This window comes from Camellia sinensis, chromosome 3, assembly GCF_055761805.1.
Source record: "Camellia sinensis isolate YWXY chromosome 3, ASM5576180v1, whole genome shotgun sequence".
NCBI classification, from domain to species: Eukaryota; Viridiplantae; Streptophyta; class Magnoliopsida; order Ericales; family Theaceae; genus Camellia; species Camellia sinensis.
In genome coordinates this window covers 83,344,751-83,416,839 of record NC_138963.1, presented here as the reverse complement: position 1 = coordinate 83,416,839, position 72,089 = coordinate 83,344,751, and the positions used below count along the sequence as shown (strand labels likewise).

General features: G+C 34.7%; 3 protein-coding genes across 3 annotated transcripts; 2 read left to right on the top strand and 1 right to left on the bottom strand.

Annotated features, from left to right (window-relative positions):
* The first annotated feature begins 2,142 nt into the window (after nt 1-2,142).
* Nucleotides 2,143-3,687, top strand: LOC145821646 (uncharacterized). The gene is made up of 7 exons (XM_082918188.1): nt 2,143-2,222; nt 2,326-2,446; nt 2,528-2,615; nt 2,688-2,847; nt 2,937-3,095; nt 3,397-3,443; nt 3,563-3,687. Exons 1-7 carry the CDS (start codon nt 2,143-2,145, stop codon nt 3,685-3,687), a joined length of 780 nt encoding a protein of 259 aa, XP_082774314.1.
* A 53,547-nt stretch (nt 3,688-57,234) lies between these two features.
* On the top strand, nt 57,235-59,304 carry LOC114268298 (Tetratricopeptide repeat (TPR)-like superfamily protein). Its single transcript, XM_028209436.2, has one exon. The coding sequence runs from the start codon at nt 57,298-57,300 to the stop codon at nt 58,477-58,479; it is 1,182 nt and encodes a 393-aa protein (XP_028065237.2). The 5' UTR covers nt 57,235-57,297; the 3' UTR covers nt 58,480-59,304.
* Nucleotides 59,305-60,444: 1,140 nt separating this feature from the next.
* Nucleotides 60,445-64,423, bottom strand: LOC114268289 (receptor-like kinase TMK4). The gene is made up of 2 exons (XM_028209424.2): nt 61,821-64,423; nt 60,445-61,323 (listed from the first exon to the last, which is right to left on the bottom strand). The coding sequence occupies exons 1-2, from the start codon at nt 64,189-64,191 to the stop codon at nt 60,806-60,808; spliced, it is 2,889 nt and encodes a 962-aa protein (XP_028065225.2). The 5' UTR covers nt 64,192-64,423; the 3' UTR covers nt 60,445-60,805.
* Nucleotides 64,424-72,089: the final 7,666 nt, after the last annotated feature.

The following is a 72,089-nucleotide window of genomic DNA, read 5'->3' as shown; positions in this document are numbered from 1 at the left end:
TACATAGACTGATAATTAGGACATAGGATGTAAAGGGGAATTCTACTTATTTGTGTTTTCTTTTCCTTTTTGAGTCAATTCTTTATTGGTCTGGTACCCTTTGCAAATTACAAATTATAAGATGCAAAGATTCTTTATTGGTTGGATTCAATGTGTGTAGCGGTACTTAATTGTGTTTACAAAGGTTGAAATTCTGTTATGTTTCAAAGTTAGCAAAATTGAGTTCAATATACTACTATTACTACATAATCAACAAATATTGAAGGAAAATTGCTCTTTTAATTTTGATTGTTCAATCAATTTGTATTTAGAATCTTTAATTCAGTGTATTATGTTACATGGACACTTCTAAACATATGGCTGGAGTAAGGATATGGGGTGTGTGTCGACATGTCCAGTCAAAACTGGGCCCAACAAGCATGTTTAGTTATGCAAATTTACTGTGTAATTAATTGATAGACCTCCCTTATTATGTTTCTTTGTGACATGATTGCTTTAGAGCAAGTGAAGTGCCATCTTGAAGAAAAGTCACCATTCCACCTTAGGAAATAAAACACGAATACCAAGAAATTGTTTTTTATTTTTTCATTTTCTGTTGCTTTTACACTGTCTTACATAAAGTTAGTATTCTACCTTGAGAAATAAGAGAAACATGCTAAGAAATTTGGGAGTTTAGATGTATAATATCCACACTTGATAGGGGGACTTGAGTCTATGTAACATGACTAGTGTATATAACATCACTTCAAATTTGGTGATATTTTAATTAATTTTACCATGTGCTTCTTGGCTTATCAGGTATGGTCAGCTCCAAATTACTGTTATCGCTGTGGTAATGTAGCTTCAATATTGAGCTTCGATGAGAATATGGTACTGCCACTAAACTTTTCACTCTTTTAACTTGGTTGTGACTTTTTGGCTCATTTATATAGATTTCATAAATTGAATTTTCTATGGGTGCTGTGTTTTACCCCTTTGTCTGTTAGGAGAGAGGTGTGAAGTTCTTCACTAAAATAGAGGAAAAGAACAGGATGAGAGGCCCCAGAACTGGAGTGCCTTATTTCTTATGAGTGAGGATTTGTTTGCTTCATTACCCTGTACTATTGTTTGAAGTTTGATGCACTGCTGTTTTCATTGTTGGGGGGGGGGGGAGGGGAGAGAAAGAAGATATGGACAGATGTTTTCCTTAGAGGATCCCTAAAAAAGATTACATGAATATTCTTGCAACATGGAATACATTCAAGCTTTTGTTCCTAACCTGCTCTGCTTTTAAATAGCTTGTTTGTGTTGTAAACGCCTACTTTTCCTCTTTCGTTGCTTCTGTTTTAGTTTATTATACATTTTTTAAAAATCTTTTATCTAGTTTGTGAGTTTATTTGGAATCCGATAAGCTTACAGTTAGTAGCTGGCCTGTGCTAGATCATATGATTTGGAAATTTGAGAGATTAAATCTATATTCCTCATTGAGTTAAGACATTTTATTTCGGATTGACTATTGAGTGAGTGAGTTCATTCTCTCGTCTCTACTTGTAGCATCCATTCTAGGGGAACCTACATGGATCTCAAACGCCACACCAGAAGGCTAAGTAGGTAAGTTTCTTCAAAGGGCTATCAGTCCACCAGCAGCAGCCCAGTAAAAATTTAAGGTTGTGTTTGGATGTGCAAAATCATTTTATTGTTTGGTGGTTATTGTTTGGTGTCGTTTATCTTATTTGTTTTAAAATTTACAGCTAACCCCTTTATAATTTTTTTTGGAACTAAATGTTATATGAGGATCTACCTGCAATTGATTGCCTTAAAGATCACAAAAGACCAAGTTCATCACATTTGAGAAGGAAATAAGATTTAATCTTTGTTGATGAATTACCTTACAGATGAAGAGAAGCAAAAGTGGATAGACATCTGAAAGCAACCTCAACAATCTGGCTGCTCTCTTAGGGCAGCGGCGTAGTATGCCTCCTCACAGCTACAAGGCCTTTATCTTGAAACATGTATTTAAGACCTTCCTGCACAAGTTGATGGCTCCTTGTTTGTGTAACTCATCAGGTGTGGCTAGGCAGGGCTACTAATTGAGCTAAATTCAGTGCAACAGCAGGGCTAGGTGTTATTCACAGAGGCCACCTACAACAGGGCAAATCGCTGATGGCCCCTTACTTGCCACAGAGTGGGGCTGGTGGTGGTGGCAGTCCATACTCTAAAGGTGGGAACTATTTTAGACTGAGGTATTATGTTCTACATGATCCTGATTATACGGGACTACTGGAGTGAGAAGATCCTTTATAAATTATACTTACTGATTACAATAACATCTAAATATATGTTTAGGTTGCAAGGTGAGGTGTGGGGTTGGACGTCTTTTTTCATTGGTGTGGCTGTTGTTGGTATTGGATCCTCTTATTATCATCTCAAGCCAAATGACGCTATTCTTGTATGGGATCGTTTGCAGGTGAGCTTCGTCTTGCCTGAGCTTCTATTTAAAATGTCCTCAATATTTTTCTGTTATGACATTTGATCAATAATTATATAGATGACTATTGCATTCACGTCAATCATGGCAATCTTTATAATTGAAAGAATCGATGAGCAAAAGGGAACGGTGTCCATTCTTCCCCTACAAATGATTCACATCTAAAGTTAATTTTGCCAAGATATTTGCATGAGCATGACCCTATAATTCCAAGTAAACATTTATTGTATGTTGACTTGTGCATTAACCTGCAGGTTTTTTGATGACCTCTGCCCATATGCACTGGTTCAGTTTGTTCCTTGCATTGTAATTCCGATAATGGCTATCTTGTTGCCTCCAATGTACACACATTCCACATACTGGCTTTGGGCTGCAGGTTTGTATATTTCATCATGTGGGCTCTTCTGTTTACTAAATCTGTTAGTTTTTTGTGCCATTCTGAGTAACATTTAATTGCATAACATGCAAGATTTTATCTTTTAGCTAAGGTTGAAGAAGCTGCAGATAAACCAATTTATAAATGGACATATCATATTGTCAGTGGGCACACTCTTAAGCATTTGTGTGCTGCAATGGTTCCAGTCTTCTTGACACTTATGCTTGCAAAGAGGACTATTGAAACAGAGAGGTATTCTTTTTTTTATTCTTCAACTTTGTTTGACTTCCTTCTATGACACTTGGTTTTGAAGAGATTTTTAATAGGATAATTATGTTTATTCTCTAATATTTTTGGGCACAATAATTAGGGACATTAAACTACTTAAAGATCATCTTGTTTGAAAACTATTTTTGATTCAATTATACGTTCTTAAAACATATCAAGTTTCTATGGATCCTCTGTAAAGATCACCTTTCATTGATTTGATGCATGGATGTTTATTTTTCTTGCACAATGCTTGATCATACCTGCAAATTTATCTATATTACAGGACCGACGTTCACAAGATAATGTCAGCATCATCATTGTTGATTTGGGGTATGCACTTGTATGCATTAAGTTAATTTAATCTAATGTTTTCCATTCTAATCTAATGTGTCAATCTATTGTACTGATATTAACCTTTCTAATTTGGTCATGGCTGTGACTTTTTGCAGGAGGACAGATTGGCAAAGTTTGCCTTGTTCAGAAAGAAATTTTTGTTGATGAACTGGGCCAAGCTTTTGCTACTATCGGTATTGTGTCATTAGGAGTATGGATGTCTTCTCTGCTTTCTGCATGAGTTCTCAAGCCTGACTTTGTAAATAAATCCTCACGGATTTCTAATATATTGTATTTAGATATATTATGTAATTGTACATGTATCACATCTTATTGCATTGTTTTTTATTTTTAATTTTGTTTTTAAACTTAGTTTATTTATTATTTTAATAAACATCAATTATTAGTTCTTAATAATTGTTTATGATAGGTATTTTTTTCAACCATATAAAATTAGCACAACTTTCAAAATAAAAAAAATAAAAATAATGGCTATGGCGGCGTTTTTTGAACGTCACTATATCCCTACCCCAACGGTTAGATTTTAAAATGTATAAATGTCTTTAACGGCGTTTCCAAAACGTCGCTAAATGTCATAGCGACGTCATAGTACAATTAGGATAGGACATTTGGCGGCGTTTGTAAAAACGCCGCCTATACTAATATAACGACGTTTTCAAACGCCATAAAGCTATAGTGACGGCCGCGTCGTCAGCGTTTGGTACTAAACGTCACCAAAAGAATTAGTGACGTTTTCAATACCTATAGCGGCGTTTTTAAAACGAAACGCCGCTAAAAGTCAATTTTCCAACAGTGCACGGACAATCAAATAACATATGGTCCACTGATTTGTCATCCTTCAAGCAAACAAGACATACCTTAGATGTTGAGCATTGACGTCAATAAATATTAACCTTAGTAGCCAGCAGATCATTACAAACCTGCCACCAAAAGTGCTTGAGTTTTGGGAGGGGCCTCAATGTTCCACAAAGTCTTCCAGAACTGGTCAGATATTTGAAAAGAGCTTGATGGTTGAGACTACACTACAAGAAAAAACACATTTTGCGACTAAATTTTTAGTCGCCAAAAGTCGGTTTTTAGTCGCCAAAAGTTGGTTTTTTAGTTTCCCGACTAAATTTTTTAGTCCCCGGTTTGGTCACCAGAAAACAGTCGGGAAAGATATTGGCGACTAAAAAACTTTTAGTCGCCAAAAAGCAAGTCTTTAGCGACCAAAACTTTGGTTGCTAATAGTCAATTATATTTTTTAAATTATATATTTACCGACCAATGTTTTAGTCGCCAATACTCAAGGAATCGGCAACCAAACCTTTTAGTCGCCAAAAGCTCATTCGTGAAAGAAAAAAAAAATTACACTCGCTAGCTTTTGTAGAGGTTCGAACCATCAACCTCCCACACCATAAACCTTATACAACATGCTCTTTCCACTACGCCTCTATAACACCATATAATTATATATGCAACATATATTATTTATATAGTACATAGACCCGTATTAATATAAAAGTATATATATAAGGATAATTATTTTTTATTGAACATAATTTATGTAAAAATAAATTATTTACTAGAAAAAAAGAGACTACTTTTGGCGACTAAACATAATTTTAGTCGCCAATTCTATACTTTTGGCTACTAATTATTTTTTAGTTGTTAAAAAATTTAATTCTCGCGCTAAAATTACCACTTTTGGCAAGAAATGATCCAAGAATTTCTCCAACTGAAACAAAGAGGCATGACTGTGACATAGTATGCAAATCGATTTGAGGGCCTTTCTCGCCATACCACAGCTATAATGGCAAATAAAACAGACAAAGTGAGGCGTTTTGAGTGGGGACTTGATTTGGGAATCCAAGACAAGTTGGTTGCAGTGCAGCTACCTACTTATGCACAGGTAGTAGATAGGGCTTTTACTCTAGAAAGAGAGAAGATGGACACTGCAAGGACTCAAGGTCAGCAGTCTAGGGCTAACCAGCAAAGAAGCGGAGGACCCTCAAGGAACAATAGGACCTATGCTACTTCGATACCCTATGTTAGGGAGCCATAACAACGACAAGGATGCAATCCAAAACAACATGGTAAGGAAGGGGCTAGAAGGTATTATGAATGTGGCCAAGAAGGGCATTTTAGGAACAATTGCCCTAAAAGGTTAGGTTACTACATCAATCAAGGGGAGGCCACTCAACGTAACAAATGCGTGCCAACTCAGGGAACGCGAGCTACGCAAAATTCCCAATCCGGCAGAGATCAGCTGCCAGCTAATCAGAATGTGAGACAATCAAGGACTCAACAACCAGGAGATGCCAATGCAAGGAAAGCTTGGGTGCCAAATCAGGGTGCCACCGGGAGAGTCTTTGCACTCCAAGAAGGAGAAGACAATGGAAATCCTTCAATGATTCAAGGTATACTCATCCTTATGAACTCTTGTGTACAAGTCTTGTTTGATTCTAGAGCATTACACTCTTTCATAACTGCTTCATGTGTTGTAACTTTGGAATTAGAGCCTGAACAATTAGAAACACCTATGAGTGTAGCTTCACTGCTAGGAGGTCAAACTCGAGTAGATCTCATATGCAAATCATGTAAACTAGGAGTCTCTAGTTTACGTTTAACTTGCGACTTACGAGTCATGGAAATGTCAGACTTTGACGTTATCCTAGGAATGGACTGCTTATCAACCCATAGAGCCATCATTGATTGTTATCGAAAAACGGTGACTGCTTATTCTCAAGACAAAACGCGATTCCAGTTTAAGGGGGATAGACAAGATTCCTTATCACTAACATTTGGAAAGTCAAAGTGGCATGATCACCTAGCTGGGTAGCTAGCTAGCTTAGTTTTGGAAGACAAAGAACGTATGGAACTAGGGCTACCTTGTGTGGTGTGTAAGTATGCTGATGTATTTCCAAAGGAACTACTAGGACTACCCCCAAAGCGAGAAGTGGACTTTACCATTGAACTACAACCTGGTACATCACCGATCTCAATGGCACCACATCGTATGGCACCAGCTGAATTGAGAAAGTTAAAGACACAGTTGCAAGAATTATTGGACAAGGAATTTATAAGGCTAAACGCGTCCCCGTGGGGAGCACCAACCTTATTTGGTAAGAAGAAAGATGGGGCACTTAGGTTGTGCATTGATTACCAGCAACTCAATAGAGTCACCATTAAGAATCGATATCCGCTACCTAGGATTAATGACCTTTTCGATCAGCTTAGAGAAGAGAAGTATTTCTCAAAGATAGACCTCAGGTCTGGGTATCACCAGTTACGTGTTTGGGAGGAAGATATTCTTAAGACTGTATTTTGAACCCATTACGACCACTATGAATTCGTAGTGATGCCATTCGACTTAACTGATGCACCAGGCGTGTTCATGAGCTTAATGAACAAAATATTCACGCCTTACTTAGGTCAATTTTTGGTAGTTTTCATAGATGATATTTTGGTGTATTCCAAGTCTGAAGGACACCATGAACAACATTTGAGAATAGTACTTCAAACTTTGAGAGAAAACCAACTGTATGCTAAGGCTAGTAAATATGAGTTATGGATGAGGAAGTAAAGTTTTTGGGTCACATGGTATCTGAAAAGGGAATATCAGTAGACCCAACTAAAGTAGAAGCAGTGACAGAATTGAGGCAACCTAAGAACACATTTGAGATTCGTAGTTTCTTAGGATTGGCCGGTTACTATCGAAGATTCATTCAAGCCTTCTCAAAATTGGCCAAACTAATTAAACATTTGACTCAAAAGGGGTTAAAGTTTGAATGGAACAAGTCTTGTGATAATTCATTCCAAGAACTTAAGAAAAGATTGACGAGTGCCCCTATTCTCATAGTGCCAGAACGTGACGTTGGGTACAACGTGTATTGTGATGCTCCCAAAGAATGTTTGGGGTGCGTATTGATGCAAAATGGCAAGGTGGTGGCATATGGATCAAGGAAATTAAAGAACCATAAGAAGAATTATGCCACCCATGACTTGGAGTTAGTAGCTATAGTTCACGCACTCAAAATTTGGAGACACTACTTGTATGGTGAAAAGTTTGAGATATTCACTGATCACAAAAGCTTGAAGTATCTGTTCACCCAAAAGGATCTGAACATGCGTCAGAGATGTTGGATGGAGTATCTCGAGGATTACCAATTTACCCTTTCCTATCATCCCGGCAAGGCTAATGTGGTAGCAGGTGCACTAAGTCACAAGAATAGAGGGATTGTTGCTAGTTTAGCACTTACAGAATAAAATATGGTTAGAACGCTCAATGAATTTAGGGTGCAAATGGGGGTTCAAGAAGAAAAGGCTTACCTTGGTGCTCAGATTGTTACGCCTAAAATTTTGAGCGAGATATTGGAATCACAAAAGTACGATCATGAGGTAGCATTCATCAAGGCACAAATGGAATCTAGTGAAACCATGCCTGGTTGGGAAATTCACACTGATGGGAGTTTGAAATATCAAGGTCAAATGTTTGTGCCAAGTGACAACTCACCAAGGGAAAAGGTACTCAAGGAATTCCACCATTCAGTATTCGTAGTACATCTGGGAGGTACTAAGATGTACCAAAACTTAAAACGCCAATATTGGTGGGGCAGTGCCTGACATGTCAACAAGTAAATGCAGAACATCAAAGACCGGCATGAACACTTCAACCCTTACCAATTCTGGAGTGGAAATGAGAATACATAACTATGGATTTCGTGACGGGTTTGCCTCGGTCACCACAGGGACATAACAGCGTGTGGGTAGTTGTAGATCAACTAACTAAGACAGCCCGATTCTTACCTGTTGGGTCATCAGATACGTTGGGTTCACTCAGTAGATTGTTCATCAAAGAAGTGATCAGATTACACGAAGTACCAGTTAGCATCGTGTCTAATCGTGATCCTCGATTCAATTCTCAATTTTGGCAGAGCTTGCAGAAGGCAATGGGAACGAACTTATGCTTTAGCACAACATTTCACCCTCAAACTGATGGGCCATCTGAAAGGACAATACAAACCTTGGAGGATATGCTTCGAGCTTGCGTTATGGATTTTAAGGGAAGTTGGGAGAAACACCTACCTCTCGTTGAGTTCGCTTACAACAATAGTTTCTAGGCTAGCGTTGGAATGGCACCGAATGAGGCACTTTATGGACGACCCTGTCGGTCACCAGTCTGTTGGACTGAAGTAGGGGAAGTAACCTTGTTAGGACCAGACTTGGTTCAGGAGACACTGAGAAGATAAAACTGATCAAACAACGACTAACTACAGCCCAAAGTCGACAAAAGAGCTATGCGGATCAAAGGAGACGACCCTTAACGTTTGAGGTAGGGGATCATGTTTTTCTCAAAGTTTGACCTTGTCGAGGTGCGACACGATTTGGGAAGAAAGGAAAACTTGCACCTCGATATGTAGAACCCTTCGAAATTCTGAGCAAAGTAAGAGAAATGGCATACCATTTAGCACTACCGCCACAGCTCGCAGTGGTGCACAATGTTTTTCACATCTCAATGTTACGGAAATATGAGCCACACCCTTCCCATGTTATCAACTGGGAAGAGATTGATCTCAATGAAGATGCAAGTTTTGAGGAAATGCCTTTAAAGATTATGGATCGACAAGAAAAGAACCTACGAGGCAAAGTCATCCACTTAGTGCGAGTGTTATGGCAGCATTGTGGTATAGAGGAGTCAACGTGGGAACGAGAAGATATGATACGTGCCAATTACCCTCCAACTTTCAAGTCTAAAAGTATGAATTAATTTCGAGGACGGAATTTTTTTTAGGAGGGTAGATTGTGAAAACCCGCATTTAATTATTCTTAAAAGAAAATAAATAAATAAATAAATTAATTAATTTTATCTAGAGTCTATCCGAAATATATATTAGTGTAAAGTTAGTTTTAAATTAACCCAATTCAATCACTAACAAAGACATTATTAAGAATAATAATTTTGTGGGTATTCAATATTTATCGTTTATAAATTATTTTAATTAGGATTCAACATGATAATTATTCTTACTAAATACCTTAGTTAAAAATCTTAGTGTATCAATTTTAAGCAACCCACACAAATACACAATTATATATATATATAAATTGCAAATTTCGGTGGCAACTTTGCCACATGGTTGTTTGCATGTTAATATAGGGAAGAAGAGCTCATTATGCTCTTGGAATTGAGGGAAAGTGACTACTTAGAATGAAGAGAGAGAGAGAGAGAGAGAGAGAGAGAGAGAGAGAGATATAAAGGAAGCCTTAGCAATGCATTGTGTATATATATACATGCATGCTTGCATTCAGAGAATGAGGGAAGAAAAGAAAATCTGCGAAGTGGAGTAAGACAATAAGAGGAGGAGGTTAAGAAGGTTGCATATTTTCCTACCATTTCACTATTCCATTTCAATCCTACAACTAAGTAAGAAAACCTTCTCAACCCTCTCATTTTTTTTAAATGTTGAAATTTTCAGATTATATTTATATGATAAAATGACTAAATTTGTAAGTAGAATTTTATTTATAGTTGTATGCAAATTTATGATTTGTATATCAAATATTTGAAGATATTGGTAGTCTTAAAATCGTGCTAATATTGTGGAATTTGGACTTGCATGTGTAGTATATGCCATTAAAAAGATTATTGAAGATTTTATTTGGCCATTAAATCTTTTAGAACATTTGTACTAATTTTTAGACAATTTTATACTCAAAATTTGAAGATGATTTCTTCTGCAAAGTTGTTGATAATGATGTCTAGTTCATCCACAAAATTTTTCAACAATTATTGAGTTTTGTACGAATTTATACAAATTTTTAGTTAAATCTAGAGCTGCAAGACAAATTTACTATATGTTTGAAAATTCATAAAAGAAATTCTATATTAAACCAAATCTGGTAATTTCTAAACAAAAAATGAAACTTGAGAAGTCTAGTTTCATAATAAATTTTTAGATTATGGAATTGATTTATAAATTTAAGTATGAAATTAATTTAAGAAAATGTGATAAATCTGTGTCATAAACTTTTTGGAATTTTTCAGAATTATTTATAATTTATTTTTGGAAAATGCCTTCTGAAAAATGACCATAACATGTTTATTGAGTATTCTGTAGATTTATATGATTTTTAGAGTTGTATAAGTAATTTATTTATAATTTTAATTTCGAGATATACATTCTGAAAAATTTTGGCAGATTAAGGAGGAATAAAAAATTATCTCTTCAATTGTTTATTTGGATCAAAATTAAATATGGTGCTAGTGTAATCTTATAGATTAAAAATCCATGCATGTGTGTGACTATGATTTATTTTTTCTTTTTGGTATCTACATTATTATTTCATATCATGGTTTAAATAAATTGTTTATTTAAATTTTGTACATTTGTTTATTATTGTGTGACATGTGTAATATTTTATGTTGGGAATTTTAATGAGTTAGTATAACATTATTGATAATTAAATTTTGAATTATTGTGAATAACTCAACAAGTAAAGAAACACGAAATTGAACCGATGCATTAAAGTTTAAAAGTGATGGGGTAAGTCCGGTTTAGAATTTTGCATAAGTGAGTTGCGAACCTTAACATGGCACGGGAAGGTATTTCGGCTCTTATCGGTGTAGGCGATATAAGGTTGGTGGTGCGGGTGTCACAACGTAGACCGTTCCTTTGGGGCAGATCGTGATGTCACGACTCGAGTACGTAACCCTGGTGCGTGGGTATCATTGGCAGTTACAGTAAGCAACATTTGAATATTTGACCAAGGGGGAGTCAGAATTGCCCGTGGCCATTGTTTAGCGGTTGAGTGGAAGTAGTGCTTCGCGGAGAGTTACTTAGACTCATCTGATAAACTAAATCTATGTGAACTAAAAAAAAAAAAGTTAGCATTTTTCCTTATGATGAAATATTGTTTCCGTTTGCCATTGTTTTTATTATCTATTGTTATTACTTCAACTGATAGCATTCATGTTATGCTCATTAAATGCTGCTTGTTATTCTGTTAACTACACAGTATTCATTAATTGTGAGTATTATTATCGGGGTGGGTATTTTCGGGTTGTAGTATCTTATTGAGCTCGTCGCTCATTGGCATTCCCGTTGCCCTGGCATTATGCCAGGTACCGAAGAAACCGAAGGGAACACCGAGGCCTTGCAAGGTGACATTCAACCTTGGTTAGCTTGAAGAGTGCCAAGTTCCATGAATTATTTTCTAAAATTTCTAGTCTTTCTCTAGTTTTCTTTTTATATTTGTGTTATTTCTTTTATGTACTAAGACTAAGTTGTAATGTCAGAACTTTAAATTCTGGGTTGTTAATTAATGGATGTTAGTAATATTGGTGGCAATATTGATTTTAAGTTCTAAATCTTATTATGATATCCGTAAATTTTGGGGCGTCACAAGTTATGATCAAGAACATGATCAAGAGCATAAGATAGATGAAAATGAGGAAGATGAACTAGGCGTAGTAAACGTGCTAGAACCTCAAAATCTTTTGGTCCATATTTTCTAACATTTTTGTTAGAAAATGAGCCCTTACCTTTTAAAGAAGCTATGTCCAGTCCTGAGGCTTCTTTATAGAAAGAAGCTGTAAATAGTGAAGTTGAACCCATATTGCAAAATTACACTTTGGAATTGGTGGATCTACCACTAGGTTATAAACCTCCTGGGTACAAGTAGATTTTCAAGAGAAAAATGAGTAGACGGATCAATTGACAAATATAAGGTAAGACTTGTGGTCAAAGGATATAGACAAAAAAAAAAGGTCTTGATTACTTTGATACGTACTCACCAGTTACTAGAATAACATCCATTAAAATGCTAATTACTATTGCATCTTTGTACAATCTAGAAATTTATCAAATGGATGTAAAAATTGCTTTCTTAAATGGTGATTTAGATGAAAAAATTTACATGAAGCAACTAGAAAGATTTTCTGTTTCAGGGAAAGAAAAGAAAGAGTGTAAATTAGTTAAATCATTATATGGTTTAAAACAAGTGCCAAAGTAATGTGATGAGAAATTTGACAAGGTAATAATGTCAAATGGGTTTAAAATTAATGAATGTGACAAATGTGTTTATATTAAAAACACAGACAAAGGTTATGTTATAGTATGCCTTTATGTAGATGATATACTCATCATAGGTAGTAATAATGACATGATTAAAACTACCAAGAAAATGTTAAATAAACATTTTGACATGAAGGACATGAGGATTGTTGATGTAATTCTTGGTATGAAAATTACCAAAATATCATAAGGATATGCTTTGTCACAATCACATTATATTGAAAAAATACTTGACAAATTTAGCAAAGATGATGATCATCTTGCTAGAACACCTGTGGATATTAATTTGTTTCTTTCTAAAAATGTACTGGAAAGTATTTCTCAATTAGAGGATGCCCAAATTATTGGAAGCTTAATATATTTGATGAATTGCACTCGCCCAGATATAAATACTGGGCTCAATTATACTAGATATCAAGCAATACTTGAAGGATACTGTGATGCAAATTGGATATCAGATACTAGAAATTCCAAATCCACCAGTGGGCATGTCTTTACTCTTGGTAGGGCGACTGTATCTTAGAAATCTTCCAAACAGACTTGCATTGCTAGGTCTACTATGGAATCATAATTTATAGCTTTAGATAAAGTTGGGGAAGAAGTAGAATGGCTTCGTCACTTCCTTGAAGATATTCCAATGTGGCCAAAATCGGTGTCTGCTATATGCATACATTGTGATAGCCAATCAGTAGTAAGTAGAGCACAGAGTCATATGTATAACGGTAAGTCATAACACATTCGTCACCAACATAACACCGTGAGACAACTACTCTTTAATGGAATTATTTCCATTGGATATGTGAAGTCTAAAGACAACATAGCGGATCCACTAACCAAAGGGTTAGCAAGAGAGTTAGTTAAGAATTCATTGAGGGAATGGGACTTAAGCCTATTAAATAAAAGTTACCACAACGGAAACCCAACCTAGTTGACTGGAGATCCCAAGATCTAGGTTCAAAGGGACAACCGAGTTGTGTATGACTCATAAGGATCATTGAGGAGTCAAACTCCTATCCATTTCCATGATGACATAGTGATGTCTACAGTGTTTTAGGTTAAGTAATACTTTTAATGATTCTTATATCTAGGTATACCTAGTGGAGTATAGCAGGATAATCTTCATAAGAATCACTTATGTGAAAAAGAATTGGGCCGGTTCTATGAGATTTGTGAAAGGCTATAATTCTTTAGAGAACTCATAAAAGACAAGGTTGTTCAGGGTCAAAATGAACACGATAATGAGAACTAAACTGTGTCTGGTAATATACTGTATGAGTTCTATTGTTTTGGTTTACACAAATGGCTGAACAGTTTAAGACATCATGTTCACTAGTTAGCTAGTAAATCCGATAGTGTCTCACAAGGGAAGGTTTAAAGCCAAAAGCTACCTATCCTTTGCAGAATATTTTCAATTTCTGTACTCTCAATAATTAGATCATGTTATTACATTTTCTCTCCATCAAATTTCATTCATGTGGGGGATTGTTGGAATTTGTGGTTTTTTAAAGGCTTATTTTGGACTAACTTTGAGCCAAAATTTGAGTGGGTCCTACACGTCTTTTGGGATGGGTCCAAAGAGATGACATGTTCCTAGCCGTATGACAAGTCACAAGGTGCAAACAGTTCGTCAAAACCATTTATGAGTGAATGGGAACTTAACGTCATTTTCGCGTTCGTAGAAAGGGAAATTGAAGAGTTAAATATGGGTTTTCTTTATATGGTTGTCCCATATTGGAAACTTAAGAGAACTTATGTGTGTATATAAGTTCTAGGTGGCAATACTTGGGTTGGGCCCCAAGGGGTACCCCAAGTTTATAAAAGGGAGGAGTTATGGACAAAGTGAGCCTTGGCTCAAACCACCACACGCGCGCGGACGTGTCACCGTTTGTCCGACCAACAGGCCGAGTCAAGCCAGGTGAGGGTATGGGTTGTGGGTCGGGTTAGCCTAATATTATTTTTTTTGACAAAATTTATTTGAATTTTTTCAAATTATTGTGGGAAATATTATTTGAATTTTGCATCAAATTTTTCTATCCAAAAAGTGCATCTTCCAATCCTTTTCCAACAGATTCAAAACAGCTTTTCAAACTGTTTTAACAGATCTGCATCGAACAGGTTTAAATTGTTTTAACAGATATAAAACTGCCCAGACAGATTTAAAACTGTTTTACACCTGTTTTTTTTGAATTCAGACCTGTTCAGGTTTAAATCATACATGTTCATCCTTTCCTAAAGCTCACCACTTAGCCTATAACTAGAATTCCTTCACCAGCTTGCAATTCCGAAAATTCTCTTCTTCTTTCATTTGTACTCTCTTGCATAGATTTGTTCTTCATACTAGTTCTTAGTAAAAAATTCTGAGAGTATAGAACACAGGTTTTGGTTCGCCGTACAAATTGTTTGGAGTGTTCCTACAATCTATGTAGATCATTGTGTTTTGGGAGATAGACGTCATTTATCCATAAGCACCGAAGCGGGGCAAATCTGTCTTAAGGACAAAGTGTCACACACTCGACTTGATTTTTTTTGTATTTTTTTGATTCGGTAAATAAATTCTGTAAGTAATTTATTTTTAATTGTTTGATTTGGTTTTAAGTTATTTATTTTACACAAAAGATTGTTCCAACAAATCAATGTGAAGACAATCAGAATTTGCCAAGGGAATGGAAATTTATACGGAATCATCCTATGGATCAAATTATAAGTGATCCTTCCAAAGTTATAATAACTCGAAACTCTCTTAGAAATATTTGTGGTAAGTTAGCCTTCATTTCTCAAATTGAAACTTTTTTTGAAACTAAAAATGATAAAAATTGGATTTTAGCAATGCAAGAAGAATTAAACCAATTTGAAAGAAACCAAGTATGGATGTTAGTCCTGCGTCCTCAAAACCACTCCATTATTGATACAAAATAGGTTTTTCGAAATAAACTTGATGAATCCGGTATTATTATTAGAAATAAAGGTAGATTAGTTGCATAAGGATATAATCAAGAAGAAGGTATTGATTTTGATGAAACTTTTGCACCTGTAGCAAGATTAGAACCCATTCGTATGCTTTTAGCATTTGCATGTTTTAAAGAATTTAAACTATATCAAATGGATGTTAAAAGTGCTTTTCTTAATGGTTATATTTTAGAAGAAGTTTATGTTAAACAACCTCCTGGCTTTGAAAATCATGAATTTCCAAATCATGTTTTTAAACTCTCAAAAGCTCTATATGGTTTGAAACAAGCACCCTGTGCATGGTATGAACACTTAAGCAAAGTTTTGATTGAAAATGGTTTTACTATAGGAAAGATTGACATAATCCTTTTTGTTAAAACAAAAAATGATGATTTTCTTATTGTACAAATATATGTAGATGCTGTTATATTTAGAGCTACTAATGAAACTTTATGTGAGGGAGTTCAAAATGAGCATAATAGGTGAACTAAAATATTTTCTTGGACTTCAAATCAAGCAAACAAATGATGAGATTTTCATTAACCAATCCAAGTACACAAAAGAACTACTTGAGAAATATGGATTGGAAAACACAAAGGCAATAGGAACTCCAATGTGTCCGTCAACAAAGCATAACAAAGATGAAAACGGTAAGCCAGTAGATGAGAAGAAATACCGAGGTATGATTAGATTCTTACTCTATCTTACGACAAGTAGGCCAGATATAATGTTTAGTGTATGCATGTGTGCTAGATTTCAATCTAATCCAAAAGAATCACACTTATCTGCTATTAAACGAATTTTAAAATATCTTCCCGGTACTCAAAACTTGGGATTATTTTATCCTAAAGGTGTCTCATTTGAACTAATTGGTTTTTCGGATGCCTATTATGCCGGTAGTTTAGTATATCGAAAGAGCACTAATGGAACTTGTCAATTTCTAGGACTTGCTTTAGTATCTTGGTTTAGTAAGAAGCAAAACTCAGTTGTTTTATTCACTGCTAAAGTTGAATATATAGCAGTTGGAAGTTGTTGTGCTCAAATATTATGGATGAAACAACAATTGGAGGATTTTAATTTGCATTATGATCATATTCCCATTAAATTTAATATCACAAGTACAATAAATTTGACTAAGAATCCAATTCAACACTCTCGAACTAAAAACATTGAGATTAGACATCATTTTATATGCGATCATGTTCAAAAAAGAGATACTGAGCTTGAATTTATAAACACCAACAAGCAATTAGCAAACATTTTCACAAAGTCCCTAAACAAAAATCAATTTTGTTTTATTCAAAAAGAACTTGGAATGTCTAATCCGATTTCTTAAATTCTGGATTCTAAGTCATATTTATAAATCTTGGATTATTAAGTTTGATATGGAGTAGTGATGATTTTATTGTAAAATTAAGTTTTTTTTTTTCGAACTTTACATTTTGAATATATCCATGATTTGAGGGAGAGTTTTAAAAATATTCATGATATATGAGGGGGAGTTGTTTAAAAAAAAAACTATATTTTCACATTATTCTAAATATTTTTTTTTCTTACTCCTCACCCGCATTAACCATTTATTTTGATGATGTCAAAGGGGGAGAATAAATATGAACTTGAATTGCGCTTATACTTCAATTGTCAAATATAATTGTTACTGTAATTCATAAATGAAACTGCTCTTTAGTTGTAATTTTGTGTCAAAACCATACATGTATTGCTATCATAAAAAAGGAGAAGTTTGTTAATCCTATGGTTTGATTTTGATGATGTCTAAAATATTATGAGATAAATTGTGATTTTTTAAATTATATTTTTTATAATCATTTGACACAAAATATGAAAATAAATTTTGTTATTTTGATATAGATTGCACCAATTTAAAAATAACTAAATTTATTGTGCATCTTTTGAATACTTTAATTTAATATATATATAAAAATTCAAACCATTTCCATATCTTTCTTATTCATTTTCTTCCTTTGATTGAATTTAAGTGTTTCCAGGCAAGAATAATGCAAGTCCAGAAGGCTAATGAATTCAAATGGAAGAAAAATATAAAGAAAGAGGAGCCTACCTAGAATCTCTTTGCAACAGCTAGTTTTTTCTATAGCTATTAAAAAAGCTTTGTGGAGAAAAGAAAAGACATAGAAGTGGTGAAAAATTATGGGTGATATTCAAGAATTCTTGAAACATTGTGTTGTGCATTTTCATTGAGCTATATAATTTCTTTGAGAGAAATTTGTTGAGTGTTTGAGCTTTTATTGTAAAAGGATTTCCAATCCCTTATCATTTTTCTTGTAAAAGAGAGTTATATTTTTTTGAGTGTTTTTTTTTTTTATATTTAAAACCACTTGAGTTAGGTGTGACTAGCAGCGGATTCACAACTAATTGGTTGGAGTGATTGAGGTTGATCAATTATTAAGGTTCACTAGCACTTGTAAAGCTAGGAGTGTAATTTCTATTTGACGAATAGTGAATAACTCTCTAGGAGGATCATGAGGAGTGGACATAGGCTTGGTGTAACAATCTCGATCTGTACCTAGCTAATAATCCTTAATTAAGAATGCCTAACAAGTAATTAAGGCAAAATTATGAGTTAATTGTGCATTACGTGAATGCTTTGTGTTTATATATGTCTGCTGTGTTTTGTGCATTATGTGCATGTTTTGTGTTTATAATGTTTTGTGCATTATGTGCATGTTGTTGTGATCCGAACCACTATAAATTTTATATTTGCACTCTCTTCCCTTTCTTCGCTTAATTTATTTTTATTAGTCTCATTTATATTACATCACATTTATTTCTCATTTGGATTATATTTTAATTCATTACTCATTTTTATTGTTTCATATTGCAAATTGTTTATTATTTGAGTTAACTTTTTAATTTAGTAATTTATTTACGAAATCCAATTCACTCCCTCTCTTGGTTTACTTTCTAGGTAACAAAGGGACAGTAACAAAGGGACAGTGGTCAGACCCAATGAGAGCTTCATAATGGACTTGAGCGTAGGGAAACAATTGTCGCCAGTCCATAGTGGCCAAAGCTTCATCTAATTGTTCACGAACATTCGCCTCTCCTGCCTGATTGTTTGTCCATGTGTACGGAGCTCCTTTGAACTCTAGATTCATTAATTCACAATCTATCATATATTCCTAGAAAAACTACATCCTTGCTCTATTTTCCCCAATAACTCCTTGTTTTTCCCGTGACCGACCAATCTTATTTAGATTACCTAAGCAAAGCCATGGATAGCCATTTTCAGTCGCCATCACTTGAAAAGCATTCCAGAACCGTTTCCTTTCAGCCTATCTTAGAGAAGTATACGCAGAAGTAGCTGACCAATCTGTGCTAATGCCATTGGAGGCAATGATACACCTAAAGGCATTTTGAGATTTTATTCGCACTTGAAGATCCATCTCATCTGTCCAATACAGAGCAAGGCCTCCAGTTACTCCCACCGGATCCACGTAGTAGTGATTTGTGAAATGGAGTCTTCTCCTAATCTGTTCCACAAAAAATTGTTTTTCCTTGGTTTCCATGAGAAACATTATTGCAGGGCGATGGATCTGGTATAACCCTAGGAGGGTTTGGATTGTCAGGGGTCACCCAATCCCCTAACAATTCCAGTTAATGATCAACATTTGTCTTGTGACTTTTTAGGGCTAGTCACCAAAGCCCATGGATTAACATTAGAGTCATCTTCCGGATACGAACTGGGGACTTGGGAGATACAATCCTCAAACTCAGTAATAGAAGGAATAAAATTTACCTGACAAGATACCGATGTGTTATATTCCGTCTCAGCATCCTAGATTACTACATCCACCAAAGACAAATCCCTCAAAGGAACAATCCACTTGCCTTGAGGTCTCTTATTTTCTTTAGGAGTTGAACTATGATCAACTGAGTTGATTGCCAGTATAAGTTGCTGCTGGTTCGCAGCTTCCAGCTGAGGTAAATCCACTCCCACCCTCTGCATTTTTTCCCATCATATTCAATCTCTTTCCTCTTAAGGGTCAAGTAAGTGTTGTAGGGCTTGAGAAACGCGGCCTTCAAGAGCAAGGCCTGAGCTAAAGGGAGGTTTGTCATCAATTAGTGCATTGAAAATGATCGGTGAAGGCCACAAAACTTGGACTAAATCACTAATGTCTATGGCCCAATGTGATTTGGGCTATAAGGGGGCTTTGTAACAAAATAGGTAGGCCAAGAGGGTGCCCTAGACAGTAGTTCCCTATTTGGGTCATGACTAATTCTTGACCTCAGCCCAGATGGTGGCCCACTATCCTCATAAGTTTTGAAAATGGTAAAGGACTCATTTGGCTCATAGCTTTATAGGGGTATTCGTGGAGCCAACGGAATCAAATATAAGGACTGAAAAATGCTTGGGAGCACTAATTAGTGCTCCCACTAATTAGGTGGCAGTGGGTCCCGTCGTGAATGATGTGATGTTTTGGTCTTGAAGTTGTAATTTTTTTTATTTTTTTTATTTTTTTAATGCATTAGTGCTATTAGTGGTGATGTTTTTAGTGGGATGAATCATTGTTGATAAGGACTTGTGGTTGTCCTCCACGTGGCGGTGGAGTTGGGTTGGAGCTCTATCCACCGCATGGCTCTGCCAAGTGGGATTCAAAGTCTGTGCAGGAGTACTACACATAACTGTATGTTACGGTGGCTTTGGCTTTGACCACACTGTCGTTTCACGCTCTGGTAATTGATTCCGGCCAGTACAGATAGGTGCCAATCTAACTTCTAATTCATCGACTTGTTGGAAATGGTTTTGAAAAAATTTAGAAAAAAAATAGAATTTTTGCTAAACTTAGGTCTAATTTTTAGGTGGGACTTATACGTTGAATTTCGCGGGTCTACGTAGTAACGCGTTCTATGTTGTATTGTGATTCACGTGGTATATTTAGTTGCTCAAAACCATTATCGAGTGAATGGAAAATTAAAGCCAAAGTGTACTCCATGAAAATAGAGTTTTGGTGAAAAATCCTTAAAGGTCTGAATAAAGGTTTGTCCCACATTGGTTTGGTGGGAAGAAATTTGTGGGTTTATAAAACTTGGAATTATAAGTTAGGGAGGGCCCCAAGGGGCACCTCAAGTTTGTAGAAGGGATAGGTTATGGGCAAATTAGGCTAAACCCACTGGACCTAAAAATTACCACACACACGCGTGCTGCCGTCCAAGCGGCCTGGGCTTGGGCGCGGGTGCGTGGTTGGTTTGGGCTTGTCCGACTCAATACCTATCTTTTTGGGCCAAAAATATTTGAATTTTATTTTTCTAAAATTAAATTCTAATTTTTTGAATTTGAATTTCGGAAATTAAATTCAAAATTGGATCCGATTTTTTGCACCCGGACAGATTTGAATCTGTTTAAAGTTCAAAAAACCCGGTTGGAATTCTGTACAGGTTGATATCTGTCCGAATTCAAATTTGAACCCAAACAGTTCCAATTCAAACCCAACAGGTTAAGTACATGTTCAAACAGGTATGCTACATGTTTAATTCAAACTAAAAGGGTACCACTGCATCTATAAATAAGACAAGTTTCTCATTTGTTTTTCACTCTAAATTTTCATCCAAATAATTATGTTTTTGCTCTCGCATATTTTGTTGCATTAACTACATTTATTTTCTGTGAGAAAGAGTGTATACACTTTGTGTGTTCGTTGTGCAAACAATTTGTAGTGCTGCTATTGTTTGTCGCTGATCATTTTATCCTGGGAGATAGACGTCCATAATCCTGAAAACACCGTAGAGAGGACGAATCTGTCTTAAGGATACAGTGTTAAACACTGGACTTGATCAAAAGTTTGTTAAAGAAATTAATCAAGTAAGTTGTTAATTTATTTTCTGTTTTTATTATTATTTATTTAAATCAAATTTTGATTTTGTTTTTGTAGCAAAATAAAAATCTATTTTTTTATATTTATTTTTATTTATTAGTTTGATTTTTGTAATCAAACAATCTCTCTCATTTCCTATTTTTCTTTTGTATTCCATTTGTTGTTTAGTACACATAATTTATTTCATTGAATACAATGAAAATTGTCCAACAATCTTAAGATAGATTATTTTTTGGTGTCTTCATTGTATTTAATTTTCTGTGATTTCACAGAATAATATTCTGGTTGGAAAATACAAATAGTAGTAATATACTGTTTGACAAATAGTAGTAATATACTGTTTATTTTCTTTGACAACTAGTAGTAATTGCAGAATATTAATTTGTGTTACAAAAAATTAATTTGGTATTTTATTTTTCTAGTTTTAGTAACTAGAAGATTAATTTATGTTTTGGTTTTTTCTGATTTTTGTAATCAGATATTATGGTTGTTGAAAGTAGTACTCCAAATCCGATTGTTACAACAACTCCGGTCCCTATCCAGAACTATGTTCAAGTTCCGATAAATCATGGAGAAAAATTAAAAAAATTTAACGGTACTGAGTTTAAGAAATGGCTGTAGAAAATGTTGTTTTATTTTACAATTTTAAATTTGGCCCAGTTTCTCCGTGAAGAGGCTCCGACACTTAAAGAGGGTGAAAGTAATCGGCAAGTGGTTGCCGCTGTAGACGCCTGGAAACATTCTGATTTCCTGTGCAGAAACTACATCCTCAATGGCCTTAACAACATGCTATATAATGTTTACAGCCCTCTGAAATCAGCAACAGAATTGTGGGATTCTTTGGAGAAAAAATACAAGACAAAGGATGCTGGCACAAAGAAATTTGTTGTCAGTAAATTTCTGGATTTCGTTATGATAGACTCCCAAACGGTAATTTCTCAAGTTCAAAATTTTCAAATAATTTTGCATGATATTCATTTTGAAGGTATATCTCTTAGCGAGTCTTTCCAAGTTGCTGTTTTAGTGGAAAAGTTACCACCAGCTTGGAAAGATTTCAAAAATTATTTAAAACATAAACGTAAAGAGATGACCATGGATGAATTGATTGTAAGATTGAGAAATGAGGAAGATAACCGAAAGGCTGAAAAGAGGAATGGTAAAAATCCCATTGAGTTTAAGGCTAATGTGGTTAAACAAGTGCACAAACCACATAACAAAAAGAGAAAGTTTACTGGAGATGGTCCTAAATAAGGCGACAACAATGACAATAAAAAGTTCAAAGGTAAATGCTATAACTATGGCAAGACTGGACATTGAGTTTCTGATTGCCGCCGCCCTAAGAAAGATCGTGGAAGTACAAGCAAGAAGACTACCAATCAAGCCAATGTGATAGAATTAGATTACATCTCTGACGAGGTAAATGACATCAATCTCTCTACTGTGGTGTTTAAGGCTAATTTGGTTAGAAATCCCAAGGAATGGTGGATTGACACTGGAGCAACTCGTCACATTTGTGTGGACAAGAAGATGTTCACAACTTACAATGAGACTGCAAATGGTGAACAACTTTCATGGGAAATTCTTCTACTTCTACTGTGGCTGGACAAAGAAATGTGATCTTGAAGATAACATCAGGGAAAGAACTTACCCTCAACAACGTACTGCATGTACCTGACATCCGGAAGAATTTGGTTTATGGTTCTTTGTTAAGTAAAAATGGCTTTAGGCTTGTCTTTGAGTCTAATAAATTTATATTAACAAAGAGTGGTATGTGTGTTGGTAAGGGATACATGAGTGATGGTATCTTCAAATTGAATGTAATGACGGTTGTACCAAAACTTGCTATGAATAAGAATAATACATATTTTGCTTATATTCTTGAGTCGATTTTATGGCATGGTAGATTAGGACATGTGAATTTTGATTCTTTGCGTAGATTAATTGGTTTGGATTATATACCAAAGTTTACAATTGATCCTAATCACAAATGTAAGATTTGTGTAGAAGCGAAACTAAGGCTCCATTTAAATCAGTTGAAAGAAAAACCGAACCTTTAAAATTAATTCATACTGATGTATGTGATCTTAAATTTGTTCAAACTAGAGGAGGCAAAAAGTATTTCATAACATTTATCAATGATTGCACAAGATATTGTTATGAATACTGACTTAGAAGTAAAGATGAAGCCTTAGAAATGTTTAAACTCTATAAGTCTGAAGTTGAAAATCAACTTGGTAAAACCATTAAAATGGTAAAAAGTGATAGAGGTGGTGAATATGATGCACCATTAAATGAATTTTGTGCACAATATGGCATTATTTACCAAACTACAGCACCCTATTCTCTACAGCAAAATGGAATTGCTGAAATAAAGAATAGAACCCTTAAAGAAATGATGAATGCCATATTACTAAGTTCGGGCTTACTGCAAACTTGTGAAGGAAAGTAATATTATCTGCTAATTATGTTCTTAACAGAATACCCCACAAGAAATCCAACAGTACTCCTTATGAATTATGGAAAGGTCGGCCACCTTCTTATAAATACTTAAAAGTGTGGGGATGTTTGGTAAAAGTTGAAGTTCATGTTCCGAAAAAGATAAAGATAGGACAAAAAATAGTGGATTGCATGTTTATTGGTTATGCTTAAAATATTAGTGCATATCGATTTCTGACTTATAAATCAGAAGTACCTGATTTAAATGTGAACATTATTATAGAGTCAAGGAATGCTATGTTTTTTGAACATGTCTTTCCTTACAAGAAATGACGGTAATTAAGTTCACAGAAAAGAACTTATGATTGTACACAAAGTCAAGAGACTAATGACAATCAAACACAAGAGACTAGTAATGGTCTCGACCAATAGGATTTAACTAATGATGAACCAAGATGAAGTAAAAGAGCAAGAACATCAAAATTCTTTGATCCAGATTTTCTGACATACCTGTTAGAAAATGAACCTCAAAACTTTAAGGAAGCAATGACAGGTCTTGAAGCACCTATGTGGAAAAAGGCTGTTAATAATGAAATTGAATCTATTATGCAAAATCATACTCGGGAATTGGTGGATCTTCCACCCGGTTCTAAACCTCTTGGATAGAAGTGGATGTTCAAGAGAAAAATGAAAGCAGATGGTTCAATAGACAAGTATAAAACAAGACTTGTAGTAAAATGTTATAGACAAAAGGAAGGTCTGAACTATTTTGACACATATTCTCCTGTGACAAGAATAATATCCATCTGCATGCTTATTACCATAACAACGTTATATAATTTAGAAATATATCAAATGGATGTGAAGGCAGCTTTCTTAAATGGTGATCTAAATGAAGAGATCTATATGGAGCAACCCGAAGGATTTATAGTGCCGGGGCAAGAAAAGAAAGTTTGTCGGCTTGTAAAATCTCTTTATGGATTAAAATAAGCGCCTAAGCAATGTCATGAAAAGTTTGATCATGCTATGCTTACTAATGGGTTTAAGATAAACGAATGTGACAAGTGCGTCTATGTTAAAAACACTGACCAAAGATATGTCATAATTTGTCTTTATGTAGATGACATGCTTATCATTGGAAGCTGTCAAAACATGATCAAATCGACTAAACAAATACTAAACAAAAGATTTGATATGAAAGATATGGGGGTCGCAGATGTAATATTAGGAATGAAAATTACTAAAACATCTGACGGATATGCATTATCTCAATCACATTATATTAAGAAAATTCTTAATAAATTTATCAAGGACGATATGAATGTAGCTAGAACACCTGTAGACACTAGTCTTTATTTATTGAAAAATAAAGGTGATGCTATGTCTCAATTAAAATGCTTCCAAATCATTGGAAGCCTAATGTACCTAATGAATTGTACTCGTCCTAACATAACTTATGCTGTCAGTAAATATTGGAAAGCGATCATTCGGGTTCTTAGATATCTAAGATTTACCCGTGATCATGGTTTTAACTTTACTCGATATCCAGCAGTACTTGAAGGTTATTGTGATGCCAATTGGATATCGAATACTAAAGATTCAAAATCCACTAGTGGATATGTCTTTACTCTAGGAAGCACTGCTGTTTCTTGGAAATCCATGAAACAAACATGCATCGCACGATCCACAATGGAATTTGAGTTCATTGCTTTAGACAAGGCAGGAGAAGAAGTAGAATGACTTCGTCACTTTTTAGAAGATATTCCAATGTGGCCAAAACCTGTGCCAGCTATCTGTATTCATTGTGATAGTCAATCTGTAATAGGCAATGCACAAAATCATATATATAATGGTAAGTCACGACATATTTGTCATCGACATAATACTGTAAGGCAATTGCTCTCAAATGGAATAATCTTAATAGATTATATAAAATCTAAAGAGAATATTGCGGATCCATTAACAAAATGTTTGACAAAAGAGCAAGTGTATAGTTCATCAAAAGGGATGGGATTAAAGCCTATTACATAAGAGTCATCATAATGGTAACCCTACTTATATGACTAGAGATCCCAAGAACTAAGTTCAAAGGGACAACTAAGTTATGTATGGCTCGCCAGAAATCACCAAGGGATTAAAATTCCCTACACATTCCTATGGTGAGAGTGATATCTGCAACATATGTTGTATGTAGGGGTTTAAGGATAAGCTTTGCTTTTAATGATTATTTATATCTTGATTTAGGCATAAAAATCAAGACGAGTATAAGGAGATACTCATAATAAGAATCACCTATATGAGTGTCGAACTGGGGCCGATTCTATGAGAATGAAGAGGCTAAATTCTCTAGAAGCACTCGTGAACAACTAGGAGCGTTCAAGGCCAAAATGAACACAACTGTGAGAACCACCATGTGTCAGAAAATATTTTGTGTGAAATCTATTGTCTTGGCTTACACAAATGGCTGAACAATTCAAGGCATCACGCCCATTGGTTAGCTAGTAAGTCCAATAGGTTATCACTAGGGAAGGTTCAAGGCCGAAAGATACCTGTCCTGATGCAAGATATTTTCGATTTATACTCTTTCGACAAATTTTGCATATTATTGCATTTTCATTGTCATCAAATTCCATTCATGTGGGGGATTGTTGGAAATGGTTTTGAAAAAATCTAGAAAAAATAGAAATTTTTTCTAAACTTTGGTCTAATTTTTAGGTGGGGCCCATGCGTCGAATTTCGCGGGTCTAAGTGGTAACGCGTTCTATGCTGCGTTGTGATTCATGTGGTATATTTGGTTGCTCAAAACCATTATCGAGTGAATGGGAAATTGAAGCCAAAGTGGCTCCATGAAATTGGAGTTTTGGTAGAAAATCCTTAAAGGTTTGAATAAAGGCTTGTCCCACATTGGTTTGGTATAAAGAAATTAATGGGTTATAAAGCTTGGAATTATAACTTCGGGAGGTCCCCAAGGGGTACTTCAAGTTTGTAGAAGGGAGAGGTTATGGGCAAATTGAGCTAGACCTATTGGACCCAAAAATTACCACAAACGCGCGCGCCGCTGCCGCTGTCCTTTCGTCCAGGCAGACTGGGCAATGGTGCATGGTGCATGATTGGTTTGGGCTTGTCTGGCCTAATACCTATTTTTTTGGGCCAAAAACATTTGAATTTTATTTTTCTAAAGTTAAATTATAATTTTTTGAATTTGAATTTCGGAAATTAAATTCAAAATTGGGTTCGATTTTCACCACCCGGACAGATTTGAATCTGTTTAAAGTTCAAAAAACCCGGTTGGAATTCTGTACAGGTTAATATCTGTCCGAATTCAAATTTGAACCCAAACAATTCCAATTCAAACCCAACAGGTTAAGTACTTGTTCAAACAAGTATGCTACCTATTTAATTCAAACTAAAAGGGTACCACTGCATCTATAAATAAGACAAGTCCCTCATTTGTTTTTCACTTCAAATTTTCATCAAAATAATTTTGCTTTTGCTCTCTGCATATTTTGCTGCATTAACTACATTTATTTTCTGTGAGAAATAGTGTATACACTTAGTGTATTCGTTGTGCAAGCAATTTGTAATGCTGTTATTGTTTGCGGCTGATCATGTTATCTTAGGAGACAGACGTCCATAATCTGAAAGCACCGTAGAGAGGACGAATCTTTCTTAAGGACACAGTGTTAAACACTAGACTTGATCAAAAGTTTGTTCAAGAAATTAATCAAGTAAGTTGTTAATTTATTTTCTGTTTTTATTATTATTTATTTAAATCATATTTTGATTTTGTTTTTGTAACAAAATAAAAATCTGTTTTATTTATTTATTTATTGGTTTGATTTTTGTAATCAAACAATCTTTCTCCTTTCCTATTTTTCTTTTGTATTCCATTTGTTGTTTAGTACACAAACAAAATTTATTTCATTAAATACAGTGAAGATTGTCCAACAATACTTTTCGACAATAATGTTCAATAGGAAAACTAGTGCTTCCAGCAATATTAGTTCTTAACTCTGGGTCATAGTGAGATAATGCACCTTTCTCTTTGGACACAAACTTGCAGGTATTACTTTCATGTCCCAACCTTCCATAATCATAGCAAAAGTTTGAGAGCTTCTCATATTTGAAAGATAGCTAAAGGTCACTGTTCCCTGACCCCTTTGAAGCCATAAACCCTGGGGTAGCGGTTGTTGTGTGTCAATGGCTACTCTAATCCTTAAAGAAACTTTTGTAGAGTAGAAGGCCCTCAGTGTGCGCTTCAACAAGAATCAAGCATCCAATCTTATTCCCCAAAATCTCACCATTCTGTTTGGTTAGTTTTTGGATAGGGAGTCCATGGACTTGAACCCAAAATTGGCACCAGTTAAAGTCTAATTCTTTTGTCGTCTGACTCAAGGAAAGGGGTTGTACGATCAATAGCCACCCCATAACTGACCATGGACTATCTTGAAGAATGCGATGATAGTCATCTTCCTCACTGAACTGAAATAGGTACACATTGTCCCTTCGTGGTGATATTGTGAGTTCACCACGAATCCTCCAAGCTACTCGAATGATGTTGGACACTGCCATTTGTTCAAAGTCTTGGGGGCCAAGATTTTCCCAATTAGACATAGACTAGGTGTGTCCTCACTCTCCTCACTGCCTTCTTCCAAAGTTAAACCTTCGGCATCAGGTGGGGAAAGAGGCAACAGGGTTAGTCGGGAGCGAGCTGTCATTCAGTCCACCGCCAAGAAGGAACTAAGAAACAAGGGAGATGAAAGAAAAGATAGGGAATGGGAAAGAAAAGACAAGGAATGGGGAAGAAAAATAGAGAATAAGAGAGCAGGTGCGGCAGGGGTAAAAACCCTAAAAAAGCTAGAAAAACCTTACGCAGCGACTCCCATCCCATTCTAGAGAGAGAAGCTCCCATTACACACACAGAGAGAGAGAGAGAGAGATTCAAACATACTATAAATAAGTCTTTTGATCATTAAGTGTTTGCCCAATGCAATAAATGCGCATGACAGCTTGTTCCTCGACAATTGAATTCCACTATGAATCTTAGAGAAAAGTTAAATATTGGCTTATTATGATTAATTATTGATTAATACTAGAGATTCTAAAAGTTCTATAAAATTTCTACTAAATATCTCACATGAGTGTGGAACCCACATAGGACTCACATGGTGTGGGTCCCACACCTATGTGAGATATTTGGTAGAAATTTTGGGATCTATAGCATTTTTTTTAATCAATAGCTTGTTCCAATTAGTACCATTGTAATTATAAAATTTGTGATTAATGCTTTGGTTCTGTATAATGTGAATATTTTAATTGATTTCAATAATAGTTTGGCTTCCAATAATAATGACATTAATGTTTACATTATGAATTTGAAAATCACTACAACAAAATGCACCTTCGGCGATCAAAATTGGTGATTAAAAAAAATTTAGTCGCCAAAAGTTGTGGAATTGGCAACCAAATTTTTTTTTAGTCGGGGTATATTGGTTATTGGCAACTAAAAAAAATTAGTAGCTAAAAATGCCAAAATTGGCCACAAAAAAGAATTTGAGTCGCCATATATTGAGTTTTGGCTACTAAAACCATTTAGTCGCTGAATGGAAAATAAAAAATTATTTTTTACTTTTGGCGACCAAAATTTTAGTCACCAAAAGTTTATTTTTGGCGACAAAAAAAAATTTTAGTCGCCAAAGAAATAAAATTTTTAAAGGGGGACATTTCAAATATTTTGGAGAGATTTATAAAATACATTCAGCGACAAAAAAATTTTAGTCGCCAATAATCATCTATCTCACGCTCTCACTCCTCTCTTATCCTCTCTCATCTCTCTTTCCCTCATTCCATTGAGAGTTGCCCGCCACCATCGCAAGGAGCACCCATCTCCGACCAGCAACAATAACACATCGCACACCGCGGACAGTTGGTATGTCTTCTTCCTCCTCTTCTTCTTCTTCCTCTTCTTCTTCTCAATCCCCTTCCTCTTCCTCTCTCTCTCTCTCTCTCTCTCTCTCTGTCTGAAAATTTTTTGGGTGCAAGCATTTGAATCTGTCAATAGAAAGAGAAGATAAAGGAGAGCGCCATGGCAGTCTCAATTTCTGCCCTAAACCTCGCTGCATCGGTCTCTTTAATCCCTCCATAAACGACCAAATCAGACCTTCAAGATGGGTTGTTGTTTTGGATTCTTATAGATGGATTGTTTCTTTGGATTTTTATAATGTCAAAATAGTTTGTTGTTGTTTTGGATTTGGATTCTTATACCATAGGATTTTTTTTTTTTTTTTGGTTTTTGCCTTCAAACTGTTTGATAAAATGTCGCTTAGGCTTCTCAAAATTCTAAGCCACAAGCCTAACTTATTGGCAGTGTAATTGCTGCTCAAACATGTATTGAATCAAGCCCACAACAGCTCCAAATCTTAATTTGTTGAAGCCATTGCTTGCATATTCAAATCTTAATCTGTTAAATCAAAAATCATTCATAGTGTTTTCAATTAGCTACTTTTTGGCCCATATTCAGGGTGCTATAGTTGTTAATATACAGTTTTTGCTTAGTTAGCCCAAGGGTGCTATCAAAGGATTTTGGTCAAGGGTGTTTTGAAGTTTTTCGAGGTTCATCTTTGCACTCTGTGTGGTTTTTATATCTCCAATGATTCTATAATTTGCTCTCTATTTCTGGTTTCTAGGTGGTAGAGTTCTCCTTTTGCTAGGTTTGGTTGTTTCTTTTTCTCTTTAGATTCTGTTTGCTTCTTTTTTTTTCTTTCTTTTTTTTTTTTTTTTTTTTTTTTGGGAGTTGTTTACTTTATTAAGTTGGCATTGGGCTTTTATAATTGCTGCATTTCACTTTGGCTTTTATTTATGTATTTGTGAGTCATGTACTCTTATATTTTACATCAATTAAAAACGAAACGGAAAAAAAAAAAAAAAAAAAGAAAGAGAGAAGAAGACGAAATATCAACTAGTGGTGATCTTTTATTGTTGACAATAATGTACTGGTTTTGAAATATCTCCGATGATCAGCTATTTTTAATAAATACAAGAAAAAGCATAGCCCAACTGAAACAAAATCAGAGCCAGTGAGGAATTTGAATTGTTTAAACTACATTATTAAATTGGTGGGAATTAATACTTGTAGAACTTTAATATATGGAACAGGCATTTTACCAGATCCTAATTTTTTCTAGATTGGGCCATGATATTCGACCAGGGCAAACACCGTTCTTTCTTTTCTCTTTTTTTGTTTTTGCTTTTGTTTTTGTTTCAATTGATAAGGTCAATTTTTTTGTAAACAGTTCAGAGGGGAAATGTAATACTCCATAGTCAAACTGATACAATATAATTTAAAATTCAAGATTTTCACATTCTAATAAGTAAAATAAACCAACACCAACCTCTACAACGTGCCAACATACTATGGATATCCTAATCAGAAAGTAGAAATCATTAGCCCAGTAGTTTTGTTGCTTCATCTTCTAGCTAGCTAGTACCTCAAATAGAACACTGCAATATCCAAGATCACACAGGACTGTAAATGAAGAGCTCTTCATTTGCTTAGGCTGATGATAGTGAATTTTGATGTTGTTTGGTTGACAGTAATTGTTAAGAGTTAGATCTGCTTTTGATTTAGTGACTATAATCCTTTTTATTGTGGAGCAGGAACGAGTGTGTTCAACCATTTGCACCAGAAATGGAGCATGTATGTGGAAGGCCATTGGGGCTACGGTTTGATAAAAAAACTGGAGATCTTTATATTGCTGATGCCTACTTCGGCCTTCAAGTAGTAGGGCCAAATGGAGGTTTGGCGATTCTGTTTAAACAAAAATCAAGCTCTGTATTTTTTATTAGTTACCTTACTGATTTTTGTTACAGATTGATGATGTTGGCATGGATACAATGATGTTTTTGGGTCAGATTGATGATATTTGCATGGGTGCAATTTACATTATTTTTTGTTTATGGAAAACATATACACCTGATATGTTTTGTAATTAAGTTTTTTTTTTTTTTTTTTTAATTTGGATTTTAATTGTTGGTTTGGATAGTATATGTATTTGTTGGATTATACTATGTTTATAGATTTTTATTTTCTTTGATATGTACGGTTAATAGTTAGGTTTTGTATATGGTTGAAAATTGAATGCTATAGGTTGTGAAGAAATATTTTTATCGAATGGTTGAGAATTGAATGAATGAATGGATGGATGAATAATTTTGTATATGTACATGTTACAAGTGGCGCAAAAAATATTAAAGAACAAATTATAAAAACTAAAAATGAGACCTTTTGGCGACTAGATAAATATCACAGGTTGGCTTTTGGCTACTAAAATTTTAGTTGCCAACTGTCAAAAAGTGAAACTTTTGGCTACTAAAACTTTAGTCGCCAATTGTAAAAAGGAAACTTTTGGCTACTAAACTCTTAGTCGCCAATTCTCAAAAAGTGAAACTTTTAGCTACCAAATAGTTAGTCGTCAAATATACATGCTCAATTGGTTACTAAATAATTTAGTCGCTAAAAGTAAAAATATTTATATATATATTTAATTATTTTTAAAAAATATATGGCGACTAAAGTTTTAGTAGCCGATAGGTCACTTTTGGCTACCAAAAAAATTTAGTTGCCAATTGTCTTCACCGACGAAATATTGGCGACCAAATATATTAGTCGCCAAAAGTAATTGGCGACTAAAATAAGGCTTTTGGCAACTAAAATTTAATTGTCAAAAGTGAAATTTTTTGTAGTGAATATATCCCTTTCTTTGGTTTTGATTGAGTTTATTTTTCATGTTTATTTTTTTGTTTTTAGTGAATTTTTTTTTATTATTTTAAGTAAATCCTTTATTTTCTAGATGTACATAACTTAGATGGACTTAAAAAGTAAAGCATTTGTGAAAAAATATTTTAAAAATTCAATAAATACATAAGAATATAAAATGTACATAACTTTTGTATTTGTTCCGTATTTTTTGCATTTGATATATATATATTTTTTAAATCATAAATATTATACTTTTTCAATGCATCTAGGTTAGGGGTATCTAAAAAATATAAAATATTAAAAATTTTAACTAAAAACAAAACAAAACAAAAAACTCAATTTTTTGAAAAAGTTTTCTCAATTTTCTAAAACCAAAACAAGGTGATGTCAGACAATATTATTTGAATTGGATAGTTGCATTAATGTTCACACTGTTAAAAATACTTTTGGTGTATTTTCACATTGTTAAATAGGAATTATGAATATTTTCACAGTGAATATTTTAACTGATTTAATTTGGCTTCCAATAATTGTGACATGAATGTTAACATTATGAATTTGAAAATATATGATATGTGGACATTGATGATGACAAATATTATTTGAATTGAATAGTTGTGTTAATGTTCACACTGTTAAAAATAATTTTTGATGAATGTTCACGTTGTTAAATATAAATTATGAATATTCACACGAATACTGGTATGGATGTTACCAATATGTAATTTGTGAATGATTCTTTTGAATTTTATGATGTAGGTATTGTAATTTGTTTGCAATAAGAAATTGACTACCAATAATCCTGGCATAAATGTTTTGAATTTGAAAATTTTGTGGTGTGTGAAAGTGATAATAACAAGTTTCATATGATTTGGATAGTTGGGTGAATATTCACACTATTAAACTATAATGCCCCAGGTTTTATTATCCAAAATCATTATCATATGCCTTTATTTAAGTCCATTTCTATAACAAAATATGTGGAAGTGATAAACAATAACTAATTCAAGGCAAGAAAATGCTCTTTTGTTTATACATATGACGCAAAAATAATTATAAGGATAAATTATACTAATAGTCTCTATAATTTATCCTATGTGACATTTTAGTCCCTATAATTCTAATTGACTCGTTTTTTACCTTAGATTTTTAATTTTGTGCCATTTTAATCCAATTAAAAAGGTAGTTAAGAAATTGGAAGGAAAATTTGCATGTAAGAGGCCCACATCATTTTAAAGGGTATTCATCCAAAAAATCATTTTAAAGGGCAAAATGGTCAATTTGTCCATATTCTATCAAACCTTTTGAGTTAACTCGGTAACTCATGGTCAACTCACTGAACTATATCAAAAACAAATGTAGAGAGAGAGAGAGAGAGAGAGAGATTAAGTGAAGGCATGAAGGTAGGTTGCTGGGGTAAGAAAGGAGGTTGCGAAGAGTTGTCGGGGGTAGGGAAAATGAGGCAATGGGGGGGTTGTTAGTGGTGGGGGAAAGGAAGTAATGAAGGCTTATCGAGGGTGAAGCAAGGAGACGATGCGGGCTATGAGTGGAAAAAATGGTTGAGAGAGGGCAAGGCAATGTAATGGTTAGGCGGTTGCTGTCGCGACTCTAGAATGAGAGGAGTGGGGTAATGGCGTCACGATTGGGGAAGAGGTAACGTAACGTGATGGCATCACAGTTGGAGGAGAGAAGATGATTGGAGTCGACGCTGGAGAAATGGAGGGGTTTGGTGACGACGCAATGAACAACGACAACAGTGACAGAGCAACCAATGATGGTGACCACTCTCTCTCTCCTATTCTTCCTCTCTTTCTGTGTTCTTGTTCCTTTTCCTTTGTCATGGAGATTTGTACATGTGGGGTTTAAAATTCGGGAATATGGCTAGGTTTTGTATGTTGATTTTGGGTTGTGATTTTTGATCTATGGTTGGAAACATAGTTCTAAATCGTGGTATCGGCTGGCATAACGGTATCAATCGCGGAGTATTAGTATCGGTAGTATCGGCCGGTACGTATCGAGAATCGGGTGTCGCGATCATGAAATTTTAAAAATCATTAGCAATCCCTCTAAAATTAAATTTTATGCATTTTTTTGAATCTTTTAACTTTAATTTGTTACATTTTAATCAAAATTTCGTTATGTAGGAACATTTTTGACTCATTTTCAACTAAATGATATGTATTTATTTTTGGCATATGTTAAACTTTTAATAAAAAAATTGATTTGAATATTTATTTTTTCTTGTACTGAGAAAAAAATTAAAATATATATATATATATATTAATATAAATAGAGGTATAGGTGTATAAACAAATAAATAGAAAAAAAAAAAACCTTAAAGGTGTGTTTGGTAACGTTTACGTTTTCAGTTTATATTTACAAAAATTTTATAAACTTGTTTTTGTTTATTTTTTGTTTATTTTTAGAAAAACATAAACTACAAATGCGTTTGGTAATTGACAAAATGTTTAAAAAAAATTTAAAAATATAAAAAAGAGTGAGAAATGGCATGTGGTGGCAAGTGGCGGCGAAAGACGGTGGTGAAAAGTGGTGACGGTGGGTGGTGGGTAATTGGTGGTGGTAGTAGGTGGGTGGGTGACGGTGGCGGGTGGTGGGTGGTAGCGAGTGGGTGGTGGTGGTGGGTGGTGGTGGCAGGTGGGTGGCGGGTGGCGGGTGGTGGTGGTAGGTAGGTGGCGCGTGGTGGTGGCAGGTAGGTGGCGGGTGGTGGTGGTAGGTGGGTAGGTGATAGTGGCGAGTGACGGGTAGCGGGTGGTAGCGAGTGGGTGGTGGTGGCAGGTGTGTGGCGGATGGCAGGTGGTGATGGGTGGTAGGGGGTGGTGATGGTGGGTGGTGGGTGGTAGCGAGTGGGTGGTGGTGGCGGGTGGCGGATAGGTGGCGGGTAGTGGTGGTGGTGCTGGTGGGTGGGTAGGTGGGTAACGGTGGCGGGTGGTAAGTGGTAGCGAGTGAGTGGTGGTGGGTGGTGGTGGCAGGTGGGTGGTGGGTTATAGTGGTGGTGGTGGTGGTGGGTGGTGGGTAGGCGGGTGAGTGGCAGGTGGTTGGTGGTGATGGGTGGCTGGTGGAAGCAGATGGTGGATGGTGGTGGCAGATAGGTGGTGAGTGGTGGCGGGTGGTGGTGGTGGCGGGTGGGTGGTAGTGGCGGGTGGTGGGTGGTGGTGGCAGGTGAGTGGTGAGTGGTGGTGGCAGGTGGTGGTGGGGGTGGGTGGTGGATGGTAGTGGCGGAAGACGATGGTGGAAAATGGTGGCGAGTGGTGGCTAGTGTTGAGTGGTAAAAAAAAAAACTGAAAACTCAAAATGGAAACACATTTTTTGTGTTTTCATTTTTTGATAAAATTTATAAACTGAGACTACTGATTTATAAATCAAAAATTTTACCAAACAAATTTTTATTTGAGTTTTTAAAATTTTTGTAAATACAAATAGAAAATTGAAAACATAAGTGTTACCAAACAACACCTAAACATTTGAATCTACAAATCCACCATAAACCCATACACCTCCATGTACCCAATACCTCTCTATTCTTACCCATCTACAAATCCACCAAACCCAGGCACCTTCAGCTTTAGATCGACCAAAAAAAAAAGAAAAAAAAATCAGAAACAGAGCACAATAGCCCTTCATGATCAACAAGATAAGGAAGGCAATACTAAGGATAGTAATTTTAGACTCAAGACCTTTCTAACAATGGCAAGATCTGAGCGATAGCATTATCGGACTCAAGGCCTTTCCATTGTTATCGCTCAGCACATCAAGAAGAAAACAGAGACCATATTCACACCGCTGCACAACAACAACAGAAACAGAGACCGTATCAGACTGTATCTGCCCGTGTTGGCCCATATATCGGATTCACGCTGCAACGTACCGGGACTCGGACGCTACGGCTGTGAATTTCGTTCTCATTGGTATATCGGTGAATATCCGAATCGGAGGTATGATTTTCCGGTATGAATTGGCCGGTACCGTACCAGCCGATATTTAGAACTATGGTTGGAAATTGGATTTTGTTTGGTAATTTTTGATCATTATGATGTTCTGCTAATCTAAAATGGATGTTGCAATTGTTGTTTGGCAGCAGAATGGTGGTGGTCGGTGGCTTTGCGTGTGAGTGAGAAAGATGTTGAAAGAGGATAGCAAATTGTCTATTTTGCCCTTGGAAATCAATCACTTGCCATTCACGTGCAAATTTTTCGTCCAATTTCTTGACTTTTGTTGTCAACTAGACTAAAATGATACAAAGTTCAAAATCTAGGGTTAAAATTGAGTCAATTAAAACTACAGGAACCAAAATGATAGAAAGGATAAATTGTAAGAACTTTCGGCATAATTTCCCTAATTACAATTACCTAAACATGCCCTTAGGCATATGAATTACATAAAGGAAAATGGTTTAACCCTTAATACAATAATGACATTCTGCCTACATATAAGATGGCTCTGTGGCAAAAAAGAAAAGAGCTTCGCAACTCTAAGGAATTTTTTGTCTCTACACTTGAAGAGTTATCAACAACATGGGATGAACATAGAGTCTAGTAGGTCCCAAAAGATTGCAAACAATAGCAACATATAGACAAATAGGATCATGAATGCTCCACATAATATATAAATCAATAGTGTTCAATTTTGATATTCAAAATATGCATATACGTAGGTACTCTTTTCCCAAAAATCATTCTTTATCATTCAAGAAGCAATCAAATTCTTATCTTTTCATTTGTTCGTAGAAATTTTGAGAAATACATCACTTTTGATATTTGAAAACCATTTCCACAATATTCTCAACTCTTAAAGCTAAACCAACTAATAAAAGTCATAATTAGACAACAACTCAAAATAGTACCACTACGTGAATTATAATCAACTCTCAACAGGCTATCACATCATTCGACTCACTAGAATCACTATGACAACCTCCAAATCACAATACTCTCAAAGGCATCCATCATGTTTTATGGCCTTAAGCACAAGGGCAAATGGAGCACCTACCACAATATATATGTATCCAACCCTAAATAACATGATAACAACACATACCCATCAACAAGTGTTATCCCAGATAGGCAACCCAAGAGGGGGGGTGAATTGGGTTATTAAAAATTTCACAATATTAAAAATAACACAATATTCAGAATTTTAATAAAAAAAAAACAGAATAATAATTATCAATATAAAAGTAGAAGAGATAGAGAGAGAAAATCAAACACTGCGATTTATAGTGATTTGGCACGCCAGGCCTACGTCCACTCCCCAAGGAACCTCCTTGAGAATTTCTTTACTATCAATTGAATAAATACACCACCAAGCTTGTGGATTTGGCACAGGACTTACTCTTATCTATTGAGCCTCACTCAACAATAAATGCCTTACCCTTACAAAATCTCTCACAAAAATAAGGAATAAGAATAAGTGGTAATTGAACCCACTTTTACAATAATCACTACAAGAAAATACACAATTGGCGACCACTTTTGCCGACTAAAAATATTTTGGTTGCCAAAAGTTGTGGAATTGGCGACCAAAGATTATGTTAGTCGGTAAAAGTACAATATTTACCTACTAAATTTTCTTAGTCGGGGTATATTATTTTTTGGCGACTAAAAAAAAATTTAGTCGCTAAAAATCTCACAATTGGCGACTAAAAAAAATTTAGTTGCTAAATTTGCCACAATTGGCGACAAAAAAAATATTTTTGTCGTTGTATGTATAGTTTTGGCAACTAAAATAATTTAGTCGCTGAAATAAAAATAAAAAATTATTTTTTATCTTTCGCGACCAAAAGTTTGGTCGGCAAAACCTTAATTTCAGCGACTAAAAATTATTTTGGTCGCGGTATATATAGTTTTGGCAACAAAAATATTTTCATCGCTGAAAGAAAAATAAAAAATTATTTTTTATCTTTCGCGACCAAAAGTTTGGTCGGCAAAACCTTAATTTCAGCGACTAAAAATTTGTTTGGTCGCGGTATATATAGTTTTGGCAACAAAAAAATTTTCGTCGCTGAAAGAAAAATAAAAAATTATTTTTTATCTTTCGCGACTAAAGGTTTGGTCGGCAAAACCTTAATTTCAGCGACTAAAAATTATTTTGGTCGCGGTATATATAGTTTTGCCCACTAAAATATTTTCGTCACTGAAAGAAAAATAAAAAATTATTTTTTATCTTTCGCGACCAAAAGTTTGGTCGGCAAAACCTTAATTTCAGCGACTAAAAATTTGTTTGGTCGCGGTATATATAGTTTTGCCCACTAAAATATTTTCGTTGCTGAAAGAAAAATAAAAAATTATTTTTTATCTTTCGCAACCAAAAGTTTGGTCGGCAAAACCTTAATTTCAGCGACTAAAAATTTGTTTGGTCGCGGTATATATAGTTTTGCCCACTAAAATAGTTTCGTCGCTGAAAGAAAAATAAAAAATTATTTTTTATCTTTCGCGACCAAAGGTTTGGTCGGCAAAACCTTAATTTCAGCAACTAAAAATTATTTTGGTCGCGGTATATATAGTTTTGCCAACTAAAATATTTTCGTCGCTGAAAGAAAAATAAAAAATTATTTTTTATCTTTCGCGACCAAAAGTTTGGTCGGCAAAACCTTAATTTCAGCGACTAAAAATTTGTTTGGTCGCGGTATATATAGTTTTGCCAACAAAAATATTTTCGTCGCTGAAAGAAAATTAAAAAATTACTTTCACTCATCACTCTTTCTCTCTCTCTCTGTGTCTCTCACTTATCTATCTCTTCTCACATCTCTTTTCCCTCTCTGTCTCTTTCTTTCATCTCTCTTCTCTCCATCTGTCTTGCTCATCTCTCTTCTCTTGCTCTATCGTCTCTCTTCTCTCTCTCGTTCATCTCTTTTCTTTCTATATCTCTCTCTGTCTCTCTCGTTCATCTCTCTGTCTCTCTCGCTCATATCTCTTATCTCTATCTCTCTCTCTGTCTCGCTCGTTAATCTCTTATCTCTCTCTGTCTCTTTTTCTGTCTCTCACTCTCTATCTCTTTCTCTCTTTGTCTCTCTCTCTCTCTCTCTCGTCTTTTTCTCTCTCTCGTTCATCTCTCATCTCTCTTCTCTCTATCTCTCTCATCTTTTTTCTTTCTCTATCTCTCTTACTCATCTCTCTTCTCTCTATCTCTTTCTCTGTCTCTCTCGCTCATTTTTCTTCTCTCTCTATCTCTCTCTTTTTCTATGTTTTTCACTCGATCATCTCTTTTCGCTCTCTTTCTCTCTCTCTCTTTGTCTATCTGTTACTAATCTTTTGTTTCTCTCTGTCTCTGTCTCTATCTCTTTCTCTCCTTGTCTCTCTCTCTCTCTCTCTTTCTCTATCTCTATCTCTTTCTCTCTCCGTCTCTCTCTCACTTATCACTCTTCTCTCTCTCTTTCTCTCTCTATTATTTATTATTATAATTTTACTTTTTATTTATTATCCTTTTGGAGGGATTTTTAAATTAATTTGGTGAGGAACTCTAGAGGGATTTCAAACACACTAAAATGAGTTAGGGCTTAAACACGTCTCTCTCTCTCTCTCTCTCTCTCGCATCTGCTCTCTTTCGATTCTCTCACGCCTCTGTCTCTCCCATTCCATCACTCTCTCTCTCTCTCTCTCTCTCTCTCTCTCTCTCTCTCTCTCACGCCGATTGCCCTTCTCCTGATATTGAATCTCTGTCGCTTTGTTTCCATCGTCGTCGGGTAAGGAGCATCACTGCCATCGAGCACCACCGTCGATCCACTATTGGACCATTACCCTAGTATGTCTCCACCTGCTCTCATTCCTCTCTCTCGTTTGTTCAGATTCCAATTTCACATTTCTTTTTCTTTTTCTTCTTCTTCTTCGTCTTCTTCTCTTTCTCTCTCTCACATTTTCCTCGTAATCTCTCTCATGAATTTGCTTTCAGCCATTGAAAGCTTCACCTAAACTTTTAATCTCTCTTTCATCTATTTCAATATGTGTGTTGCTTGAATTGATCAAAACTACATTACTTGTCAATTTTATATAATTTTACGAAGGATATGACTAGCTTGTTTGGTTTGGATTTTCAGCATTCACTTTTCAGAAAATTAAATTTTTTTATTTTCCGTATTTTTTTATTTCCATTAAATGTTATATTCTAATGTTTTTTAAAAAATTTCGATATACTAAACATAAATACACTTTAAAAGTATAATATTTGTGAAAAAATATTTAAAAAATTCACTGCATACTAAAAATAATTTTTTTTGAGAAATCATTACATTTTTTGTATTCTTGTGTATTTATTAATTTTTTAAAATATTTTTTGACAAATATTTTAATTTTTTGATACATCTAAGTAAGGTAAATCTAAACAAATCTAAAAAAATGCTTAAAATTTTAAAAATATTCACTAAAAGTAAAAATAAAAATCTCAAATTTCAAAAAATTAAAACCAAAAATTCAAAAAAATATTTTCCAAAAAAAAATCAACCAAACAGCACCTAATATTTTATCTTCCTCCCAAATTCGCCAATGTTCAAATTTCCCTCTAAACTATCTCATTTCGCGCCTCTGTTACCTTATCCCCAAATCTCTCTAAAGCCTCTGTTACCTTATCTCTGTTACCTTATCCCCAAATCTCTCTAAAGGTTCACAGCGACGCAATCGTGAGCGATCCACAGCGAGTCCTAGGCCGAGATCACACCATCGTGAGCGATCCACAGCGACGCAATGGCTTCCAAATCCTACAACAAGATCACTGATATCTACGACGACTACTAAGGAAAACGACACTAATCACGAGCAGACAACGCACAACCCCCCCTCTCTCTTTCTCTCTCTGGCCACAGCAGAACAAAGCTGCGACCCACACAAATTGAAGCTGCGAACAGCACAAATCGGCCGCAACGGTACAGATCGACGACTACTATCTTGAAGGTTTCTCTGTGTGTGTGTGTGTGTGTCTGTCTATCTCCATTTGTGTAACCGTTGAAGCACTACTGCTTTATTTTATTCAGTTATACACATCGATTTGGTGGGTTTTCTATATCCACTTGTTAGGGTGTCGTTGTTAGGGCTGACTTTCTTTTGGGTTTGTTGCTAATTTTCCATCGATTTGCTTTTTAAATGTGATGGTTCAGTTATAGTTCATCCAACAATTGACCCACTGACCCTCAACCTGGTTTCTTCTCTAGTTTATTTGAACATTCCATTTTGCATGACATTATATATGAGATAAATTTGAGAAGCTAACACCAAGTTATTTGCAAGCACTCTCACATTAATTGTTTTAATCAAGCATGGAAATAAGCCAATTGTATACCAAATTAAATGATTTTGGTGTTGATGATATGGGATGCAATTAAATTACATGATTTGTGAGACTGTAGAGGGCTGCTTAGGTGGGGAAGTTTCTCACCATTGGCAACTTGATTAGCAGGCAATTTCATGTCAATTGGGTGTTGCATGTGTAAGCATTAAGATGAGTCCATGAGCCATCTACTTATCCATTGCGAGGTGGCCAGGATCCGTGGGTCTAAGTCCTTGGTTTGTTGGGCCTAGCTTGGGTGTTTCCTAACAAGGTGGGGGATTGATCTCCTTTACTTGTGAAGGGGTGCTTGGGTGGAGAAGAGGAGGAGGAAGACTTGGTTTTTAGCTCCTTTGGCGTAGTTATGGTTGGCTTGGAGTGAAAGGAATATGAGAAATTTTGTTGGCAAAGGAGAATCAATTTGTTTTTGAAGAGTAAATTATTGTCCATTTTGTATAGTTGGTTTCTGGGATTGTTAATCCATCCTTGAACCATTTTTTGGATTTTGTAAAGACTCGCAACTTGTGATTAGTCTTTGAGGTCATTTGGTATCACCTTTTTGTATACAGGTTGACCCCCCTTGGCGCCCCTTTGTTAATGAATTATACTTTAAAAAAAAAAAATTAATGGTAAATTACGGGCCAATCCTATGTGATAGATTTAAATTCCTACTAGTCCTGTCCTTTTTTTTAATGCACCAGTAAGTCCTAAAATTCTTATTTTGCCCCAACACTTTTTGAGCATATTGACAGGTGAAATAAGGATCATGACTTATAGGTATTTTTAAGTTTGGTCAATAGGACTGGCTCGTAAGCCCCCCCTAAAAAAATTGATAATGATTGTTATTTGTAAGATTTGATCTTAAATTGTATCAATATTTTTGAGCTACAGGAGATACTATTTTTCTTTTTCACCTTGGTGTGGATAATTTTGTCTAAAGAATGTTCTTTTTTTCTGCCAGAGACATTTTTTAGTAGTATTATAAGTTTTACATATTTAAATTATGTGACCAATCTGTGAGCAATCCCTATACTTTCTCAAGATTGATGTGAATTTCTCTCTCTCAATTCATGTAGCTCCTCAAATTCTCCAATGCCAATGGATAATGCCGAGCTAACTACCGAGCAGGTAATTTATATATATACACATCTTTGTATGTTCATTGGATTCTTAGCTTAAGTTTTTATTTGGCCCTTTTTTGGCCTAATTCAACTTTTACATCAGTTTGATTTCTGTTATAATATGTTTACATGATTTGGATTTGGATATCGTTGGCTCTCAAGAAACAATGTAATATATGAAGGCTTCTATTTTCTTAAGAATTAGACCACAGAAAATATAAAATGAGTCACCTATTAATACCCTATAACATTTTATTGTTGGTTAGAATTCTGTACCATGAGAATGATCTCTAGAATTGTTGCTACTGACAAATGAAGTGTAAACAAAGAGTAAAAACAAGTATCAAGCATGAAGCCTTTCAGGCAGTTTTCCTTAAAAGCATTTTGTGAATATTCACACATATGGTATCTCTCTATTTCCCATCAACTTAGTATAACATTAGGTCATCCAGTTCTGGGATATATGGGGGTTTGTTGATCAAAGGATATCTTTGTATTGAGGATTAGAGTTACGCCAAAAGAGGGTGATGTCATTTTGAGTCTCTGTTCTTGGATAAGCAACTACACATGCTTTCTTGAATGTGTGAACCTGCTCATTATGTCCGAACATCATAATAGACCACATATGTAAGAAGCTACATTAATATGTGAACATAAATTAAATCTGGTGAATGAAGATGATAAACCAAGGAAGATATTCAGTTTAGACTTAAATAATGCCAGATCCATGTTTGTTAAAAATATACAACAACTATATTCAATGGCAAACATAATCTTTAACTAGTTTGCTTTGAAGATCAAGAACATCATCAAACAGTAAAGCAGCCCCATACATACACTCCCAATGCTGATTAGAGTCAAGTGAATGGATTTCTTTAGCAATTTTCTGAATTGGGAAATCATTGTTGCTTCTTGGCCACCATTGTTGGCTTCTTGGCCACCATTGTTGCTACAACTTGTTAGTTTTTTAACTTCTTTTCTTTGCTTTTCTATTATTTTCTCAGTAGGACATAAGCAGAGGAATATATTAAGGACAAGGCTCTACTTTTCTTTTCGAAACTATCAACACTCCAAATTCCAAACTATCAACACTCTCTCTCTCTGTGACACCTCTTGTCATATATATGTATATATATATATAAACATAGCATTATAATACTAAATTATTTACAAAGGAAGGTAGAGCAAATGTTGTTGATGCCAAGACCCAATAATAGGTTGATGATTCCTTTCACCAACCTCACATGGAAATCCAATTAATGACAACCTACCAACTCCAACCTTTGAATGTTTTCTGATTAGTCAATAAATGGGTTTCGACCAGGTAATCATTAAACAGATGTAGCATTAAAATTGTTGCCACTTTAGGTACTATTACATGTTAAAATTTTTATTTATTTATTTATTTTTAATTTCCTCTGGCCTTGGAATGAAATGGAATATTAATGTCCTAAAACACTGTACCACGGTGGTAGGACAACACTGGTGAACAATATTGATGTAGAAAGTACTCTCTTTCCTGTCTTGTTAATCACATAGGATCCATCTTCAAGTGCACCATCAATTGGAAGCTCTTTGAAGTTGAGAATATGTATATTAGCCTCGTTAGCAAAAATACATGATGATTCTGTGTCTGTTCAATAACAGTAAATTATCTTGTTATACATTTTCCTTTAATATTATGACATACAGGTTGCTCGTTATCATACTAATTATAAGCATGAGTCTGAAGAACAGTAAACATGAGTCTCATTGTCCAATCTGTTAATACCCATTTTAAATTTGTAATTAGCAGCTTATACTCTGAAATTGATAATTTAATTACCTGCAAATCAGTTAGAAATTTTGATTTGAACTTACGATTCTCTGAAATTGATAATTTAATTACCCATTTCAAATATTGTCATTAAAAACAAACCTAACATTATTTCTCATTTTCTTTGGTATAGATGGATGATGGATGATCTCGTGCACGAAGCTAAATTGTACAAGACTACTTGGCAGTATAAGCATTTTTGGGAGGATTAAATATTTTTGGATGGATGTGTATGGATAACAAATATTAGTAGTTTTATTTGTTGATAGCTGAGCATGGATAACAAATAGTTATGTTTCAAATTGTTATACTAGATGGATGTGACTTGTGAATGAAAACTTAGAATAGTTGTATTGTGTCGAATGTTAATGAATTATGTATTTTGTCGAATGTTAATGATTCAGTTGATTTGAATGATGCTTTAAAATTATAGGTTTATTATGGATTGAATGAATTATTAGGAATTACAGGTGTATTGTTTTCTTGCTTTTGGAGACCAATTTATTAGTCGCGACAAATAAATAATTTTTTTTCTCAAAAAATGACAATTGTCGACCAAGAGTTTTGGTCGCAAAAAATACATCTATTGCCGACCAAAACAGTTCTTGGTTGTGGAATTTCACTTTTGCCGACCAAAAGTTTTGGTTGCGAAAAGTAACAAATGGCGACCAAATTTTTTGGTCGTAGAAAAAATATATTTAGCGACGAAGAAGTTTTGGTCGTGGAATGTAATTTTTGCCGACCAATTTTGTTGGTCGTTGAAAATAATTTTTGCCGACCAAATTAGCGACTAACATGTATGGTCATTGAATGTAATTTTTGCCGACCAAAGTCTTTTCGCGACTAAATAGGTTAGTCGCAATAATTATATGTTTAGCGACCAACAATTTAGTCGCCAAATAGAATGTTTTGCCGACTAAAAATCTTTTTAGTCGCTAATTACTTTCCGCGACCCTCAATTGCCGACCAACTTGGCGACCAAAAAAATTGGTCGGGAATATGTTTTGCCGACCAAAAATTAGACTTTTGCCGACCAATTTTTTGGTCGGCAAATGTGTTAATTCTTGTAGTGAATTCTCTCACAAAGAGTAGATATGAAAGTGTAAGAACAAAAGCTAGACTTAGATCTGAAAGTGAAAGAGCAGAATACTCAGAATTTTGGAGCTCACAGAAATATTTTCTCTTCAAGTTCTTGATGATATTCTCCACACACAACACTTCTATTTATACACAAAATTATACCCGTTGGACGCTCCTTGCTGACGTCATGGCTTACATAAGCACGCTCTTGACGTCATGGCTTACATAAGCACGCTCCTGATGTCATGGCTTACATAAGCACACTCTTGATGTCATCGCTTACATAAGCACACTCCTTGATTTTGAATAGTCAGCAAAAGATAAAAAATAAGACTGATTTTTTCTTTTTGTTATTTCAAACATGAACCCACCATTTTTGTAGACAATTTAATACAAAGTTCACAACTTTCAAACAGACAAATAATTTTCTCCATCTAGTTTATAATATATATATATATATACATATATACATAACTCCATCTTTTTCTTCTTGTTTGATTATAATATAATATAATCAATGTAGTGTAAAAAATTTAATAGCGCACGTGATGTATTCTGCATATAATGTTATATAAGTTCTAATCAAAATTTTGCATACAGAAAAATCTCTATAAATAATATTTATGATGGATCTGAAAATATATGTCCTCTTTAAAATATTGTATATGTTGTAAAGATTTTATACTAAATATTTTACCACTCCATATTAATTTTGTCAAAATAAGACAACCCATAAATATCAAATTTGTCAAAATAATACAACCAATCAATCATTTTTGTCAAAATAATATAATTAATCGATTTGTCAAAAGATGAATAGTAATTAACCCTATTTTTCAAAAAGTGAATAGTAAAGTTTTTGAAAATATTTAAAATAATCATTTTTGTCAAAATAATATAATTAATCGATTTGTCAAAAGATGAATAGTAATTAACCCTATTTTTCAAAAAGTGAATAGTAAAGTTTTTGAAAATATTTAAAATAATATTTAACATATATATTTTAAAAAGATAATATTATTTTATTTAAATAATATTTAACAAATATATATATTTTAAAAAGATAATAATTTGTGTCAAATAATATGTATATTAACTAATATATTTTAGACATCATCAAAATTAAATAATATGATTAACAATCTCACCCTTTTTGATGATGGCAATATTTGTATGGATTTGACACAAAATAAATTTGATAAAATATTTGACAACCCTGCGACATATAATTTTCAAAATCATATTTTTTCTCCCCCTTTGACATCACCAAAATAAAGATGAAGATAAGAAACAAACACAGTGGATACAATAATCTGGGTGGCCAAAAATAAAATAAGGGGCCGGCTGTCTTGTCGGAATCATTGTGGGGATTTTGGAGCATCTCGAGCGCAGGAAGTATGGACAAACAAAAGATTTGAGCAGAGATAGCAGATATGCATCGAGGAATGGAGCAATGGAGTGTATAAAAAGTGACATAGATCAGAGGCAAAGATACAAAATCATCAAGTGTTTTGAGAGAAAAATTTGTTTTAGCTTCTTTTGTAATCATGTCATTCCTTACCTTGGCTATCAATGAGTCGGACCTGCATGAGGTGCCTGTAATGCAGGCAAATGAGAGAGTACCAGTGACGCAGGCACATGCTATGCCTGTAAATGAGGGTTCTAGTGGTATTGGCAATCGAAATGATTTCGATGCTATTAATCACACTGTGGCTCTTAGTACACAGGCCATGACTGCAGTTTCCAATATGGCGCGACGATTACAAGCAAGAGTACAAGAAAATCAGCAATGGAGAGATGAGGTGTGCTTGTTAAAACAACAAGTAGTGAATATGTGTAAGGAGAAGAAAGAGCTAAAAAGAAAAAATGCACAGTTGGAGAATGCAGTGCAGTATTATGCAACGGTGATAATGCCAAGACTCACAGAAATCGAAAATAGAGAGAGGCATGTAACAGAGGCTCATGAAAAATTGTTGAGAGAAGTGAAAAAGAAAAAATGTGTGAAACCTTTTGAAAATTTACCTGTAATCGAGTAATATTTTCTTTTTCTGAAATAAAATTGTGAGCATTTCTTCCTTTATTTATTTATTATTATTATTATTATTATTATTTTTTTAAAAAATTTTGACTTTGCACAAAAAAATTGTTTGTTGGTGCAGATAAGGAGTATGGCAGATAAGAAAAAAAAAATGTATATATATACTCCCCTAAAATTATGCACAGAATATACACATGCCCTTTTTTTTTATATATATATATATTTTTATAATGATTGTTAATCTCAAAATATGAGTCTCCCCCTGAGTTAATGCACTAGAAATTTCATAACATTGAAGAAATAAATTACCAATCTATGACACCAAAGGCCCTTAAGATCTGGCCATAAACAACTACACCAAGTGCACTAGCAAAAAAGGAGAAAATAAAAATAAAAACAAATACTTCAATCAAGGTAGAAGCAACCAATATTAAATCCAAGAAAATTTGGAGCACATATAACAAGTAAAAAAATACAACACAGTGCAACAAAAAATTTAACATGTTGATCAGTGATAACCTTGATGAACGGAAGAAATTGAGACGATTGGGTAGATCGGTGACGAATTTTTGTAGATCGGCAATGGATCTTGATGGATCAGTCACGGATCTTGATGGATCGGTGATGGAACTTGATGAATCGGTGAAGATGGTGATGCAGATTTCGGGTGGAGAAGTGATGGAGTTTGGAAGATTAGTGAGGGATTTGGATGGATGGTGATAGTGATGAAAGTGATCGATGATTTTGTGGATGGTGGAGTTGGTTGTAGGCTATGGTGAGGGTGGAGATGGAGTCGGCTAAGGGTAGAGGAAGAAGGGGAGAGCGAGACAGCAAGAGAAGGAGAAAAAGAGAGAGTAAGGGAGAGAGTGGGTGAGAGATAGAGACGGAACGGAAGAGAGAGAGAGAAAAATTATATATATAAATATATGTATATTATTATTATGGTTATTATTTTTTATAATAATAATTATTATTACAATATTTATTTTATTTAATTATTAAAAAATTATTTTTTAATATAAACATTATATTGGAGTATTCATCATACCAAGTTCTGTTCTAATATAACAAAATTGTTCTTCATTTAGAGGCTTGGTAAATATGTCAGCTAATTGACAATTTGTAGGCACAAATTCGAGTTCAATGTCACCTTTGAGTACATGATCTCTCAGAAAATGATGCCTTATTTCAATGTGTTTAGTGCGTGAGTGCTGAATAGGATTTTTTGAAAGGTTAATGGCACTTGTGTTGTCACATTTTATAGGAATATGATCATAGTGAAGTCCAAAATCTTGAAGTTGTTGTTTCATCCAAAGCAATTGTGCACAACACCCAGCGGCGGCAATGTATTCTGCTTCTGCAGTTGACAAAGCCACTGAGTTTTGTTTTTTGCAAAACCAAGAGGTGAGTGAGTGTCCAAGAAAATGACAAGTGCCACTAGTGCTTTTTCGGTCAAGTCTACATCCCGCAAAGTCGACATCTGAGTAACCAAAAAGTTCAAAGGTGGTTCCCTTAGGATACCATAATCCCAAATTTTGAGTGCCGACAAGATATCTGAAAATGCGTTTGACTACGATGATGTGTGACTCTTTCGGTGCGGATTGAAAACGTGCACACATACAAACACTAAACATTATGTCGGGCCTACTTGCAGTAAGATAAAGTAAAGAACCAATCATACCTCGATATTTCTTCTCATCTACGGGTTTACCTTGCTCATCTTTGTCGATTTTTATCGATGTGCTCATTGGAATTGCTGCAGGCTTTGATGATTCCATTTCAAACCTTTTGAGTAGATCTTTGATATATTTCGTTTGATTTAAATGGATTCAATCATTAGTTTGTTTAATTTGTAGACCAAGGAAGTAATTTAATTCCCCCATCATACTCATTTCAAACTCACCCTGCATGTCTTTAGCAAACTCTTTGCACAAATTTTCATTAGTAGCACAAAAAATGATATCATCAACATAAATTTGAACGATTAGCATATCTTCCTTTTTGATTTTTATAAAAAGTGTTGTATCAATTTTTCCTCTACAAAAACCTTTGTCAAGTAGAAAATTACTCAATCTTTCATACCATGCTCTAGGAGCTTGTTTCAAGCCATATAAGGCTTTTGAAAGTTTGAAAACATGATCCGGGTATTTATGATTTTCAAAACCAGGAGGTTGTTCAACATAGACTTCCTCCGAAATGTACCCATTTAAAAAAGCACTTTTAACATCCATTTGATATAATTTAAAATCTTTAAAACACGCAAAAGCAAGTAACATTCTAATAGCTTCAAGTCTAGCAACTGGTGCAAAAGTTTCATCAAAATCAATTCCCTCTTCTTGATTATAGCCTTGAGCAACTAATCTAGCTTTATTTCTAGTAACAACTCTAGATTCGTCCATTTTATTTCGAAAAACCCATTTTGTACCAATAACGGGATGATCCTTAGGTCGAGGGGTCAAAAACCAAACTTCATTTCTTTCAAATTGATTTAATTCTTCTTGCATTGCTAAAATCCAGTTTTCATCATTTTCAGCTTCTAAAAATGATTTTGGTTCAATTTGTGAAACAAATGCCAAGTTACCACAAATATTTCTAACAGAGGAACGAGTTTTTATACCTTCCGCCGCATCACCTATGATGAGGTCTTTGGGGTGGCCATGAGCATACTTCCATTCTTTTGGTAGATTTGAGTCATTTTCTGGAAGAGCATATATTTCTTGAAGATTCTCCATTGTCATTTCTTCGTTATGCTTGCGTAATGGATTTTCTTCATTTTCCTTTTTATAAATACTCTCCATGCTTGGTTGATTTTCTACAATATCATTACTTAAAAGATTCTTGGAAATAATATCGTTAGATTCATCAAAAACAACATGCACAGATTCTTCAACAAGTAGAGTTCTTTTATTAAATACTCTATAAGCTTTACTAGACATAGAATAACCAAGAAATATAGCTTCATCCGATTTAGTATCAAATTTTCCTAAATTATCTTTATTGTTATTTAATACAAAGCATTTACAACCAAAAGCACGCAAGTGACTAATATTAGGTTTTCTACCTTTCCAAAGTTCGTAAGGAGTTTTCTTAAGAATAGGTCTAATCATGGCACGGTTTATAACATAGCATGCAGTGTTTACAGCTTCCGCCCAAAAATATTTAGGCAAATTATTTTCACAAAGCATAGTACGAGTCATTTCTTCAAGAGTTCTATTTTTTCTTTCAACCACACCGTTTTGTTGAGGAGTCCTAGGGGCTGAGAAATTATGATCTATTCCTAAGTCATCACAAAACTTAATAAAATCATCATTTTCAAATTCTTTACCATGGTCACTTCTAATACTACAAATATTAAGATTTTTCTCATTTTGAATTCTTTTACAAAGTTTTGAGAAATTATAAAAAGCTTCAGTTTTGTGTGTTAAAAATAATACCCATGTATATCTAGTGTAATCATCAACACAAACAAGGGCATAAGATTTTCCTCCTAAACTTAATGTTCTAGATGGTCCGAATAGATCAATATGCAAGAGTTGAAGCGGTCTAGTAGTTGAAACGATATTTTTGGATTTAAAAGAAATTCTAGTTTGTTTTCCAAATTGACATGCATCACAAAGTTTATCTTTTTCAAAAACAATTTTTGGTAAACCTATGACTAACTCATTTTTTGAAAGTTTGGAAATTAAATCAAAATGAGCATGTCCTAATCTTCTATGCCAAAGCCAACCATTATCATTTATAGCAGATAAACATTTAATGTTAAAATGAGAAGATAAATCATGTAAATCAAACACATATACATTCTCATGTCTATAACCTACAAATAAAGTTTTGTTTTCTAAGGTATTTTCAATAGTGCAATGAGTTTTCTCAAAAATAACTCTATAACCTTTATCACATAATTGACTAATACTAAGCAAGTTATGTTTTAAACCTTCAACAAATAAAACATTTTCAATAATAGGAGAGGGATTTTTACCAATACTTCCTACACCAATGATTTTATCCTTGCTATTGTCGCCAAAAGTCACATATCCGCTATCCTTTGGTTGGAGTGTGGCGAACATAGCTTTATTTCCAGTCATGTGCCTCGAACATGCACTGTCGAGATACCATCTATCGTTACTGGATTTTGTCTTGAAACATACCTACAAAAATTTGATTTATCTATTGGTACCCATTTTTTCTTGGGTCCATAAAAGTTAGAATTTGATATCCTTGAGATATCCTTAGGAATCCACATCTTTTTTATTTTAGCAAAAGGATTTCTTTTAATAGGACATGAAGGTGAAATATGACCTTTTGTTCCACAAAAATGACATGTGAGATGAGAGTGATTAGAAGATGCATATACAAAACCATTTTTGGCAGTTTTTACTTTTGAAAAAGGTTTATATCCAATTCCGGCTCTACCAAAAGTACGGTTTTGATTTTTAAGAATTTTATCTAAAGTCTCTCTACCTTGAGTGAACTTTGAAAGAGTAGTTTTCAAGTCTTCAATATTTTCTTTTAAAATAATTTGCTCATTTTTTAAAGACTCGTTTTCTTTTTGCAATACAACTAAATGTTTTTCAGAAATTGAAGACTCTTTTTGAGTTAAAATCTCATTTTCTTTTTTCATTTTCATGGCTTCATTTTCTAAAACATTTATCTTGGAAGTCAATGATTCATTTTCTTTTGATAAACTTGAAATTACTTTCTTTTGACAATTATTTTTCAAACTAAGTTTCTTAAATTCTGCATGTAATTCATCAAAAGCTAATTGTAATTCATCAAATGTAAAGGATTCGTCATTTACCTCATTTTCATTTCCAAGTGCCATTAAACATAGGTTAGCAACCTCATTTTTGCAAACTTCGATTTTTGTGTCGCTTTCATCACTATCTTCTCCCCATGCTGCAATCATAGCTTTCTTTTTGTCCTTCTTGAATTTTTTCTTAAGTTCTGGACATTCTGATTTGTAGTGTCCAGGTTTGTTGCATTCATAGCAGGTTACTTCAGATTTTTTGTGATTTTCTCCTCTTTGAAAATCCCTGTTGTTGAAGTCTTTTCTGAAAAAATTTCGTACACCTTGTTTCTTTCTCACAAACCTTTGGAACTTTCTAGTGATGAATGCCATTTCCTCATCCTCATCTGAATCATCTTCCTTATCCTCTTGATGTTTCGAGGTGGATTTGAAAGCTATTCCTTTCTTCTTGTTGTTGTCCTCCTCTTCCTTTCCTTCTTGCATTATGAGCTCATGAGTTAAGAGAGATCCCATTAACTCATCTAGACTTAGCTTTGATAAATCCTTGGCTTCGGTAATGGCAATGACTTTTGTCTCCCAACTTTTTGGCAATGACCTAAGCATTTTTCTTACAATTTCAGCATTAGTATATATTTTGCCAAGAGAAGTTAAACCATTAATAATATCAGTAAAACGAGTAAACATTTGAGGAATAGTTTCATCAGGCTTCATTTTAAAAAGTTCATAATTATGGACTAGCAAACTGACTCTAGATTCTTTAACTTGTTCGGTTCCCTCATGAGTCACTATAAGCTTGTCCCAAATTTCTTTAGCGGTTTTACATGTGAAAATTCTATTGAACTCGTTGGCATCCAAAGCACAGTACAACATGTTTGTAGCTTTGACATTAATTTGGGCCATTCTAGTATCTGATTCATCCCACTCATCTTCAGGTTTTGGTACCCTAAGTCCATCTATAGTTTTGGTAGGAATTTTTGGACCATTACAAATAATTTTCCAACATTCATAATCATTAGATTGAATATGTATGGTCATCCTAGTTTTCCAATAGCTAAAATTTGTGCCGCTAAATAGAGGTGGCCTATTAGATGCTTGTCCCTCGGGTAAGGAATAACTAGGGGTTGCCATGATCTACTCTGAGACGGTTAAGTCACAAAAACTAGAGTCTAGGCTCTGATACCAATTGTTATCCCAGATAGGCAACCCAAGAGGGGGGGTGAATTGGGTTATTGAAAATTTCACAATATTAAAAATAACACAATATTTAGAATTTTAATAAATAAAAAAAAAACAGAATAATAATTATCAATATAAAAGTAGAAGAGATAGAGAGAGAGAATCAAACACTGCGATTTATAGTGGTTCGGCACGCCAGGCCTACGTCCACTCCCCAAGGAACCTCCTTGAGAATTTCTTTACTATCAATTGAATAAATACACCACCAAGCTTGTGGATTTGGCACAGGACTTACTCTTATCTATTGAGCCTCACTCAACAATAAATGCCTTACCCTTACAAAATCTCTCACAAAAATAAGGAATAAGAATAAGTGGTAATTGAACCCACTTTTACAATAATTCTCTCACAAAGAGTAGATATGAAAGTGTAAGAACAAAAGCTAGACTTAGATCTGAAAGTGAAAGAGCAGAATACTCAGAATTTTGGAGCTCACAGAAATATTTTCTCTTCAAGTTCTTGATGATATTCTCCACACACAACACTTCTATTTATACACAAAATTATACTCGTTGGACGCTCCTTGCTGACGTCATGGCTTACATAAGCACGCTCTTGACGTCATGGCTTACATAAGCACGCTCCTGATGTCATGGCTTACATAAGCACACTCTTGATGTCATCACTTACATAAGCACACTCCTTGATTTTGAATAGTCAGCAAAAGATAAAAAATAAGACTGAATTTTTCTTTTTGTTATTTCAAACATGGACCCACCATTTTTGTAGACAATTTAATACAAAGTTCACAACTTTCAAACAAACAAATAATTTTCTCCATCTAGTTTATAATATATATATATATATACATATATACATAACTCCATCTTTTTCTTCTTGTTTGATTATAATATAATATAATCAATGTAGTGTAAAAAATTTAATAGCGCACGTGATGTATTCTGCATATAATGTTATATAAGTTCTAATCAAAATTTTGCATACAGAAAAATCTCTGTAAATAATATTTATGATGGATCTGAAAATATATGTTCTCTTTAAAATATTGTATATGTTGTAAAGATTTTATACTAAATATTTTACCACTCCATATTAATTTTGTCAAAATAAGACAACTCATAAATATCAAATTTGTCAAAATAATACAACCAATCAATCATTTTTGTCAAAATAATATAATTAATCGATTTGTCAAAAGATGAATAGTAATTAACCCTATTTTTCAAAAAGTGAATAGTAAAGTTTTTGAAAATATTTAAAATAATCATTTTTGTCAAAATAATATAATTAATCGATTTGTCAAAAGATGAATAGTAATTAATCCTATTTTTCAAAAAGTGAATAGTAAAGTTTTTGAAAATATTTAAAATAATATTTAACATATATATTTTAAAAAGATAATATTATTTTATTTAAATAATATTTAACAAATATATATATTTTAAAAAGATAATAATTTGTGTCAAATAATATGTATATTAACTAATATATTTTAGACATTATCAAAATTAAATAATATGATTAACAACAAGTATCTTTATAGCCATACAAACAAAATAATAATAAAATCTCATAATAAATTAATAACCCGTGGTCTTGCCAAGCTCCATATCACAACCGTGGTCTCATCAAGCCCCACGCCTGCCTGCTTTACTAGATGCTAACCGAAAGGAACACATTATCTCTATACAGCATCAACTCGCTTTACTAGTTGCTAGTCGTAAGAATCACATTACCTCTATATAAAACATTGGTCTGCTTTACTGGGTGCTAACGGAAAGAAACGCATTACTTCTACATAGCACTTTCATTCAACCACCTCATCACATAACACATCATTTTAGATCATACAATCTAACACACGACATTTAATACATATAATCTATTTAGCAACAATAAATACCATCCTTCACCGATGGTCAAGGACAAAACTCTAACAACGCAATTCTTATTAAAATAGGTTCAACAATAACAACATTAATCCCAAGACATAAACCCATTTCCATTTCTCAATTAACACAACCATGTATAATCATCTCTTTAAATTTTCAAAACCCAAACCCATTACAACCCATTATCAATACTCATAACATTCATCATTTATTCATAATAAACTATCATTACTCCTTTTATCTTCACATTATCAATTCATTTACAACAACATATGGTTCACCGATTACACAAACATCAACTCTTTTCATCTTTCGTAATCATAAATTAAAATTAGGGCTTTCCAATTCTAGCATTCTAAGCATACTCAATTAACAGATAATTCACATAATCAACCCCAATTACAAGGTTAAACTCAATAAGCACTAACCCACCAATATGGTTTTTTTTTTTTTTTTTTTTGAAATCACATATCAAAATTATGTTTTTTAGTGTAAAAGAAACTACCACATATGTATTTATAGTAGGGTATTGAAGAAAAATAAAGAAATTCTTACCTTTTGAAGCAAATATAAGAAGCCCAAAAATCAATCTGTAACGAAATCACGATCCAACGAGATCAAAAAAAAGCTCTTGTTGTGCTTTACGCTTTGGTATAAGAGACTAGGGTGAGATTTTGACCCTGGGTAGATGAAACCAAGGGTTAAAGAGCTTGGGAGCTCAGAAATGGCGGTCTAAGAGAGGAGATGGAAGAAATGCAAAAAAATAGGTTTTCATGCGCATTCAACACTTAAAACGATAGACCATAACGGACGCGGTCATCAACATCATAGGTACGACCACAGAGTTTTTTCGCGTGACCAAGCTCATGCAAAAAAGTTGTTTGGTTGTTCCGAAGCCAGTCCATGGCGTTTCAAAGTCCAATCCCAATAAGGTAGGATCAAAGTCAAATAGAACAAACAAATAGCCCAAATGGACTCGCAAAGAGGGTCGAGTTTTGACCCAAACCACCACATAAACATTCATATTGTGAAATTTAATTTTTTATTTTACATAATTACAAATTCATGTGAAATATTATTTGATAGATCTTGTTAAACAAGTTTAAAAAATTTGAATTTCATCAAAAATAAATATGTACAATAAAAGTTATGAATTTTTAAAATTTAATATACAAAAATTTTAAAAATAATACAAAATTGGAGCACACCATAAGAACGTATGAGATTGCTAAGGGTTAAAAAATATCTATAAGAATAAAATTGTTCAAACTCAAGTACGGAAATTACAATTCAATGGATCAAATTTTAAAATAATAAAATTTATTATAAAATAAAAATATCTTATAAATTAATTAAGAATTTCACTAAAATAAAATTTATTATAAAATAAAAATATCTTATAAATTAATTAAGAATTTCACTAAATTTTCTTAAAATATATTAAAATAAATTATTTATATAATTTCACTAAATTTTCTTAAAATATATTAAAATAAATTATTTATATAATTAAATAATTTTTAACAGTAGAACACAAATTTCTGTCTTAAAACTTTACACAAGCTAGTTCCCAAACTCTCTCTCTCTCTCTCTCTCTCTCTCTAAACAGAGCTCGTTTACAATGAGAGCAACGTTACGTCGTTCTCTCCTTAACTCCACTCTCAGAAACTCTCTCCTCTCTTCTCCTCCATTTCTCTCCATTTCCTCCTCCTCCTCCTCCTCCTCCGCCACCAACCACCTCTGCTCCTCCCAACAAAACCCCACAACCCTACCTCCACCATCCCCCAACCATACCTCCCCAATCTCTAACCCTAACCCTAGAACTCGAACTCCTCTCGAGAAGCAATTCGAGACATGGGTCGACAAGCTCAAACCCGGCTTCAGCCCGTCCGATGTCGACGAAGCCCTCCGCTCCCAATCCGATCCCGATCTCGCCCTCGACATCTTCCGCTGGACTGCCCAGCACCGCCACTACAAACACAACCACCTTACCTACCTCACCATGATTCAAATTTCCGTCTCCGCCAAGCGTTTCTACCACGCCCAAACCCTAATCGAGGAAGTCATCGCCGGAGCCTGCTCTCCCAGCGTCCCACTCTACAATTCCATGATTCGGTTTTGCTGTGGCCGTAAGTTTCTCTTCAATCGTGCTTTCGATGTTTACAAGAAAATGTTGAAATCTGATGACACTAAACCCTCTTTAGAAACCTACACATTGTTATTCAATTCCCTGCTTAGGAAATTCAATAAGTTGAATGTATGTTATGTGTATCTGCACGCCGTTCGATCTTTAACCAAACAAATGAAGGCTGCTGGTGTGATACCGGATGCTTTCGTATTGAATATGATTGTAAAGGCCTACTCTAAGTGTCTTGAAGTTGATGAAGCCATTCGGGTTTTTCGGGAAATGGGATTGTATGGATGCGAGCCGAATGGGTATACGTATAGTTATATAACCAAGGGTTTGTGTGAGAAGGGGAGGGTGAGCCAGGGTTTGGGGTTTTATAAGGAAATGAGAGGTAAAAATTTGGTGCCCAAGAGTAGTACTTACATGATTTTGATTTGTAGCCTTGCTATGGAACGGAGGTTTGAAGATGCTAATGAAATTGTTTTTGATATGTTGGGTAATTCTATGGCGCCAGATTTGTTAACTTATAAAACTCTCTTGGAAGGGTTGTGCAGGGAAGGGAGAGGTAGTGATGCTTTTGATCTGCTTGAAGAACTGAGGAAGAAGGATAGTATGATGAATGAGAAGACTTACAAGACTTTGTTGAATGGACTACATTTTGTAAGTGGAGATTAGATGTTATACACTATTCCTCAATACTGTCCTTAATATATAGATGTCTTTTATTTGATTCAAGAACTCCATAGAAGTTCAACCAATGTTTGAGCAAAACAGGATATGAGCATTGTTAAGTCAGTTTGGGAAATTTGGATTGCTGGCATGTTCTTTTGAACAGACTGATTTGTACTGCAGCTGACAAGTACTGAAAGAAGGGAAGATTTCTAGGTGTTTGAAATATCTTCCTGATTAATAAAATCTATGATTCAGATTGGCCCGTGATTATCAAAATACTGCTAAGATGAGTATGTATAATCACTCTCGCCAACTTTTATTTCTTCACCATTGACAAGAATGACCAGAATCTGCTATTGGTGATAGAGGAGAAATTCAATGGGATTGTGATATGTTAGCATGATTCTCAGCCTTGCCCAATTGCAACAACACTGTTTGCAACGGAAGACTGTTATGGAACAGGTAGTGTGAAGTTGGTTTGCAATCGGGATTTGACCCTGTCTGTCCATCACAGAACTGATAAATGGGCATGACACTGGCTGCAATAGCAGTGTTGTTCTTGAAGAACCCAGGGGTTTATCTATCCAGTGCTGTGGTAATTATGATACTCCATTACAATCAGTGGTTGAGATCTTGAAATGCAGAATGGACATCTAAACCATGAATGTTCTTCTTGATCAGAACCACGATGACAGGTTTAAAACGAGTGGAATCTATACTATGGATAAGATGGACATTGTTAGATTATTGGTGAATTACTTTGTAGTAGGTTGTAAGTTATTGTTTGCTACAATGAGGATATTTATAATATGAGTCAACGTTGAATAATCTTCTATCCTATGCAGTTGCACAATTGGCATGAAAAATTTGGGTTCAAATAGTGATATGGTTGTGCAAGACCCTTTCTTTCATGTTCCAAGTATTGAGTTTTTTTACTGATTCTATCTATTATATTGAATGAGCTACATGTAAGCGGAACTGTTTACGTTTGCAATAAATCCATGTAATCCCGCTATGAAATTATTATAATTATCTTTTGGAAGAAAGATGTTAATGGTAGATCGTTACAATAGTCCTGTTATAGATGAATCTGTGTGACTATGTCACACTTCCAATATTTGTTCTCCAGACCTCTTTGCTTATGTTGGAAGGTATTTACATCCCCCACACTGGCTTCTTCCCTGCAAGAGAGGTTCAAGGCCATGGTCAAGTCTCTTAAAGGGAAGAGAATTAATCACTCAAGGACTAAGATGGCTGGTGCATGCTGGCCAATTATTCAAGTTTTGGAGTAGCAAATGGATTCCGGCAAACAAAAATTTCAAACTTTAGTTCCCAAAACCTCTAGTTGCTCCTGGCCATATGAATCCTCATTTTTAGCACACTGGGACGCAAAGCTCATGATGGCTAGTCAGTCAGGTCTTGGGTCATCTGGTCACTCTTTACAAGTTTCCGAGTTTGACCCCTTGTGAGAGTGCAACAGTTATCTATGTTATTAGGACCTGAACTGAGACTTTTGGTCATCTTCAGTCTGGGCCCCTAGATTGGCCAATGGAGCCAGCTTCTTGGTTGGCCAAAATCCCCCAGGTCTGTTCCTTTATACTGGGCTTCTTCCACCCCTCAACAGCTCTGGTCTGTTCTCGTTTGATTATGTTTCTGTTTCTTTGTAGCTTGTTTTGGATTGTGTCATAAAAAATAAAAAGGAAGACCTCATTGTATGGTTACTTTGCATTTCAATTGATTCAATGCTTTCCAATCCAAAAATTTGTGCTATTACTTCCTCAATTTCCTTTTTTTTGGGTCCCAATATGGGCATAAGCGCAATGCCTACATTGGATAATATATAGAATTTCAACACTCTTACCATACCTCAACTGCGTTGGCTCGATCAAACCCAGTCCGAAGTTGACTAATGAAAAAATGTGCATAAAATCTTATCACATAGCGGGAAAAAGGAATATAATAACAAAATTTGTTGATGATACTTGTCATAAAATATAATGTTAATTTCTAATTCCACCTCTTCGTTTTGAGTTCTTACATCAAGGGCCATAGAACATCAAAAGATGGAACTCAGTTCCTCGATATATAAACAAACAAATTTGAAAACAGAAGACTATATAAGTTTGAATTGGTTCCTCCAAAAAAAAAAAAAAAAGAAAAGAAAAAAAAGTAAAGAATTGAATTGAATTGAATTAATAGGTCAAAAAATGAAACAAGAAAATGATTCGTGCAGTACACACTAAATTAAGTCTCACAACCATTGTATAAACAGTATAGAAACCTGTCTCCATATTTGTTGGTGCCATGGTACATGTTTGTTGACTTGTAGTCATCGGCCATCCTTTGAACTAAATGAGCTTGCAAACCCAGAAGGTTTATTAGGCATGCTTGAAGATGTGTAACCACTATTATAGTAATCGCTAGTCATTGTGGAAGTACCTTCACCGGCTTGCCATAGCTGTAAGACTTGAGGAAGGCTGGTGTGAAAGTCAATGCCGAAGCTATCTTCTTCATCAGGATTGGTGGGTTTCCATTGGTCGACAAGGGGAGACAAGACAGTCACCGCATGACCCATGTCAGGGCGTTGAAATGGCTCGCGAGCAGTGCAGTGTCCAGCCAGTTCTGTTACTTTGATGATGCTCTCATAGGTTTCTTCATCTGGATCTAGCGAGGGGTCTATAGATTTCCTGATGTTGTCTTTGTTAATGATGATCCTTCGGAACCAGGTAACTAAATGACTTTTCTCTTCTGGCAAGCTCTCATCCAATGCTTTTCTACCAGTGATCATCTCCATCAAAACCACCCCAAATGCAAATACATCAACCTTTGTTGTTACTTTTCCAGTGGCTGCAAGGAAAAAAAAGAAGAAGAAGATAATGGTTCAACATTCATATCATAGGATTTGATGCAGACCATACTGGAAATACTACTTTAGGCTAAGGTCTATTTGGTTGTCCCAAAATATGAATTGGTGGTAATTTTGAAATTAGTTCATTCAGAAATTAGATGTGTATTTGGTTGGAAAATAACGCAAGTAAAAATATCTCTGAGTTTTTCTAAATTTGATAGTTCATTTTTAGAACATATTAACTAACCTAAAACTGAAAGATTCAGCTTATGTTCTACTCAATGCTTACAGAAGAACTTAAATTGCCTCTTCTACTAATTGGAAAATTTTGAATTAGTTAATTTAAAATGGAATAAGTATTCGTGCAGTCAAACAAGCCCAAAATCTTTGCAAATTATAGAGCACATTAAGACCAATATGAAATGTTACGAATAAAATGATCAATGCAGTACCATAACTGGAAAAGAACTACTGATCATGGACTTCTTGTACTTACCAGCATATTCGGGTGCTAAATATCCAAATGTACCGGCCAACCTTGTCTCCACGGAGTACTTCCCATCGGGCGCGTTCTTCACCAAGCCAAAATCAGAAACTTTGGCTCTTATGTCGTCTCCAAGAAGTATGTTAGAGGGTTTTAGATCTCTGTGGATGAAACTCTGTTGTGCTAAGCTATGTAAATATTCAACCCCTCTAGCAACATCCAGGGCAACTGTGACTCTTTCCTTCCATGTAAGCGGTGAAAACCCCAGTTCTTTGTAATTGAACAGATGTTGTCCCAATGTCCCTTGAGGCATATACTCATAAACCAAAAGCCTCTCACTTCCACTGACACAAAACCCAATAAGGGCCACTAAATGCCTGTGTCTAACCTTCGTCAGGACTGCAATTTCTGCTTGGAACTCACTAAGCCCCTTCGAGCTCACCACTGTTGCTTCCATCCTCTTCACCGCGATTTGTGTCCCATCTTGGAATTTTCCTTTGTAAACAACCCCAAATCCACCCTGACCTAAAATGTTGTCTTCACTGAAATTGTTTGTCACTTCTCGAAGCACCTCTATGGGGATGGTAACGTTGCCGCCATCATAGACATGAATATCATTGTTGTCAGCACTGCCTTGACTGGGTAGTTCACTTCCAAAACCATTCACAACACCATTTGCACCACCATTCTTCAGCTTTTTATTCGCTTTTATAGAGCTTTCAACCAATTTGCGCTTCATCACAAACATTCTGTAAATCACCAATGACAAACCTACTATAAAAATCAAAGCTGCAACAATGGCAGCAACAATAACCCACAACGATGTAGATGATGATGAGTTTTGTGTTTCTACTACCGGAGTTCCACTTCCACTAGATGAACCATTTGTCCCATTTGTTCTGCCTGATGATGAACTTCCACTAGGGGAGCTAGAACTACTACTGTTGGAAGAACTTCCACTTCCATCTCCAGCATGCACGTCTTTTCCAAGTAATGGATTACCTGAAATCTTCACTTTCACACCCGAACCAAATTTTGGTACTTGACCCGAAATATTATTGTTAGAGACATCAAGAAGCCGAAGCAGTGCCAATTTTGTCAAGCTGGAAGGTATAGGACCGGTGATGTCATTATCATTCAAAAGCAAACTTGTCAATGTAGTGAGGTTAGCAATGGCGGGTGATATAGTCCCACTCCAACCTTGTTTCCCGAAATTAAGCACCGTAACGCTGCCCCTGGAATCACAAGAAATCGATATCGAACCCTTGCAAGGGTCATTCCCGGACCAAGAGTCAGCCAATGCCATTGGGTAACCCAAAGCCCCTACAATCTCAAGCAATGTGGTGACTTGTGGATCACAAGGACCCGGTTTTGAATTACAAAAGTTGTTTGTTTGGCCAAGATTCACCACAACACCCTTGCCAAAACTAGGTACTGGACCTTGCAACTTATTGTTCTGCAATGAAACATTAACTAAGTTTGGAAGAGTAGTTAGAGAAGGCAAGACAGGGCCAGTTAAATCGTTATCGCGAAGCGAAAGATCAAATAGCGAGGTACATCCTGAGAGATCTGGAATGGGACCTGAAAATTGGTTCTGATGAAGCCAAACTTGAGTTAATTGAGTCATTGAACTAAGAACATCGATCGTACCTGAAAGACCAAGCTCTTGATTGTTGAGCCAAAGGTTCTGAATCCCTGATTTAGCAAATGAAGGTGGTAAAGGACCCGTAAGATTGTTGTAAGAAAGCCTAAGGTTCTGAAGATTTGGGAATGATTGGAAAATGTCTGGTATTGTTCCAATGAGGTTAGATTGGGGTGCGTAAAGGGTATTCAAGGTTGTGGAATCAGAAAGAGTTTGAGGGAGAGTCCAAGCAGGGAGATTGGGGTTGTTCCCGATGCTTAAGGTTTGCAAGGTTGTGAGGCCAGAGAGGAATTGAGAGGGAATAGAAGTGAAATTATTGTTATCAAGAAAGACTTGTTGGAGAGAAGCAAGGTTGGAGAGGGAAGGAAAGGAACCAGAGAGGTGGTTTCGTTGGAGAGAAATAGATTTGAGGTGAGAGAGGTAGTTTAATTCGGAGGGCAATTTGCCAGAGAGTGAGTTGGAGGCAAGGCTAATGGAGGTGACATGGCCAGAGGAGTCACAGGAGATGCCGGACCAATCACAATGGTCGGAAGTAGAGGACCAGCCAGAGGGGGTTGGGGAAAGGGATTTAGCCAGTTTAGACATGGCGGAAGATTCATCTTGGGTGGTGGTAATAGTGGACAAAGAGGAGGTGGCAGAAGAGACTGAAATGGTGGAGGAGGCGGAGGACAAAGGGATTATTATTATTGTTATGACAAGGAAGAATAGTAATCTTGGATATGTTTTGTCGTCTTCTTCCATTGTGGTGGTGGTGGTTGTTGTTTCTCTTTTTGCACCATTGTTTGTAACATAAGAGAGAGAGAGAGAGAGAGAGAGAGAGGGAAAGAGGGGTCGGAAGAGACAAGTTTTGTTTTGGTCGATGCTAAAAATGAGGGTATAGGAGAGGAGAGAGAAGGAAAGGGAACCGGTCTTGGGGAAATTAAGAAGCGTTACTTGGAAAATTGGTTAGGAGTTGGAGCTACGAATTACCTTCATCAAAAATGTACATTATTAATGTAGTAGATTCTATTATTAAAGTCAATCATAATAGTCGGAAGTATTATATGACATATATTCTATTCGCATATAAAAACTATTCGGAGTTAAAGGATTAGTTTTAGAATTATGATTTAAGTTTGGTGTTGTAATTTTAGTGTGGAATTGTGAGTTGAGTTTTGAAAAGAAAAAATTTGTTTGATTATAAGTTTTAAAAAAAAAATTGAAAAGAGTTTTGAATTTTTAAATTTTGATGATTTTACCATCCTAGTCCTGGTCTAGCATGTGGAGTATGGTTTATTTTGATGATTTAAATGTTTTAACTACTAAATTATAATTGATAAAAAAAAAAGTATATTAATTTAATAAGTACAATTAAGTGATTGTATTATATATTAAATTTTTTAAAAATAGTTATAAATGTTGTAAATTCATGTCAACTCTATCTTATTTTTCTTAATTAAAAAAAAAAGAAAAGAAGAAAAAGAAGTTTGCATACATATGATTAAAAAATAATTAATTTGAATCATTACAATTGAATCTACAATAAACTTGTGTTGTACTAAACTAAAAGTGTTTGATTCTCTTAGATGACATGAGAGAAATTGCTTTCATTTTGGAAATATATGATTTGTTGGGTTTTGAACTTTGGGTCCATTTCTCTCAAGGTGGTGGGAAGACTTGAAGTATCGAGTTAATATCTCTTTTAATTTTGTTACAGGTTACATGTTGGTAATTTGATTTGTTTAATTTTTAGATATTGATATGTGAATTATTCGTGAAACAAAATAGGTTGATTATATAATTATAGACATATAATTTCATCAATTTACCTTCAAATAATAAATGGACTACAAGTATAATTTAGGTAAATTATAAATTAGTTCTTTCAACTTTTATCTAATTTTTCAATGTGAACCTCAAATTTTAAAATTTTCTATTTAAGGTCTCTAACTTTCATAATTAAGTCAATGTAGTCCAATCTATTATTAAATAAGAAAACTTTGTTTTTATGTCATATTTGGTGGATAATCTATCCATAGGGACGTAAAAGTTAAACAGATTGGATCATCAAAGTGGGCCTTGTAATGGGCCTATAAATCCCAAATTAAATGGTCAAATATTCTCTACAAATGGATAGAAATTTTCAAATAGATTTGAAACATCACTCGATCATGTATCCGGCCAATAGTGTTTCATAATTATTCAAAATTTTGAAACATATATACCCATAGTTCCATGATATTAGACCAACACATAACTAACGGGGTGTTCTATAGCAAAAAGACAAAATAATTACTCATCACCATCGGATAAAACTTTTCAGGAGAAATTACAAAGTAACTCTAGAGTTTATCTTTATAACAAATTAACCTTAAGTTTTTAATTTGTTCAAATAAAATCCTGCATTTTCAAATTGCGCACAATTTACACCATAGGTCTGTTCCATTAATTAAAACTAACGAAAATGAGAAATTTTTTTTTTTTTTTTTTGGGGTCTATTGGTGCCAATCTTTTTTTCTTACTTGGAAGCTGCGCTAAATTGATAGCATTGCACTTCTTTGAGTTTTCATCCAAAATACGTATCCAAATCTTGCTCATGTGATGGCCATTCAAGGACATGAGATTATGAAATTTTTTGCCTTCATTATCACTTGGATAATTTAAATGTTTAATCCTTCTCGTGCTTTGGTTGTCTATAAATTAATTTTTATTTTTTATTGTGTGAGAGCTTGCATTCCTAGTATGGAAGAACTTGAATTACAGATGCTACCATAGCCACCATCGCAGTTGCTATTCACCACCACCGCCGCCACCGTCCACCACCTTCACCAACCATCTCTACTGTCGTTGATCTACCACCGCCACCGATCATCAACCACCTCCATCGCCGCTGGTCTACACTCTATTTTCTCGATCTTACACTCCATCATCAAAGATCGACCGGAAACAATCTTGAGAATCTTGCCAAAATTTGAAAATCTTTTCAATTTTTTATTTTTTGGTTTTATTTTTAGCATTTTTTTTTTTTTGGATTTTTCAGATCTCGCCCTTCTTTCTTTACAGATCTATCAGCTTCTTATAAACTAATGTTTAAAGAATTCTGTCAGTGATAAATTTATCACTAAACGTAAGTTTAATTTTTTTGTTGATTTTATATTGATCTATGATGGATTTATTTTTTCCCTCAGTGATAAATTTATCCGTGTCTATTGTTTCCTATGTGTATGTGAGAGGAGCATGGATTCTTGTAAGTGAGTGAACATGAGTAAGAGTGAGTGAATCAAATTTATTTTAATTTTTTTAGAAATCGATCAGTGATAAATTTATCACTAAATGTGTTTCTAATAAATTTAGTAAATTAGTCTGTGTTATATATGTCTATGTAGTTGTATTTTTTGTGAGTAAACAACAGTGAGTGTGTGTGTAAATATGAATGAGTGATTGAGTAGTGGAGGTGGTGGCAGTAGTGATGTAGTGGTGATAGATGTTATTTTTGTTGAAACAATTCAAAAAAAATGTCGCTGGAAATTATCACCGAAGGTAATCGTTAGTGACCGATGGTGGTTATTGGCGGAGGAGGAGAGTGTTAATAATAGGGATGAAGAAGGTGAATGAAGGATATTTTAAGAATATTGATAGGTGCAAAAATGAATATGACTTGTAGGTAAAGAAAAATGCTTGGGAGCACTAATTAGTGCTCCCACTAATTAGGTGGCAGTGGGTCCCGCCATTAATGATGTGATGTTTTGGTCTTTGAGTTGTATTTTTTTTTTTTTACTTTTTTAATGCATTAGTGCTATTAGTGGTGATATTTTTAGTGGGATGAATCATTGCTGTATAGGTAAATAAGTCTCCTCAATAGGACCCACTCGTAAATCTTTAAAAAAAATTAAGTGAGGCGCTTAAAACAAATTTAAATTATAATTTATTTTTTTAATTCTTTTTTCTTCACTGGTTAAAATACAAAATTATTAATGATGGGGTGAACGTGGAGTACAATGATACTTATAAAATATATAACAACGATAAGATAGTTTGTTTTGATATATATAAAATACAATTTATTCAAATTTAATTTTGCATACTTTTGCTTTTTTACCAATTTCATTTTTACCGTTGCCTTTTTTTTACTATTATGTATTTATTTATAAAAAAATAATACAGAGATATAAAAAAAAAAATATGACTTCTTTCGAACGGAAGCCTCAGAGGAGTGCCTAGCTTCTTAATGGTCCACCAACTATGGGCATAGTGATGTTATTATGCCAAAGTAGTTACCAATTTCCAAACGAGCCCTAATTCCATGCTCTACTCTCAACCGCAACTCCTTTTGCTACAATACCAAGCACCAAGCAAGCAGACTTGGAGGTGCTGTTGTCCCTTCAAGGCACAGTAGTTTACTGTACCCCACTGTGGGAGTTTATTCCGAATATTTTTTAATAATTTGAACAATTGATATTGTAGGATTCGTTAAGAATTTTATTCATATAAAAAATTAAGTTAATTGGATATTCATAACTTTATAATTTGGTCTTAATTGTTTTTAAAAATTTATGAAAGTTATGTTAACTGATAATTTTTATAAAAATAAATGTGTTTTAGTTATAGGACTATAGATATCTAATCAATTTTATTTTTTACATGAATAATCTACTCGATGAACCTTATAATATGAACAATTCAAATTATCGAAAAAAACTCGAAACGACGCTCCCCACAAAAACATAACAGCCTGCTGTGCACACAACAAGATCCCCAGATCCCAAGCAATGAGCCTTGCCTGCGTCTTAAAGTGGTCTCCTCATAATGCTTTTTAATTTTTTTTAGGAGCAATAATTATCAGAAAGTAGGATTCTTTTTTGAAATTACAATAGCAGTGGAGAGTACAAAAATAATTATTAATGCATGATTTTACTTTCGACCAATATATCTTTTTCATCTTTTCTTTCGATAAAAAATGAGGAGTTTAACCTATGGAGAAAAATCCCTTTCAGCCCAAATTTTGGATTAAAAGGTGCTGTTTGGGTTCATGGGGCCCATAATGAGTCTCGTTTCGATAATCCGAATTGTTCATTTTGTCAAGTACTTCGTATGTTTCATCCACACAAAAAATTAGGTCGATCTGATAATTATAACTTGTTCAATTTTTCACTAAAAAAATACACAAAAATTGTGTTTTTAAAAATAAACCAAACATTTTTTCAGTGATAAACGTAATAAATTGAACAAGTTACAGTTATCGAATCGACCTAATTTTTTTTTTTTTTTGTGGACGAAATACACGAAATACCTGACAAAATAAACTGTTCAGAATACAGTTCAAAATCTGAACTTGAGAGGACTTTTCTCCTTAACTTATATATGGCTTTCCCATGAATTAAGAATTTACAGACATCCAATCCAACAATGCCACATCATCTAAGTTGTAACTCTCATTAACATTTTTCAGCTACCTACCTGCACTCTCCCCATATGATCCAATCCAACACCAAACCGAAAAAGACCATCAAACCTACCACCGCCGCCATCAACCCCACAGATCACCACCACCAAAATCACAAGGTTAGAAAAAAGAAAAAGTAGAATGGAAGATTTGGATCTCAATATAGTGAAAGTAATAAAATGTGTTCAATCAGTAAAAGGGAATTGTGTGGGGGTGATTTCCACACCATGAAGAAGGGTTGAACTTTGTAGAAGAACAACGTGCTTTGAGAAATGAATATCTGCACAAAGTAACAAATGGTGAGGCTGCTCGACTGGGGTTTGGTCAGAAACCCCTCCGATGGAAAAGAAGAGAGGAAGAAGATAATACAAAGTGTATATATTGAGTGTATGGATTTCGGATACCTTGAGGGTGAATAATACTCACCTTTTATAAGAGAAGATTTCCTGTCCTCCAAGATCTTCTCTCTCTACCATTTGTCCCATTTGTCTTGTTCATGGTCGTCTCCTATTGGAGGAGGACAGTCACCCCGCTTGACACTCAGGTGCAGATCTATTTCGTTTGTCTCATTAGTGATCATTTTTCATTGGAGGAGGAAGACCACTCCGCCTGACACTCAGGTGCAAGTCTGTCATGTGTTCGCCTTGTCCTGCTGCACCTCCATGTGTCCATGTTCTGTTCAGACAGAGGGAGAGGAATAGAGTTTTTTTGCCTCTTGTGAGCCCAAGAAAGGCCTTTGGTGTGCTGGCCTTCTCCAAGTTGGTTCACTTCGAAATGGTTGCCCATCTTAGAGGTACAACTTGTTACTCGACTCGCTTCAGAGCGAGCCTTGCACGTTGTGCCGAGCTTTCTAGTATCCACTTGGGAGTGACGCTCATACATTGGGTCGAACTCTAATGATTGTTTTGCTTCGGAGCAGGTGTTGGCCATAAGGTCGAGCTCCAACCTAGCCCATCTTCAGAGTGAGCCTAGCATTGGGCCGAACACCAAGACATGATTAATTTTTACCCATTTCATTTGCCTGATGGCTTGCACTTATGTTTAGCGAAGTGGAAGCCAATTTCATCACCAGCTTCGAAATTCGGTTGGTCACAACTTAATTTCAGCTTTGCGAGGTGGATTCAAAATTATTGTTCAGCCTAAAGCGTTTGTATTGGGTCTAGCTCGGTTTTTGCTCAGTATTCCGTAGCTCAGTGGTGCCCCCAAACTAAATATGTGCATTGTTATTATTCTCATAATTGCCTAGCTTGGTGCTTTCTCAGTTGGCTGAGCGTCGCCGCTGACGTGAAAATATATATACATAATTTTTTTTAAATGTTCATCAATTGGCCGAGCAACTCAGCGGCACCTCAAAGCAGGCCAAGCATGCCTTTTTTCAGCTTTGTTATAATTTATTTTGATCGTGTTGATGGAAAATGCTTTGTAGGCCATGCATTGATTGCAATGCATGGTAATGACATGCATTTATTCTTTGCTAGGTATTTGATGTTGTATTGCTTGGATTAGGCTTACTTTTTGCGTGGTCCCACTACTTGGAAGAAGGAATGCGTCTTTTGTAGGAGTCCAGATCCTTTGCCATAGCTTCTTACGGTGGCCTCTGTGGTGGTTTAAAACGACGTCGTTTTGAACCACTTTTTTTTTTTGTTTTTGTTTCTCTCACTTCTTATATTTTGCTTTTCAGCCTCTTTTTGTTGTCTGGTGTTTGAACCCTAGTGAGACGAATAGAGAGGCGGCTACAGAGAGGAGAGAAAAGGCAGTGGTGAGGCGAGGGGAAACAGCAGGAGACGGACAGAGAAGGGAAGGCGACGGCGACGAGGTCCATTTGTTGATTCTCATTTTTTTCCCTGCATCCCTTCGTCCCTTCGTCTTCATTCTCATTTTTTTTACTTATATATATATATATATATATAAGTATGATTTGTTGCCATAGTTTGATTTGTTGTTCAAAAAAATAGATGCGTCTGATTTATTAAGTTTGATGGGTTTGTTGTGGAAACAGATTTGTTGTTGATTTGAATTTTTTCTTCCATTTTTTTTTTTTTTTTTTGATGATCTAGGGTTTGTTGTGGAAACAAATTTGTTGTTGATTTCAATTTTTTCCCAATTTTTTTATTTCATCAGCATTTGATTTTTTTCCTCTCATCTTGTCTTACATTCTCCAGTCTCTGTCTCAGTTCAGTGTCTCAAATTTTCGTTGGTGCTTCATCTTTTTTAGTTGGAATAATGACATTAATCTGGGCCTCAAGAATCCTCTTCTTCTTTGCCCATAGAATGTTGAGGGAACCACTGTTAATTTGTTTCCATTTAGCAGTAGGGTGGCTTACTTCTTTACTATCAAAGGTCCTTTGTTAACAATAAGCTAAGAATCTATTCAAGTACCTACTCTGTTATGAGTAAGCTAAGAATGCAGCATGTCTCCAAATGAAATTGAAATTTCATAGCTTAAAAAGTTAAGATTTCCTGACCCAGAAATATAGATTTCTAATATAAGGAGAAGTGGAAACAAAAGGAAATGAAATGTTAAGAATGAACATGAGGCATTGATTTGAATGCTTACTTAGCAGTGGTAAGAGTGGTATGAACATTCAAACTTAACTTTTTCATATTAGTTTGACTGTTAAGCTTGAATTGGCAGTAGTGTTAGTGAGCATTCTAACTTAGCAGTGGTAAGAGTGGTATGAACATTCAAACTTAACTTTTACATACCACTCTTACGGCTCTAAAATGTTGTATGAACCACTTTTTCATACCGCTCGTTTCATAAAATGTTAAGAATGAAAAAACACAAGAAAATAAAGGGAGAAGAGAATTCTTATTGTAAATCTCAACCTTTTTTTGTTTTAATGAAATAAAGTGCACATCATTAATGTTCCACCATACCCCTAATTTAAAAATAAATATATAAATAAAACTTTGAAGTCCAGACAATGTGAGTAACAAACATGCTAGACAAATCAAGTGGTGTACTTGAAAATGATTGAAAAAATGTGTGAAGTCTTCTACTTCATAAATATTAGCAAACAAGAGAGAGACAATGGTTATTTTGAACAATCAACACTGACATGCATTCTATACTAAAGGTGGAGAAATAGGTTGATATTTTTTGAACTATCAACACTGCACTCCCAACACTATTAAACTGATTGTTTGAATGTATGGACTAAACAAATCATTGATTATTATTTTATTTTACATCTTTGTTTAAATATTGTCTTAA

Bases quoted from the DNA above. Each gene is read 5' to 3' on its own strand.
- LOC145821646 (XM_082918188.1), top strand. From the start codon at position 2,143: ATGGCCCCTTACTTGCCACAGAGTGGGGCTGGTGGTGGTGGCAGTCCA. The intron at 2,223-2,325 runs GTATTATGTTCT...ATATATGTTTAG, and splicing joins GGGAACTATTTTAGACTGAG to GTTGCAAGGTGAGGTGTGGG. The intron at 3,096-3,396 runs GTATTCTTTTTT...TCTATATTACAG, and splicing joins AGGACTATTGAAACAGAGAG to GACCGACGTTCACAAGATAA.
- LOC114268289 (XM_028209424.2), bottom strand. From the start codon at position 64,191: ATGGAAGAAGACGACAAAACATATCCAAGATTACTATTCTTCCTTGTC. The intron at 61,324-61,820 runs GTAAGTACAAGA...TTTTCCTTGCAG, and splicing joins TTTAGCACCCGAATATGCTG to CCACTGGAAAAGTAACAACA.
- LOC114268298 (XM_028209436.2), top strand. From the start codon at position 57,298: ATGAGAGCAACGTTACGTCGTTCTCTCCTTAACTCCACTCTCAGAAAC.